At 41.8% G+C, this 72,089-nt stretch overlaps 1 protein-coding gene across 1 annotated transcript; it reads right to left on the reverse strand.

Moving 5' to 3' along the window:
* Window positions 1-12,208: 12,208 nt before the first annotated feature.
* On the reverse strand, window positions 12,209-44,394 carry gabra4 (gamma-aminobutyric acid type A receptor subunit alpha4). The gene is made up of 12 exons (XM_034229198.1): window positions 44,378-44,394; window positions 41,310-41,380; window positions 36,949-37,118; window positions 36,341-36,864; window positions 36,116-36,234; window positions 35,052-35,119; window positions 31,895-32,115; window positions 31,162-31,244; window positions 24,033-24,176; window positions 23,381-23,533; window positions 16,774-17,030; window positions 12,209-13,793 (listed from the first exon to the last, which is right to left on the reverse strand). Exons 4-12 carry the CDS (start codon window positions 36,427-36,429, stop codon window positions 13,260-13,262), a joined length of 1,668 nt encoding a protein of 555 aa, XP_034085089.1. The 5' UTR covers window positions 36,430-36,864; window positions 36,949-37,118; window positions 41,310-41,380; window positions 44,378-44,394; the 3' UTR covers window positions 12,209-13,259.
* Window positions 44,395-72,089: the final 27,695 nt, after the last annotated feature.

A 72,089-nucleotide genomic window follows, 5' to 3' on the forward strand; every position in this document is an offset into this window, starting at 1 on the left:
ATTGGTGAGTAAATAACAGTGTGTTGTTTAGAAAAAAATAACAAATTAGAAGGAAAAAAGGATTAAAAGAATAACAGATTTCAGTATTCTGAGGCTCTGAGCCCCATTTCTTTTCCTCACAGATGACAAAAAAAGTCCGACATTATACGATTTAAAATAAAACAATAATCGTGGCTTGATATTGAGTAAGGACATGTTTTTATGAACCCCACAGCTTCCAGTCTTCCAAGACCCGAATGGACAAAAAGACGTGCTGCAGGCACCAAACATACTACCAATAGAAATACATTGCTTTTAAAATCGTTCTGTGTGACACGAAAAAAAGGGGAAAATCGTGTTGGTGAACACGAATCAATAGATTAAATGTCGTGACTATAACACAAAATGCCGTGAGACTGGGTTGGATTACTCACCCTAAATCAGTGACTGCCACCCGCCTCCCCAACTGTCATCATTACATTAAATTGCATTTAGCTGACGCTTTTATCCAATGCGACTTACAATAAGTGCATTCGACCAAGAAGATACAAACTTGAAGAAAACAGAATCATATAAGTACATCAAGTTTCATAGAGCCAAAACATTTCAAGTGCTACTCAACTAGTTTCAGATAAGCCAGTCCTTTATTAGTATATAAGTGCTTTGTTAGTAATTTTATTGCTCGAAGTGGAGTCGAAAGAGATGAGTTTTTAGTCTGCGCCGGAAGGTGTGTAAGCTTTCTGCTGTCCTGATGTCAATGGGGAGCTCATTCCACCATCTTGGAGCCAGGATAGCAAACCGACGTGTTTTTGCTGATGGGAACTTGGGTCCTCCTCGCAGTGCGGGTGCAGCGAGCCGTTTAGCTGATGCAGAGCGGAGTGCACGTGCTTGGGTGTATGGTTTAAGCATGTCTTGGATGTAGGAAGGGCCAGATCCATTCACAGCATGGTACGCTAGTACCAGTGTCTTGAAGTGGATTCTAGCAGTTACCGGAAGCCAGTGAAGGAAGCGGAGGAGCGGTGTGGTGTGGGAGAATGTTGGAAGGTTGAAAACCAGACAAGCCGCTGCATTCTGGATGAGCTGCAGAGGTCGGATGGCACATGCAGGTAGACCAGCCAGGAGGGAGTTGCAGTAGTCTAGGCGTGAGATGATGAGAGCCTGGACAAGAAGTTGCGTCGCTTTCTGGGTCAGGAGGGGACGTATCCTCCTGATGTTGTAAAGAGTGTATCTGCAGCAACGGGTTGTTGCAGCGATGTTTGCAATGAAGGACAGTTTGTTATCTAGGGTCACACCCAGATACCTTGCAGTCTGAGTCGGGGAAACAGTAGAGGTGCCGATGTTGATTGTCAAGTCAAGAGTGGGACAATATTTTCCAGGAAGAAAAAGCAGTTCAGTCTTGTCAAGGTTGAGCTTGAGGTGGTGAGCAGACATCCACTGAGAAATGTCAGCTAGACAAGCAGAGATGCGTGCGCCGACCTGGGTTTCAGAATGGGGAGAAGACAGAAATGATTGGGTGTCATCAGCGTAGCAGTGGTATGAAAAACCGATCCGAGCTAATGACCGATCCGAGCGAGTTTGTGTACAGAGAGAAGAGGAGGGGACCAAGGACAGAGCCCTGAGGGACCCCTGTAGTTAATTGACAAGGGTCGGACTCGGACCCTCTCCAAGTTACCTTGTAGGTGTGGTCTTTGAGGTATGAGGTCAGATTTAGCCTGAAGGATTTTTATCTATGAAGACAGATGAGTGATGAGAATAATAATATGGAGGGCAGACCTACATTGTTACTGTGCTAATCTCTTGAGAGTGGCTCATGAAATTAAACCATTCCTCATTTTACTGGAGACTCATAAAGCTGCCACTCAGAGAGGTTAAACACAATAAAAGACTATCCATTGACCTTTTGCATAAAATCTGAGAATTCAGTATGCAAGCACATTTCAGCAATTGTGTTGAAAAAAAGAGTGATGAGAAACAGTCTTGAAATTAAGACTAAGTACACCTCAGATAATGGCTTTTCTCCATTTATAAATTAGTATTGCAAAACAAATCTAAATTTGTTGTCAAAAATAATAGTTTCTTCTTGTTTTTTTACATAATATTTGTGATATTAAGTCATCTTTACAACAAAGTTGGTCAATATATTGATCCCTTTTTTTCATTACAAGGCAAAGTTAACCATAGTGTGTTGCTCCCTCTGGTGGTTCATCTCGTTCAAATGTCACAAGTATAGTACTCTCTGCACAGTTTCATTTCATGGACATATTGTAATGACCAACAAACAGAAAAGATGACGCATCCCCAGCCATGTTTTGAAGAGCAATCAGACAACAGCCACTCCACATCTTTGTTAGCTGCAAAACGTAATGTAGACATGTGTTTGCCAACACATGTGCAATCAGTTGAATTGACCACATGTGGACTCCAATTAAGCTGAAAAACAAAGGTGACCAAGTGAAAGGGACTGGACTCCATTTCAAGTGTCAGATTTCAGTGATACAGAATCTTGGTCTGAATACTTCAATCAATGTGATATTTATAAAATATTATATATATAACACTCTTAATGTCCCTTATATTCATAGATTTCAGGATATTTAAAATGCTTTCTTGCCACCGTGTAATCACAATATCAAATTCACTCCCTTAAGAGGATATATTTGTATGTGAAACACATCAGATCACCCCAATACCCAATTCCTTTTGTGTCTTAAAATCCATATGGAGGCTTTGATTTACCAGCAGTAAACAGAAAAGGAACATTCTCAACATTCTTGCCAATGTGAATACTGTATACATTAAGTAGATAAGGTAAGTGGGTCACCTCTATCCCCTGCTTTATTATTGTTGTATGTCAGCTTTTCAGTGGTCCCAATCACGAGCGGTTCGATGCAAAATAGGAATGAAGTGTTCTTTTTTTAGTTCCACAGACTGCTTTGAAAATCAACAGTTGTTGTGGCCAGTGAGCCATACATGACAACAGACACTGGATCAAATGTCTCATTATCATGTTAATAACATACCTGACTACCAAGCAAGCACTCTCTCTACCATGGCATACAACTCTTGGCTGATCAAATGCATAGATTTTTCAAATAGAAAAGTCTCAGTTGATCCACTAGAGGGAGCATTATGCCATGAAATACTTCCAAAGTGTTCCAAAACTGCAATGAATGCCCCATTTCACCAGCCATCTGCACCGTGAAGAAGCTATTTTGATGCTCTTGAACTATTTAAACAGCTGAAATGACAATGATTAATTGAGAGCTTGATCTCGGGATGTGGTTAAACTTTCCGCCCAGACCTGTAGCTTTCAAAATGGCAAGCTTGATTGAGTATGGAGCATCTTTAACTGTCTATTCAACAGCATGTTTGTCAGAAAAAAGAAAAGAAAACCCACAACATGGCGTTGACAGCTCCATCAATCATGCACACATTTAGAGTACCAGAATAAACACTGCACATCAATCTGTTGTTGACAGGGTCCTCATTAGTACATGGATGTTCTGTGTTTCTTCTGTGAGATGTGTTTTGTACACTGTTGTGAGAGACAGTGGGAGGCCAACAGGGAGGTAGTAACGGCAAAATCAATTTCACACATGGCTGCGTTAAGGAGAGGTGAGTGGCGGCGGGCATCTTGATCTGTCCATCATCCCGAGTGTTTGTCGCCGCCGAGGCTGCTTCATAACTCCTGTTAGACTAACCATTCGACGAGGGCCAACGACCATGACTACATGGATGATGTGGCCATTAGAGCGAGAAAGCAGGCAACCCGCTGCAATTCCCAAATGCACTGTGGCCATATGACATCTCTGTCTGCAGTGGGGCTGAACTCATCTGTTTAACCTTCAACAACCACTCTCAGATGAATAATAAATTAGGCCAGGAGGAAATACATGCTATTAGTTGAGTGAGAATTGGGATTCCTTGAGTTATCTTGTTAATCATCTTAGATTGATGAGGGAATACAGATTAAATCTGATTAATTATTTACCAAAACTGTACTTTTGTGATAATCAGAGGCCTTGTTGCACCTATACCCAGCAGTCAAGCAATGAAAATGTCACTTTGTCCAGAGAAAGGACTCAATGACCGAACATTACATTACATTACATTACATTGCATTTAGCTGACGCTTTTATCCAAAGCGACTTACAATAAGTACATTCGACCAGGAAGACACAACCTTGAAGAAAACAGAATCATATAAGTAAATCAGGTTTCATAGAGCCAAACATTTCAAGAACATCCCCTGCTTCACCTCTACCAGTCAGGACAGAAGAGATATCAGAGAGGACAATTTTCTGACGTCATGTTGGTGATATTTAGATAATAACGTCCTTCAGATATTCAGAGATTCAATTATCAGCAGTCTCTTTTCTCATTACCCCTGAGGGTCGATACTGCACAATGTCCTGGGGCCTCATTTATAACGCCGTGCGTAGGATTCACGTGGGAAGGTTGCTTACGTAGTAGAAATCCAAAAAATAGGTACAGACATTTTCCGATTCACCAAACATTGCGTACCGGCGAGGAAAGTGGTACAGCACTTCCTACGCCGGTTTCCCTTTATAAATCACAATCGACTCGAAATGCGGTGCAGCTTTTGCGGGGTTCACGTAACGCCCATATTTGCCTATAAATAGTCAAAGAAACGCCCATTCATTCATTCATTCTGATTGACTTTATGAAGAGGATCGCAGGAAATGACGACAGAACAGCTAAAAAAGACATCTCACACCGTGTCAGATTTTGGTTATTTTGGGGAGGTCGAGATAAATCATATTGTTTGGTGGATGCCGTTTGAACCAGAGTAGCAGCATGGAGGTCGGATCGTCACCAAAATAAATAAATAAGTGGTCCGAAAAAGGTTAATGACGAAAAAAATACACATAGCCTTCCTCAGGCAGTGTGTTTGTACCGGGGACAGGAGACCCCCCTTGATGAGAAACTCTAAGAAATGATCGGGGAATCCCTCCGGAGTGGAGTCATGACGACTGGATCTGAATTATGTTTTCGTATTTGGTGGTTTGTGTCCCAGCTGTCGATCAGCTGTGCGCAGCGTCTCCACTGCAGCCTGTGCATCTCAACCCCCCCCCCCCCCCCCCAGCAACTCTATATCCACCAGTTAAAGGAAATACAACTAATGTGTTGTGTTATATTAGCTGTACAATTTACCACATATGGTGTTCTTAGCTTCCATACCTCCTGTGTTTTATGAGCGACTTATCAAGTCTTAGCAAACGGCATAAAACATGATTAAACATGGTAGGCCTAGTAGGCCTATATAAAACCATGCTCGTACAACCTATAGAAATGCAAAACGGCGTCACTTTAGACGTAATTCTGTCCTCCTGCTTACCGCATCATTTATGAGAAAACATTTCATAACATTATCACCACATATTCGAGGTGGTTTTAAATAACATATCCGTATTTATTTATTTCTCCAAGTTATGTGTTTGTGTGCACTGAGGAGTCTCAAACAGGCGTTTGTTTAATCATTTTAAGATTGGCTTTAATCAATGTTTGAAAATGAATTCTTCATATATGATAAATGAGAGGTAACATTTTGTTTATGGTATTATTTCCACATATTTCTCTCCATTCTTCCTTCTGCCAACGGTGTCGCAGTTTCTCGTCTCTCCCGTTTTTGTGCTTATGTGCGTACGCATAGGTCAGAGTTTGTTTATATATACAGTCTATGGGAGGACCGCACGTTTTCCCGTCAAGTTAGTATTTTATAAATCGCAAACATTGCGTAGAAACTGGTGTACGCCATTTTTTGAGCGTATATCCCTTTATAAATGAGGCCCCTGATCACACGGGAGGCTATTTTAAGTGACTTTTTCAGTTGGTTTGAGGTATTCTGGTCTATTTCTAAAAAGGAGGACAAATAGAAATGTGACATAATTGTGTCCACAGGGTCATCATGATTTTTAAAAAAAGGGTTTGATATGCTTGTTGCTTAGCATCAGATGAGAAAATGGATACCACTCTCATATATCTATGCTAAATATGAGGTTACAGCCAGCAAAGGGGTTATTTCTATGTTCAAATTGTTATATATTTTTAAGGGCTATGTTCGCAGATCAATTGTAGAAGAAATGAGGGTGATGGATGTTCAAAATGCCGTTTGAATGGTTACACATCCATCCAGCCACTGTGTAGAAACTTGATTCAAACTCGCCCCGCAAATTTGAGGGCGTAGGTTTAAGGAGTATGACATGAGGTCTGCTTAATGTGTCATATTAAGAGGATATTGAGCTGGGTAACATAAAACCCTCTGAAACCTAGATAAGCTCCCCCCAGCTAGACTGCTAACTTCCCGGAGTTTAATAAATAAAGTAAAGTGAGTTTTAAAGCTGCTGTTAGGTGGATTCTGTTGCCTTTGGACAGTCAGGTTATCAATTTCCCTTGTTTCCAGCTAAGTTAAGCTAACGACTACTGGCTGAAGCAGTGGCACCACCCTCACCTTTTCAAATGAGGGTGGGCCATTGTATGTCTCAGCATCTACAAAAGCTGAACCACAAAGATTTAGCAAGTGACTCAGTAATGATTTTCATGACTCAAATCATACTTTTTTTTAACCTAACCATTTTGGGATTGTGCTTAACTACAAGCGTGACATAAGGCTAATATCTACCACTTTTTTTAAATGGATCAAACATTATTTTTAGTTCTGAAACATTCAGATTATCCGTGGTTTGGAAGAAACAAAAGAAGGGACATTTATTTTTATTTTCTGGCGGTTGGGTTGAGGAAAGATTACGCAGACATAGGTTTGGTTCTCCAAAAGTCAAACGATAAACATATAAGAATAAACACAGGGGACACATATTTAGTGTTAACTGCTTTTTAAAATGTTCTCTCTCGTTGAATAAATATGAGGTGAATATGGATGAAAATATTTGCCACAGTTAAGGGCTTTGGGCTGATCAAGAATTAACATTGATGAGGCACTGGCCTCCCTTGACATCCAGCCCTAACTGTGTCCTTACAGGTAGTCTACAGATATGATAGTGGTGTAAATGATCTCAAGCAGTCTCGAAGAATCTCAAGAACGCAACAAATCCGTAAATTGATGTCTTAAACACAATCTAAACTGAAAGAGCTAGAGGCAGTTGTGCTCTCAGACTTTTATTAGGGTTTTTGTAATGTAATTTAGCTACAGTATATCCCATTACCCGATAATTGCGGTGGCGTCGGTCTGCAATGCAGCGTTATAATAACAACACCACATGAACTCAGCTCCGGTCACACATTAAATAACGTTCCCAAGATTAACACCATGAAATGCAGTGAAATTGTGTTATGTGTTAAACTGAATCAACTTAAGTAGGTGTTAGACAATTATTGATGCGTTCAAGGACACTCAGCCTGGTTATGATCCACTGCTATCACGGACCACTATTGCGGTAAGCATGTTGTAACTTCCGGTTGTTGTCATCTCCGGGTATCCCGTGTGCCTGTTCTGTTGCTGATAGCTTATTATCTTAACTTAATCGATCGTTTTAAAACTCTTGATCACGGCAACTGCCTGACGTTGTAATCACACGTTACTACAGCTTAAGCACTCACAACTCTCCTTCTCTTAGCGACTGTAACTCCACAGTTGCCTACACTCTTTTCGGGTTTGCTAACGGTAGCTACTTTAGCTTGATAGCTAGCCATGGGTCTTTCCCCACCCTCGGGTGCTATTTCCTGCTCTAACTGTCTCATGTTTGGTTACTTCCCTGCCTCCTTTACTGGTACCGATACATGTGTTAAATGTAGTATAGTTGTTAGGTTGGAGGCGGGAATCATAGCCATAGAAGCCCGGCTCCGCATCTTAGAAAGTAACTCAGCTACAGTAAAGCCCATGTTAGCCGGTGCGGACCGGCAAAAGGTAGCTCCTATTAGCCGTCCCCCGGCAACTCCCGAGCAGCAGGGAGACTGGGTGACTGTTCAGAAGGGGCATAACGCGAAACCCGCAGGTCCCCACCAACCCGTTCACGTATCTAACAGATATTCCCCACTCAGCGAGACACCCGCTGAGAAGCCAACTCTGGTTATTGGTAGCTCTATTATGAGACACGTGAATTTAGAGACCGAAGCCTCCACAGTCACATGCATTCCGGGGGCCAGAGCGGGCGACGTTGAGGCGCATCTTAAACTGCTGGCTAAAAATAAACGTAAATACAGTAGGATTGTTATTCACGTCGGTGGTAATGATGTTCGTTTACGCCAATCAGAATGCACCAAACTTAATGTGGAGTCGGTGTGTAGTTATGCTAAAACAATGTCGGACACCGTAATCTTCTCTGGTCCCCTCCCCAATCTGATCAATGATGACATGTATAGCCGCATGTCATCATTTCAGCGCTGGTTGTCTTGGTGGTGCCCAGCAAACAATGTGGGCTTCGTAAATAATTGGACAGCCTTCTGGGGAAAACCTGGTCTGATTAAGAGAGACGGCATTCATCCTACTTTGGAAGGTGCAAATCTCATTTCGGGAGGAGGCGGAGGCGGAGTCGCAGTCTTACACGCTTCTCTGCGCTCTCTCCTAGGCAGTCATCCATAGAAATCCCGAACCCAATAAAATACCCAATATTAGCGGTGTGTGTGTCTGCCCAGGGACAAGTTAAGGTAAAACCTAATAGAGGTGTCCTACATAATAACCTAATAAAAGTAAATGTAACAACTACTACAGTGCAACAAAACAGGAATATTAAATGTGGTCTCTTAAACATAAGATCTCTAGCATCTAAAGCAATATTGGTAAATGATTTAATATCAGATTATAATATTGATATATGCTGTCTCACTGAAACTTGGTTGAGACATGAAGAATATGTCAGCATAAATGAGGCCACTCCACCCAGCCATATCAATACTCATATTGCCCGAGGCACGGGCCGAGGAGGTGGAGTTGCAGCAATCTTTGACTCAAGTTTACTTATCAATACTAAACCCAAATTAAATTATACCTCCTTTGAAAGTCTTGTTTTTAGTCTTACGCATCCGACCTGGAAAACTTTGCAGCCAATCTTATTTGTTACAGTGTACCGTGCACCAGGTCCTTATTCAGAATTCTTATCTGAATTCTCTGAGTTTTTATCAACTTTGGTTCTTAAAACAGATAAAGTAATTATCGTAGGTGACTTTAATATTCATGTTGACGATGATAAAAATAGCCTTACTGTTGCATTTAACTCTATATTAGATTCTGTTGGTTTTTGTCAGAGTGTAAATAAACCAACCCACTGCTATAATCACACTCTCGACCTTGTTCTGACTTATGGTATTGAAATTGAGCAACTATTAGTCGAACCGCATAATCCTGCTTTATCCGACCATTTCTTAGTAACTTTTGAAGTACTGTTACGAGACTACAAAGCATTAGTCAAAAGCTCCTGCAGCAGAAACCTATCTGTTAGTGCTATAGCCAAATTTAAGGAAGAGATTCCACCAATACTTAACTCGATAGCATGTCTGCATGTAAGGGAGGAAACTTATACAAAATGTACACCACCCCAAATTGATCATGTTGTTGATAGTGCTACAGATGCGCTGCGAATAAAATTAGACTCTGTTGCTCCTTTGAAAAAGAAGAAAATAAAACAACATAGATTAGCTCCATGGCATAATGCCGAAACCCGCAAAATAAAGCAAAAGTCGAGACAACTTGAAAGGATATGGCGTTCCACTAAACTTGAAGAATCTCGTTTAATTTGGCATATTACTCTCAATGAATATAAGAAAGCACTGCGTAAAGCGAGAGCAGCCTACTACTCTTCATTAATAGATGAGAATAAGAATAATGCAAGATTTCTTTTCAGCACTGTAGCCAGGCTGACAGAAAGCCACAGCTCGATTGAGCCTTCTATTCCCATAGCACTCAGTAGTAATGATTTTATGTGCTTTTTTAACGATAAAATTGTTACTCTTAGAAACAAAATTAATGACCTCTTGCCTTTGACCAGTATAGTGTTATCAACAGCTCCCGGAAACGTAAGTTCTAATATTACACTAGATAGTAAACTAGAATGCTTTTCAGCCATAAACCTTGAACAATTAAATTCAATGATTCTCTCTTCTAAACCATCAATGTGCATGTTAGACCCAATTCCAACTAAGCTGTTGAAGGAAGTTTTTCCATTAATTAGCACTTATTTATTAAATATTATGAATATGTCTTTATTATCAGGCTATGTTCCACAATCATTCAAAGTAGCAGTGATAAAACCGCTTCTTAAAAAGCACAACCTCGATCCAGAGGTTTTAGCCAATTATAGACCTATTTCCAATCTTCCGTTCCTCTCAAAAATTCTTGAGAAAGCGGTCGCAAAACAGCTGTGTGATTACTTAAAAAACAATGATTTATTTGAAGATTTTCAGTCTGGCTTTAGAACACATCATAGCACAGAGACAGCTCTGGTTAAAGTCACAAATGACATTCTAATAGCCTCTGACAAGGGACGTGTCTCTATTCTTGTTTTGCTCGATCTCAGTGCTGCATTTGATACTATCGACCATGATATCCTATTGCAAAGACTAGAGCACTTAGTTGGCATACAGGGAACTGCTTTAGACTGGTTTAGGTCCTATCTATCTGAACGCTCTCAGTTTGTACGTGTCAATGATGAATCTTCCACGCAAACCAAAGTTAGCCATGGAGTGCCACAGGGCTCAGTGCTCGGACCTATTTTGTTCACATTATATATGCTTCCGTTAGGCAATATTATAAGGAATCATTCTGTACATTTTCATTGTTATGCGGATGATACTCAACTATATTTATCAATCAAGCCTGATGAAATTAATCATCTAAATAAAATTCAAGACTGCCTTAAGGACTTAAAAACGTGGATGACCTTAAACTTTTTGATGTTAAACACGACCAAAACTGAAGTTATTGTACTTGGCCCGAAGAATCTACGAAACAAATTATCTAAGGATAAACTAACTATGGATGGCATTAATTTGGCCTCCAGTGAGACTGTAGGGAATCTTGGTGTTATATTTGATCAGGATTTATCCTTTAACGCCCACATAAAATCAATTTCAAGGACCGCCTACTTCCATCTACGTAACATTGCAAAAATCAGGCATATCTTGCCTCAAAACGATGCAGAGAAACTAGTCCATGCATTTGTTACTTCAAGGCTGGATTATTGTAACTCTTTATTATCAGGGTGTACCAAGAAGTCAGTCAAGTCGCTTCAGCTGATTCAAAATGCTGCAGCTCGTGTACTAACCAGAGTTAGGAAAAGCGACCACATTACTCCTGTTCTGGCTGCCTTACACTGGCTCCCTATAGAACACAGGATATAATTTAAAATTCTTCTTCTCGCCTACAAAGCCCTTAATGGGCAGGCGCCATCTTACCTTAAATAACTCATTATACCCTACTGTCCTACTAGGGCATTGCGTTCCAATAATGCAGGGTTGTTGGTTGTTCCTAGAGTCTCTAAAAGTACAATGGGAGCCAGAGCCTTTTCTTATCAAGCTCCACATTTGTGGAATCAGCTTCCAGTTTGTGTTCGGGCGGCAGACACCCTATCCGTTTTTAAGAGTGCGCTTAAGACCTTCCTTTTTGATAAAGCTTATAGTTAGGGCTGATTAGATTCAGCCCCTAGTTTTGCTAATATAGGCTTAGTTTGTCGGGGGACATCTTACTTCTTCCTTCTCTCTGTCTATACCTGTGTACTCTCATGTTCCGATTAACCCAGCTTCCCCAAATGTCTTTCTTTTTGGTGTCTGTATACGCCGGGATCCGGAGTCATGGATGATCCTGCGCTCCTCTGTCCTGGATCTTGAGTCGTGGCTGTGGTCCTGGATCATAGGTCCTGGATGGATATCCTCGTGGATTCATCTTCCTATTATACACACATGCATTTCCAAACATTTGGACTACCTATGTTGCAAATGTATTATCTTTTCAATTTACACACGGCATCTATTGCACGTCTGTCCGTCCTGGGAGAGGGATCCCTCCTCTGTTGCTCTCCCTGAGGTTTCTCCCATTTTTCCCTTTAAACTGTGGGTTTTCTTCAGAAGTTTTTCCTTGTACGATGTGAGGGTCTAAGGACAGAGGGTGTCGTATTGTCATACTGATATTTTGTACAAACTGTAAAGTCCACTGAGACAAATGTAACATTTGTGATATTGGGCTATATAAATAAACATTGATTGATTGATTGATAGACACAATTGAAGAAGGTGGTGGTAGAAGTCAGCTCCTGAGCAGTTGTTTAACAGTCACATTCCTTTATTGTACATGCCAAAATGTCCCTGAATAAACACCCAACTATTTTATAGCAGCAGTGATCTGCAGACAAATAGCTTTGCTCTTCTCCCGGCGTGCTCATGCTAGGACTGTATTTGTAATCTTTGTCTACTATTTGGCAACCGATTGTGGCAGTAAAGAAGCTTAAATCCTACTGTTACATAAAATAATAACTTGTCTTTACTACTTTCTACTCAGACTGATCCTCAAATTTCATCTTTTCGCTATTTCAATATTTCCAGATTAGTTAATCCATCTCGTATAAAATGCTTTGCGAGTAGGTCATGTACAAGAGAGGCTTTCAAAGCTCCCATCAGCCCAGTTTGATTCTGATCAAAACTATCTTTTGTTTTTCATCCAGACGGTTTTATGCCTGTATTCGCTCTTAATTAAAAATCCAAGAAAATCCACTGCCAGATTCCCCTTGCTCTGTCAAATCATTTAACATTGCATCATCTAGCCTCCTGGCACCATTGCAAAAAGTCTTAATATTCAACTGGAAGTACACTGTAATCATTCAATATAAATCTGTTTATCCAACTAAATTCATATATTCATATAGCGCCTACGCAGTTCATTTCAGTCAGCGTCACAGCGTCCTATCATCTGGCCAGGTGCACAGTACAAAAATAGGAAAATGAAAACATCGGATTCTTTTTCCGGACTGCAGGCCAGAAAAGATCATGAGGCAGTCAGAGCCGACCCGGGCCTTTTCAGTCAGACGTAGCATGACATAAAGAAGAAGGTCGCATATTCCACTTAGCAGGTGTTCTTTCTTATTTTGACTCAAATATTTCTAATTTGGTTGATTGGTTCCCATGCTTGCTGTTTGAGGACCTTAGGAAGAAAAGAAAAAAGTGTTCTCCAGGAAATGGAAGTGCTCGACAAGCACAATTTGTTTATCTGTTTGGAAGGAACAATAGTTTCCTCGTATTGTTTGCAACTCCCATAATCCGTATTTGCTTCCCATCTGTTGAAAGAAAAGTATTCACTGTGGTTGCCAGAACAAAGTCTAGCCACCTTTCGCCACCGCTGTGTCCTTTGATAAGTAAACCACCCAGTAAACCATGTTAAAAGCCCCGAAGGACACTGGGAACAGGATCCGTGCATACTTGTCAATTTTGCTGGTTCCTCCCATACCAGCAGTGGTGGGCTGGGAGCACGGCGTCTGCTTTATCTCCGGTTTGTTCCCCATCATCTGGAAGTGCTCCAGCTTGGGCCCCAGCAGCTGCTGCAGAGACGATGAGTTGGCGTTCTGTTTGCACGGCGTTCCCGCCATCACGTCTGGTGTTGAGGCTGCAGCCTGTGGCGTGCCCTTTACCAGCTGGGCGGAGGAGGAGGCCACACTGAGCAGGCTCTCAGATTTGGGGCTGGTGCGAGAGAGCGCGGAGGAGCTGCCGTTAGCCCCGCTGGCTAAATGTCGTAGCGGCCTAGCTCTCCCCACTCCAGAAACGTTGATGGTGGACTGGGCTCTCTGGTGACTGCTGGCCTCTTGGTAGGACATATAGTTCATCCGCTTTCTTAGGTTACCGTTGCTATCAGGATTCTGATTTTTTTTAAAGAAAGAAAAAACAATAATTATATGAGCTGCAAATGTTAGCCTGTGCGGCTAACTAGCTTACTACATGCTTACCCAGCGTGCCTCCCAAGGCCAAGGGTAAGCATGTAATGGCGCGTTTCCACTGCAGGCCTCGCTCGGCCTCGCTCGGTTTGGTTAGGCCTTATTAGGCCCGGCTCACTTTAATGCTGCGCTTCCATTACAGTTTAGGAACTGGGGTAGTTACTATAGTAACGCAGTGTAGGCGGAGCCGTGACGTCATCTTCAATGAGCGCCCCAAAAAAACAACTCAGCCGTTAGCTCTTAGCACTCAGAGCTCACAGCTCTTCATAATCATATCTGTTCAGAAACTTGACAAAAGTTAAACAAGTACAACCAAAATCGGGCACCGCACGGCTCGGCACGCTTAAAGCGAGCTACCCGCTGCAGTGGAAATGCGCCATAAGCTGACTAAACCTTCTGGTTTTACAGTTTAAATATAAAGTTTAAGCTAATGTTCTGTTACAGCTGTCTTTTGCTGTTTGTTTGCCATCAAGTACCCCTTGTTTCAAAGATTGTTATGAATTTTTAGTAGTAAACACGCCACCGTTACTGTTAACTATGCTGTCCTGAAAAAAAGGCAGACATAACAGTAGCCAAGGGTGTAGGCCTAGGAGGACAGTCAGTTGAATTACATAAATGCTATGAGTAAGAGTGAGGTCATGTACTGTGTCCTTCATGGTATGTCCACCAAAGAGCTTTGGTATTTATACTTTTCAGCTGTCAATTGTCCCACTCAGTTTATATCTTGTTCAAAACTCTTTGAACTCTTTAAATTTTTTCTTCATAAATTGTGTCAATGAAGGAGGTTGTATTTCCTATTTCTGATTTGTTTGTTGGATTGTTTTTTGGTGAGCAGAATTAAAGAAGAACTACAGGCCTGATTTTTATTAAACTTAGTGGAAGGGTTTAGTATTGGCCAAGGAAGTGATCATTACATTTTGAAAAGGATCACAGGGAATATACACACATTATTTTTAACGTATAAAACGGATGGAAATATCAGCTCAATCAGATTTGGAAAATGTACGCTGTTGTTATCAGTCTCTAAAATCCAGTATTAGTCAGTCATTTTCTTGCTTTATAATCCATGTGTTTCATAATGAGCCCTAACCTGACTGCTTGTATATCTTCAAAGATATTTCGACGTGATCAAATTGAGTCATGAAATAAGAAGTTGTTCTTTTTAATCGTGGATGAAAGAAAAAACTGAGGATTTGAAGTGTGAATAATCACATTCCTGCCGTCTGCCCCGTTTGAAGGCGCTCTGTGGGCAAGGTAAAGCTCACTAGCTTTTTTTTCCCTCTCTGTAAAAGCGCGCCAACGTTAACTTTGTCATATTGATCTGATTTCAGTCCTCCTGAAACATATGGCCTTCATCTGGAAGCAGACGATAGAGTTTGTGCATTACAGATGTCACTTACCGAGGATTTCACTAATTTCACACAAGCTTAAGACAGAAAGTAGGCACTTCATCGGCACGGTAATGCAGTGTAGCGTCAAAGGAGCTTATCCTTTGAGAGTTGATGTTTTCTAACAGGGAGAGTGTAATGCTGATTCTAAGGCATTTGGAGGAGTAATCCACCCCCCCTGAAACCGCAAGCATCCAGTGTAATTGTGCCCCGTGTATGTGTGATATCAGGGTTTGATTTCTATCACTGTACGTCAAAGAACTGGAACCATGGACACACTCTGCCCCTAACGTCAAGCCCTTTAGTGAGCGCCGACAGGACCTTCTCTTTAGGAAAAAGAGTATTAATTCTTCCCCCCAGTGCCAGAGCCTTTCTGAAACCTATACAGATGTACCCGGGCTGTGTTGCCTTGGCAACCTACTAATCCACTGAAGTGCCGTTGTCACTGTACTGCATTCAGGCATGATTACGCCACACTGGGATTTGGACTGGAGGGGGCAACTTAAAGTAGTTAATGTAAAACTGACATGTGCATTGATGCGTTGTGTCAGCTTCGATGATCAGTTAACAGTTTATATTGAATCTTAGTTTTTTAAAAGTCTAATAAATGTGCACTTCATCCTCCTTTTTACCTCCCATCTGTAAATGGTGTTTGCACAGCACCAAAAATACATTGCTGCATTTGCATGAACACTGATTTGTAACACATTCATCGTATCCAACTAGGGTCTCTAAAATAGCTTCATGGCATATTCATGAATTCTGTTTCCATCCATATGTCAGCTGCCATGGTGTCAATGTATTTTGTGTCAACTGGTGTTACAGAAATAGGATATTATGTCAATGGATTCATGTTGATTTCTTTTTTTTAAATAAAGGCCCAACAGAAAACACTATCTTTGAGAAAACGTCGACCAGGGAAGCTGTTTAGTTTTTTTGCACAAAATGTTACCCTGGATAAAATCTAAATTAGTCCACACTGATATTTGAGGTGACAGGGTGATATGAGATACAATAATCTTTAAGTGTTTCATTTAATCTCCACCTAATTTACCACATTTAAAAATAAGTTTTAACAAGTCAAAGCTGTGGTTGAGAGAGCCATTATCTGTGTCATCAGGTGAGAGGAATTCATGTGTTTACCAGGAACAGTGAGTCCCAGAGAAAGTGTTATCATTTAACACATAAAAAAAGTTGAAATGTCTTAATTGCTCATGTCAACAGTAATAATACATGTGTTGGATTTGAGTATCTTTTGTAAGAACTCAATTCAACTCAACAAACAATCCGATTCTAATAATAATATGGAAGTTGAAACTTTCTGCAGTTTTCTCTATTTTCCTTCCTGAGCAGGAGCACAACTGACGATCCTCAGGCCCACTCCTTGCCGTTCAAAAGTCTAGGCTAAAGGCCAGATACAGTAAGCACATAATAAGGGACATGCTGTGTAAGTGATCCTTGAAGTTAAGTGCTTTCAGACCATTCGCCACGGCTACTTTGAGGGAAACAAAAATCACCTGCAGCACTTCCTCTGTGTCCTTGACCTTCACAGGCGTGGTTTGGGGGCCTGGAGGACATTTGGCCGGCTTCTTTTTGGCCCGCTCGAGCTGGGCGTTGGTGAAGTAGTTGACGGCGGCAAACTCAATGAGGGCGGAGAAGACAAAGGCGAAGCAGACTGCGATAAACCAGTCCATGGCGGTGGCGTATGAGACCTTGGGAAGGGAGTGGCGAGCGCTGATGCTGAGTGTTGTCATGGTCAGGACAGTAGTGATGCCTTTAATGGTAGGAAAAACAGAACAGTATCAAACATGCATATAAGCTGACACAAGATGTTAAGTAATTTTAAATGATTTACAATGAGGACGAAATATCTGCCCTATGAAACTGCTGTTTGCACCTTAGATATGTATGCATCACACACAGCCCACAATTAGATTAGTTCATGTCAATGCTAAAGAAATGGTGATAAAAAACATTTGCACGGTGTTCCATAACCCATGTACATGATGTTGCTCTTCATCAGCATATTTCATTAACTGAATGTGGGGGATAATGAACCAAATATTTTCGGCTCTCTGAGATGGAAGACATGAACAAAACAAAAATGTGTATACCTTTATATAAAACCTGGATCAATGTTTTTGTTTTGTTTACTACAGAGCAGAGCAACAAGCTGTAAACACAACATTTACATAGTTTAACCTTATGAAGTTGATATGGCTTCATGACATTATTGTTTCTACCTTCTCTCTTTTTTCTCCACCTCTAAATAAGCTTTGTAAAACGACAGGTCTAAGATACGGAAGCCTTGAAGAACAAAATGTTTTGGGCAAGTACTTTTGTTGTGAAACTTATTTTGGCCACAAGAGTCTCAAGTCTCTTAACATATGTTGCTGTCATGTCTTTCTTTTGGCTAGAAATAAAGTACTATTATTGCGTATTTTAAATCTGACCACGAAAATGGAGCACCAGATTTGTTTTTACTTGCCTCTCTGGGCTTCTGTGCAAAGTATTATAATCTCAGTCCTCTGTTGTTTAACTCAGCCAACAGGATTATTTCTGCCTGTAGACAAGCTGTACCTCCACATAATGTTTGGGCAACTTCAGGTCCGATGTATGTCTAAAGATAGGACAGTAGAACTTACAGCTGCATAAAGTATATCTACTCAACAGAAGCAACCTCAGACTCTGAAAATAAAAGGAGACACTGATCTGGCCAGCATGCACAGCCCCATGCGGCCCCTACAATAACAGAAGGTTACAGTATGCGCCTGTAGCTCGCCACTTGTCCTTGGTGTTATTAACCAATAGCAATAATGTGATTTGGAGAAAATCCCCTTAATGTCTTAGACCTAGAACAATCTGTGCCGCAGAGTCCTTGCCCAACATAAATTCATCCCCTGCGCCCGGACATGACCGCCATATAATTACCTGTCAATCAAATGCAGCTGTATGACATTGATAGGTGAACTGCGGCTTGAGGCCACAGACTGAGGATATTAACCATCTAATATGAAGCTGTCAACATAAGCAAAAACTGAGATGGTTGATAGATATACTGGAACTCTGCATCTGTAGCAGCTTGCATTTCATTTCCCCAACAACCAGACTAAATACAGTCATCTCTTGTCATAAAAAAACAATGCCTTACGTTGAATGAGCTCTTTAAAAATGTGCTTTTCACTCTGACCCCTCTAGCTCTAATCCTCCTTCCACTCCCTGACAAAGTGCTTCCTCAGGCTCATAGCAGGACACTGTGGTTGAGTCACTGAGGCGGGACATCAAAACAGAGCCTGGCTGCGCGGAGGAGGAGGAGAAATCCAAACACCAACCAACCACCCTCCTCTTCCCTCCCAGGTCCTAACTTCACCCAAACACCACATTTAAACTCAGGGGATAACAGCAGAAACCCGCTACCTCAGAGAATCTAAAGATACAACAATAGTCGTGCTGCCGTGAAGCCTCTGTGTGTCGCACAGGGCAGTTTGGGGCGGGGGGCCAGGGGTCGTGCAGCTGGACTGTCAGATACATTGGTCACTGCAGGAGAGCAGGATTTATCCCACAGTGCTTTAATACACAACACGACACTGAGATACACTTTTACTGAGGGTCACAGTCATTGAGAGCACATACTGCACAATCAACAGAAACACATGGCGTGTCAAATGCACGCTGAGTGGATACAGGTGTGTGTGTGTGTGTGTCACCAGCAGCAGAACCATTAGAGACTGTGTTTTTTTTCGTCACCATTAGTGAGTCAGTTTGCTGTCACAGACTAAATGCCGCTGCCAGCCGACAACAGGCCTGTTATTATGATTCTGATACATTGCCTCAAGTGATGTCATTTGAGTCAGCATTAGTTGATGAGCTTATCAGACGTCTATGGCTCGTACCGCAGCTATATTAACGGCTCGAGGCTAATGTTAATCTGTTTTATTTATTCCGGACTACTCATGTGTCAAATGTCCTTTTTTAGTTTTTAGCATATTTTGTACTAACATTGGGAAGGTTAAAGTTAAGCTAAATAGTTTCGGCATGGTGAAGTCTTAGTCACAAAATAAAAGGTTGTTGATCAAAAATATTTAGTCACAGTTTCTGTTAAAGAAATAAACACTGCTACTAGCATATTGCACCCAAATCTCCAACTGAACTGGCGACAGTTGAGTTGCATTGCGGGTAACTAGGCATGGAACAAGAAACCATTATTTAGCTATTTGTTATATTGTGAAATATCCCATTAGCTTTTTGTTATCCTTTATATAATGAATGCTTGATAAATGAATGCTTTATTTATTCTAAGTTAATAATCAGGGTTAATTGAGTTGCTATGGGTTATCCCAACCCAGTCTCACAACAAAACGTGTAATACCTACGTAGGTCCACAACGTAGGACGTAGTATTTCTACAAAAACGCCTCTGAAATTGTAAGATCCCTACGTTTTTTTTCACCATTCATTTCAATGGGTGGCGTCTATGTCACGTGATCTTCAAATTTCTCCCTGCAGAAAAAGAAAAAATGGCCGACATTCGTTTTATTCTCGGTGGAAAATGCCTATTTTAAGGTTAGTTTGGCCATTAAAATGCCTTTTGATGTAATTTGATGTGAGAAATATGAGTTGATATTTCAGATTATGTGTGCAGTGGATGCACATGATCTTTAGTTTGCTAGTTATTACGAAGATTACTTCAGGAAATTGTGTCCATTCAACGTTTTCATTGTTACCAAGGTGGTTGCTAGGGACGCTGCTATCGATATTATTTCTGTTATGTTGTGTAACGGTTTAATGGTGTTATCTTTATTGCTACCCCCTTCCCCGTCAATTTAGTGTTAGTCCACAGCGCATACATATTAGATTTAAATAATCCTAAAATTGTGGCATAGATACGTTATTTTCCCCTGTGCAATTCTCCATTTACTCAACAATAACACATAATTATCCTTGTGTTTATTTATTTGTTTGATTAATAAACACAAGTTGGAGTCCGTCAGGACCGAGGGTCGGAGCAGCTCATTTGCTTTAGAAAATATTATACCCGGAAATAAGTATTCTCTCCGCTTCGCTTGACAAACCCCGTGATAGTCCTCAAGCTCTGTGATTGGATATTTGAGTGTGCGCCGAGCGTCGAACAGCACTTGAAATGGGATGGAACCACGGCAGACTGTCCAAAACTGGATTTGTACGGGTCCCCCCCTCCCCCGCCCCGTCCCCAGAACTACACATGCTGGCTATTGTGTTTCGCAACATCTATGGCATGTCTCTACTGGGAATTGTAGTTTTAAAAGACGTTTTCGTATTTCCCATCATAAGAAGTGGCCAGTATTAAACTGTGTACATCCCTGGAGGTTTAGGTGATAGGAACACTCAAATTTAAAACATATAATTAATAAATGGGTGAAAATTGCTTGTGCAGCATTAATATATACCCACATGCCAGCTAAGGTCAGAGGAGCTTTATTTAACAGCTGGTCTTATGTTTGTGACCCCTCCTGTTGTTAATTGATAAGCCTGAAACATGCACTTGTCAAGGTTCAGAGGCAAATATGGCAGTAGCCATCGATCATCTTAAGATAAGATATACTTTATTGATCCCAAGTTGGAAACATTTGCGTTACATCAGCATGTGTAACAGTTGTAAATATGCAGTGGTGTTTATTTGTAAATCATTTAGTATAATCACACAAATTCTGTGTTTTATATTTAATAATTCAGTGTTCTTTATTTATTGAATGTTCAATACCTGACAAGGCCGGAGATGAAAAACTTTGGTTGCAGGTTCCTCAACAGTGCATTACAAGACATCTATCAATATTTGTGTACCTCCACCATTAAACTGTCGTATTCTGCACATTTCTTATACTATCTACATACATCTTATAAGAGTATAATACATATAATATCAGTTAAAATAAGTGCTTCAACATAGTTAACATTGCTGGAGGTATACACACATATTGATAGATGTCTTCTAATGCACTGTTGAGGAACGTGCGACCCAAGTTTTTCATTCAATGCATAACTACACCATAGTTGTGTAGTAATAATGAAATTCAATAACATGCTTTAACCACTAGGTGTCCCTTTATATCAGCTGTGCACCGTTATGGTGTAAATACAGCCTATCTACCAATTGGATCAAATATAAAAGTCAGCCGAATTAGTGTTGATACTGCAAGGAGACGTATTGTGTGAAAATAATGTAAGATGTTTAATTGCTGATATATTTATGATCCACGTCACGTTTTCAGTGTTGGCGGCAGTTCCTCATGTTTGTCTAGAAGTCTTCTCACCAGGGCTCTATAAATAAAGAACTACGGCAGATATGTAATATTTAATGCAGCCGAACCGTGTATTACAATGCCGTTATGTGATTACTTTCAAAAAGAAAAGCAAGCACACTCGGAATAAAGTATTATTTAAAAAAAAAAAATCGGTCTGTTTCCGGTATTTGTTTATGACGATGTGATGTGAGATGTGAGACTGGAATTGCACAGGGGAAAATAACGTAGGCCATCTTTAGATGCGGATTTTGTTTATTTTTTACTAATACGCTTGCGCTGTGGACCAACACTATAAATTGACGGGGAAGGGGGGTAGCAATAAAGATAACACCATTAAACAGTTACACAACATAACATAAATAATATCGATAGCAGCGTCCCTAGCAACCACCTTGGTAACAATGAAAACGTTGAATGGACACAATTTCCTGAAATAATCTTCGCAATAACTAGCAAACTAAAGATCATGTACATCCACTGCACACATAATCTGAAATAACAACTCATATTTCTCGCATCAAATGAAATCAAAACGCACTTTAATGGCCAAACTAACCTTAAAATAGGCATTTTCCACCGAGAATAAAACGAATGTCAGCCCTGTTTTTTTTTTTTGCAGGGAGAAATTTGAAGATCACGTGAAAAAAAACGTAGGGATCTTACAATTTCAGAGGCGTTTTTGTAGAAATACTACGTCCTACGTTGTGGACCAACGTAGTTATTACACATTTTTTTGTGAGAGGGTTGGTTATCCCTTTTAATGTTTTCCCTGAACCATAATTCCATTCATTAATTAAAGTTTCACAGTAATAAATATAATTGTAATCATTAAATCCCTTTAAAAGGCGAGCCTTATTTTTAAAGTGTTGCATTTTCACTTAAAATGACTTTCTTTACCACGATAAATTAATAATAATAGATTGTATTTTCACTAACAGACCACTTTCATTTCTTAACATGTCAAAAAGTCGAATCATTCATTCCCTCTGATGTTTTCCTTCTCTTTCAATACTCAAGTGAAAATGACCTCTTGAAATTGATGCTCCCCAACATAATCCATCAGTACTGTTTTGGAAACAGAGGACGAGTGTCAGTGCCATTATCATTGAATGACTTTCCATCAACATAACTGGAGGAACGTGGTCGACAAACGACCAGACAGAGACGCCCCTTAATAATAAAACAACAAGTTATAGCAGCTCTATCTGTCGTCCTGTGTCTCTATCGACACACACTCATCGGTCTGTTCTGACAGTCAGAGACCCTAATGTTGCACCAGGGGAGCCATTACACACAAACTGGGTCACAGGCCATAAACTGAGAGTAACTGATGATGTAGAAATGGCGGATTATGCAACAACCTCTGGTAAAATGATAAAATGCCAGATATTGTAATAATATCACACTAATATTTGTAGAAACCTTGAATCAAAATCACCAATGACTATTTGTAATACTCTCTCAGGGTAACTTTCCCATTTCAACCTATTTAGAAGGGTATTCAAATGACACCTTGAGTAGTTTTTGCGCCATCCACAATGAGCCAAAACCATTGCAGACCCAAATCCCTCGTCTTTGCTCGAGGCTTCTTTGCTTAGAAGATGGCCACAAAATGATTTTTCCTATTGCTGTCAGCTGTTTATTCTAGCTCCAAACCGGGCTTAAAACTAATAGCAGTGAATTTGCTATGAAGATGAATAAAAAACAGCAGCTCTCTACTGTATACATTCCACATAATCACCTCACACTGGAACATCACCTTGTTGTGCAGAGTGGGTACACACAAATGCAGACACAAAGTAAATAAACCGAGAGGATGTGAGGGATGTGTGAGGTTTACATACCGAAGACTGTGCGTGCCGGGACCGATTCTTTATTTATCCAGAAGGACACTTGGGAGAGGATTACTGTCATTATGCAGGGGATATACGTCTGAATCATGAAGTAGCCCATTTTACGTTTCAAGTGGAAGTAGACCGTCATCACCACATATTCACCTGGAGGACGAACAGAAAGGAATTTGTTTTATTCACAAAGAATTTTAAGTCGCAGGCCGACAGATTTCATTAACGCAGCTTTAGACAGATGCCGCATTTTATTTTAAATCATTTTTGTGTGCTCCTCTACATATTAATAACATGCCACCTAACATGGTCAAATCTTTTTGTTGGATACTTACAGTAGGATTTATGTGAACCGAAAGGCACTCTGCAGTGCCTCAACTAAGATGTTGTCGGGTTTGATTTAAAGAGGCTGCTGTCTGCTCATCACGGTCCAATGGAGGGACAGAGCCGCAAAAATCCTTCCACTATCCACCCTCTGTGCCACATTTGTACAGTATTTGTCCCATCACTCATGCGGAAAATACAGTGTATATCTGGAAAATCTGCCAGGTTTGACAATACACACTGACAGCCGAATATCTTCTCTTACAGTTTCTTTCTCGCTACACTTCAGTTGACCAGTCAAAATGGTTAGGGCATGAGGAAATCTCACCTGTAATGGATTTAATGGTTTCACTGGAGACCGTCTGGCCGGTGAGATCATACTGGACGAGGCTGGAGGACTCGGGAGGGACCTCCACTGAATGCTCGGGCCCCTTGGTCCATCTATAGACCATCTCTGTTTTAGGATAGGCATCTGTGGACAGAAGACCCCAAGGTGTGAGTCACTTACTCTATATTGTGAACAGTGGAGTATAGGGTAAAAGCATGTGTGTATGTAACGGGCTTTTATGGTGTAAACTGTCTTTGTCAACAAGACTATGATATGATTTTAAATTAGCTGTGTGTATACATTCTCGATATACATTTGTTTGCCTTCTTGAAACCAACCGACCAACATGGATAAAATCTTCTGTGAACCTTTTTTGTGATCAAGGTTGTAATAGTTTGGAACTTTTATTTAGATGGTTTGTTAGTTATTGGTTTAACCTGGTCCCATGTGAAAAACATTAGTGATTCATTGTGAAGCAATTGTGGCATCTCCTGGAATTTTAGGTCTGTGGATGTTGTCCATTTCTGTGGTTCAATGTTACAAGAGTTAAGAGAAACTCATGCGATACAGCTGACTTTTATATGAACGGTGATAGCAAACAGAAAAACATTAGCGTTCATTTGGCATTGGTTTTCAACATAGACTGTACAATAAAAAAGGACATAAACGCAGGGTCTGAAAAGTAAAGCCAATCCCGAAGTACCTTAAGATCACATTCTTTCATCCATTTTGTTATAGTTAATGCTATATGGCTCTTTAGTTGAAACATGCTAGATTATTCTCATAAACTAGTTGCTCACTTTTTTGGGTTTATCAGACCTTTTTACTGAAAACTGCTACTGTACTGCTGGAATAGAGTAGGATGAGAACCGTGAGAGTGAATCAAACATTGTTGTTGGCATTAAACCAAAACAAGTAGCTCTAAAAGACACTAAAGCACTCTGTAAAGCTCAGAACAACTGCAGAATCTGGTGATGTTGTTAAATAATACATCAAATTGACTATTCTTAAATGTGAAAGTTTTATAATCAAAAGGATTACAATGCTTTGTTTTACTTATAATTGTAATCATGGCAAAAGGAAGCGTCTCTCTGGAAAATATCCAATGGCTAATTAATTTGAAGCACTTTTGAGCACTTTGAGGCCGATTGACCCTTTCCTTCGGTTCAAACACAGCAAAACTAAATACATTTATTTAATATAGTGTAACAAAAAGAAAGATTGCATTGCAGTTTTTTTCCAGTTGATATGATATTTACTATATGATTTTTTCTGTTATTTACGTAACATCCAATTAACTCTTTCAGCTCCAATGAAACCAATGCAATGTGATCGCAGTCAAAGTTCATGGAGATCTCATCTGTCATATTTGACTTACTAATCCATCATCCTGAAATCTCTTTCCCATCAAAAGTTGCAACGCTCAGATAAATCCCCCTGTGTCTTAGGGATAGTCAAATTCATAACAAGTCTTTTTACTTTGCAGTGTGTTGATGTATCCTGGCAAGGTTGGCAAGCCTGTGGATGCAGAACAAAAATGCCAGTTGCCTTCGTCTGCCACTCCCTATGGGACTTCACATCGGCAGGATACCAACTGTGCTGCCAAAATGAAATGACTCTGTTGTGTCATGGAGTGGAACGCAATGCCTGCACACAAGTCCAGATGGAGTTACAGAAAATGAGACGGAAAGAGAAAAGAGTGATGGAGGAAAAAGGAAGGCATGGCAGACAGAAAGAAAATTAGCAGGCGCACGCACACCCCAGCTATGGAAAATAGCTGCATAGGTCTGTGCTATCCTGAGGCAGAGGAAGGGATTCTGACCTTTCCTTCGCTTCAGGCCGCCATGGTCGCTTCCTTCTGACTGGAGGCTAACAGCAGCAGAGCAGGATGGTGAAAGGAGGAGGACGGAGAGGGGGAGACGGATGAGAATACCAGAGAAATGGGAATTTGTCCTCTCCAATGTCACCACATTGGGTAATTGACAGGCGGAATGGGAGAATGCAAAGACAAACTCGTTGTCTTTTCCTCTCCTTTCTCCTGCAGATGTAATCTTCAAATTGCCGGTTTTCTCTGATAAGATGGAGCTGAGAAACTCCTTTATTTAAGATAACTCATTTCTGCTGACCAGTAGGCCCACTATAAACACTGGTGCTGAGCGAGAGCTTCATTGTTCACGATGAAGAATGAAATGATTTTTTATTTAGTACTACTATTCAGTTGCTTTGTGTCTCTTTTGTGCCAAGCAGAGAACAGTCATGTGATCAGGTTTTTTTTAAAACTTTGGATAAGTGACAGATTTCCATACCAACATAAACGTTAACATTTTACTCAAGAAGGCAATACATGTAGCATTTGCAAATAAAAACATATCTACTAAAAACCTTTATAAAACATTGGCTTAAAACTGTTCAAATCAGATGTGACTATAAAGAGGTGATAGCTTTCTTTGGTTTAAAAGAAAAAGTTTGACGTTTGCTTCCTTGAAGATCGATAACACTCATGAAACTGTTTTAAAGCCGCCGCAAGCAGCCAGTTAGCTTAGTCAAGCACAAAGACTGGACACAGGTGAAAACAGCTACACTCTTTTACACTTTACACAAATAAAACAAGATGTTCATCAACATGTTAATAAGCTGCACTGGTTGGTGTATTCTGTTACCTTTTGACAGTGCTAGGATAAGCGTGTATTCCATTATGTACAGTGCTGGAATTGGGCCGGTACTCACCGGTACGCAGTACCGGCACTTCTGGTTCTGACCCATGGAGTACCGGCACTTCTTGCTCAGTACCGGCATGCTGGCGGTACTCCGGTACTCATGCACCGTGCCAGTACTCAACACTCTCCCGCCGTTCTTATTATACATCCATATATATATATACAGCCGCCCGGTACTCAGTAGATGCGTCATGAGGTGCCGAACGGACATTCTCATCGCTCTAACCGCTGGAGTTTCACAGCGGCTGTCAGCTGTTTACTCCTGTCATTCAAACAGAACTTGCTGGAGAGGGGGCGGGGCTTATCTTCCCCATGTAAATACTGTGGTGGAAACGACTATGTCAAAATTAACCTATTTGACCGTGATTTAATAGTAATACACGTTTCAAAATAATAATAATAATAATAATGCCGAAGTAACAACATACTGAAAACTGTTAGTAAAACCATGTTTTAATGCTTTACAATTTACATACCTAGATGCACGTGTGTTGTGTTTATGCAGTGCAACTCCCACCCTGTGGGTGGCTATGTAGAGTGATAGAACAGAGCAGGCACGCCCCCGAGAGAAGGAAAGCAAGTCACGTCACAAATTAGCATTTCTAAAATGTTAGCTTGGATTAATAAAAGTGCAAAAAGACAGCGGTTGTCGCCGGAAGAAACTTCAAATACAGAGAATGCTGTGCCTGTGTTGGAAATTGTGTCTGATGGGGAGCTTTCTTTGGTTGATCCTCCTGCTCCAAGTTCTAGTGCATTAGCATTAGCACTAGCTCCGCCGCCTCCTCCAGAGCCTCTAACGTTAGTTGCTGCTGGCGCAACTGCCACCACCAACACCGGGCAAAGCGATGCACCTGACTGCTGGACAACGGACCAGGTGCAATATTTTTGCAAGACCAATGCATGGCTCCTTCTTAAAGATAAGAAGCTAGGATGTCGGATATGCAGAGATGTCAAATCTTTGGGAATACACACTGGACAAGGACTGAAACTGTTAACTGAATGGGGTGAGTGTGCAGTGTCTCATTTCGGTGTTGACAAGGGCAAACAACAAGCTAGCCTGAGAAAAAAAAATCAAAGAACATAAAGAATCACAAGCCCATGTAAAAGCTGCTGACATCCTTACATCTGCTTCACGTGAAACTATTCAACATCAAGTGCAGTCTATGCATAAATCTGAATTAGACACCACTATCAGAGTTTTTCGAACGGCATATAAAATTGGCAAACATAGCCGGCCATTCACAGACATGCCAATTGATTTGAATGTACAGAAACTGAATGGGCTGAACGTGGGCAGGGTTTTGCACTCCAATAAAACCTGTGGCGAAATCATCGACCACATAGCTCATGAGCTGAAGAAAAAAAAATGGCAAAAGACATTACAGAAAACCAAAGAAAACTCTGTGTTTTGGTCGATTAATCTACCACTATTAGTGGTAAAACGGTGCTTGTTGTGTGTCTACGCTCAGCATTAGCTGATGCTGAGCCCGAAACGTTTTTTTGGGAGCTGATCGAGTTGGATGGAACAACGGCTGATGACATCACAAAGGCGTTAATGGAGTGTCTTGGAAGAGATTTTAACGAGGACTTTTTAGGTCAGTGTTTCGTTTCTTTTGCATGTGATGGGGCTTCAGTCATGCTAGGGAAGAGAACAGGCGTTGCTACCCAGTTGTGTAGTAAATTCCCAAGCCTGTTTGTGTGGCACTGCTCCAATCATCGTCTAGAGCTGGCAGTTGGGGATGTGGTCAAGGAGGTCTCAGGGCTCAATCATTTCCAGATCTTTTTTGACAAACTCTATTCCTTGTTCCATGCCTCCCCCAAAAATCAGAGGCAGTTAGCGCAGTGTGCGCAAGCAGTCGGACAGCGTCTCCTGGTGATAGGGCGTGTTTTGTCCATCCGCTGGGTGGCTTCAAGTGAAAGGAGCATCAGAGCAGTCTGGGAAAACTACTGAGTGCTTCATGATCACTTCACAAATGCTGCAAACGACACGAGCAGGGATTCCAGAGACAGAGCAAAGTACAAGGGCCTGGATGATGTGCTCACATCTGCAATGTTTGTCAGCAATCTGGGACTGATGTACGATGCGCTCACAGAGCTCAGCGACCTCTCTCGGCAACTCCAAAAAAGAGAGATGACACTGCCTACAGCAGATAGGCTCTTAACTCGAGAAATACGAGTTTTTGAATCCATGGTCACCATGCCTGGCCCACACATGACTACAGTTCATACAGCTCTAGCTGAGAAGTCCTTCAAGGGTGTTGCCCTGCGTGAGAATGGCAGGCTTGTACAGATTCATGCAGGTCAGTTTTTTCCGCAGTATGGTAGAGAATCTGAGACACAGAATGACTTCCACAACCTCCTCTCATGTCAGCACAAGAGAAATCCCATTACATGGCCGGGAGGCCCGGGACAATCAGCTAATCCAGGACATGAAAGTTATCCATCCTGGAAGTTGGCCTGAAGAGGAGTTAGACGTATACAGTATGGGGACGTAGAGGTGCTACGTTTGTGCGAAGTGCTGAAAGTGGACAGAAGAGAGACTGTTCAGGGCTTTCGCGAATACAAGGAAACCAGGGCATCCCGTACACCTGCTGTCATGGAGCCTCTACTGAAAGCAGTCCGAACCATCGCTGTTTCCACTAGTGAGTGTGAGCGGGCATTCAGCTGCATGAACGATATCCTTACTGCAAAAAGGAATGCTCTCTCTGTCAGCCGACTGTCCAGCCTGGTTTTCATTAAATGTAATGGACCATCACTAGGACAGTTCAATCCGGAACAGTATGTGAGGTCCTGGCTGGCAAAGGGAAGGAGAAGTGCTGATGAAAGAGCCTGTCCAGCTCCAGCCCCTGATACTGATGTCCCCAAGGCCTTCTGGAGCCTTTTCTAACAATGTGAAGTATATTGCAAAGCAGCTCACCCAGTGAGAAGACTTTTGGCATAATGTGCCGATTTGTACAGATCCTGGAGATAGAAGGACTTCAGACCAACCAGGGAGTTATCTGATCAGCTTGGTGTTCAATGTAACTCTTTACCATGGCTCAGACTTTGTTACTTGCAGTTACAGTTTCTCATTTTAGATTGTGCAAATTTTGCATTTGTTTTTACATGTTCTTTGTTCATGCTCTTTATCATTTTTCTGAGTTGGAAAGTTAGATTGCATCATAGTTTACTTTATACATATTTGTATTCTTCAGTGGTGAAGTATATTGCAAAGCAGCTCAGCCATGTGAGAAGACTTTTGGCACTTTTTCGTTTTTTCGTTTTCTGAGTTGGAAAGTTAGATTGCATTCAAAATGTACAGAAATACTTAATTTTGTTAAAGCTTTTTATAAAAAATGCTTCTGACCAGAGCTTTGTTTCCTTGTCATTAATGTTGAACACCACCAGAGGGGCTCTCACCTGAAAGGTCTCTGCTTCATGTGTCTTCAGCAGAAGATCTAGACTTTGATTGCTATATTTTCAGTTAATATTGACCTTACTGAGCTTTAGCCATATCCGCTGCCTATCATAAAAAATGTTAAGTACAGTGAACCTTTCTAAAATATACAGTAGTAAAGAGACAAACCCACCAGCATTATAGTAGCCAAATTCTTGTTTGTGGGCTGTATATATAAAATTGACTTGAAAAAGTTGCTGATTTTAGAGTACTGGCACCTTTTTCATTCCAATTCAAGCACTGATTATGTATGCTATGCTAAGCTAGGCTAGGCTAAAGGGCTGCTGGCTGTAGCTTCACATTCTTTTTGTATTACTGTCAGCAAGATTGTTTAAAAATCGAACTATTACTTTGAGAAGCATGGTTGTCTTTGTTATCGTTGCTCACTATCACCTAAGTCCCTCCATTTTTAATGAGATGAAGTCAAAAGCTTTTAAATAGTAAAAATCTTAAATTGAAATAGTCAAAACTCTGCTGGGACAACCTGCTGTCTATTATTAGCAAATTGCAGCCTGTTTAGGGATGACAAGTAATCCAGTGGGTCATCTGTGAAACAACACTGGGGGGCACAAAATGCAAAATGTTGTGGTTAGGCTGGTGGAAGCTTCTAAGCAATGAGTTTATTATTTACAGCCACTATAATGATGACTCAAAAGGGGTAAATGGTGGCAATGGTTAATGATACAAAATATTACATGTAGGGCCATCATTTTACCGCACTGCGGGGTGCACTTACTATATTGCTGACCTATATTTGATGAATGCAAATACATTTACTGTTTTTGGATTAATTAGCGTCTTTCCAACGATTAGCAGAATTTGTTAAATGTTAAACCTCAATGATACTTCTTTGCAGAATTTCTTCTAAAAAAGGTTCAAATTTGAATAGTTGGGGAGTAAAGGCACTGTTCTCTCTATCTATATTCGTTTTTTCGTATCCATCACACACACAACCCCATATTTATGCAAGACTTACAACTTCCAAATTTGAGGGGGCACGCATGTCCATCCATTGGGAAATTCACAAGCTTCATGGGACACTCAGCAATAATGGTTAACCTGTTGGAGTACAGAGAAAGAAAATCTCCATAAGTGTCCAAATACACAAATACACACAAATGCTTTAAGAAAGTGTGTAATATTCAGGGAGGGCAACACTAGAGTTTTTACATTATGTAAATTACCATAGATTTAGCTCATCAGCATATAAAGGTGAGTTTAACATGTGTGCTAAATGATAGCATGTACTGTTTTTAATATGTTAAATAGAAGAATACTAAATCACATAAGGTAGAGCTTATGGTTGATTCTTCTGATATAAATATGTATCAGTAATATGCTAGAGGGTCAACAAAAGGTCTATACTTAAACTCAGCCATCTCCAGTAAAAACGTAAATGAGACTTTATGAGATTGTTATATTGAATTTAAAAGTTTGGTCCCTTCCGCTCTGCCTCCAAACAGCTCTGCTCTGTTTGCACATCATGAGCCACTGGCTTTGATTTCACAGCAAATCTGCTCAAAAGCTTAAAATCAGCACAAAAAACGAAATATATAAAAAGAAAGTGAAGAGCTGATACCCCCTCAAAAATCATTGTGATACAATGGAGAATAGCTGTCGAGTTCAGGCTAAACATTTGACTTTGAATATTATTAATGAATTGTTTAGCATCAATAGATTGTACACGGTTGTGGAGTATACTGCAGTACCTCATGGTGTATAGGATGGTGCCATTTTTCATGATGCGGAAAAGTTTGTTGGGGGCCGTCATGTTGTGAGCGACAGACCTCTTCCCATTCCTAAAGAAAGTGTCCGGTGTCCACACTTTAGTCACCATAAGGTTATTCAGCCTCAATATCTCTATCGGGCCCTCGTACTTCAACCTCCGGTCCACCCACGTCTGCCGAAAGAAAACGTCCATGGTGTATTCCTGAGGCGGGAAAAGTTGCAAATGTCAAAGACAAACATGTGAGGTCAGGTAGGTTTGCAGGTGGGATGATATGAGTTCATGATTATCCGCATCGATCTGGAACAAAGTCTGGTAAGTAAAATATCATGTTTGCCTCCCACATATTATAGACTCTAGAGCAGGGGCGGATTATGAGACAATGGGCCCCTGGGCATAGACATGCAAAAGGCCCCACCACCTCTACACATAGCAAGACATACATACTGTAGTTTAGTTTCTTCTTTTATTTGATTTGTGTCTCATTGTTGTAATTCGGTTTCTCCAAGTAGTTCTATTGTGGCCATTTGCATTTTGCCTCTATGGTGGTTTCCTATAATTGTTGTCTCTGTTTGTAGTCATATTGTGTCCGTTTGTAGTCATATTGTGTCCGTTTGTAGTCATATTGTGTCTCTTTGTAGTCATTGTGTGTCTCTTTGTAGTCATATTGTGTCTCTTTGTAGTCATTGTGTGTCTATTTGTTAGTCGTTTTGTGTTTCTTTGTACTAATTGTATGTCTCTTTTTACTCATATTGTGTCTTTGTGTTTGGTTTTTTGTCTCTTTGATGTTGTATTGTATTTCTTTGTAGACCCGTTGTGTCTCTATGTAGTCATTGGAGGCTTCTCAATACTCAAATTTCCCCTCTTCGAATCCTCGGTCCTCCGGTAGTGACCAGGAAATGAATTTCAGCGCGCCATTTTGAAGGACGTCTCATTTCTCTAAATGCACACCGAGGACCGAGGATCGAGCGTCGAGGAGGCTCTCTGGAGGAGCTATAACCGAGGATACACTGATGGTTCCTCCACGGCTCCTCCGCGGATGCATTTCCGGGAACGGTGGAGGCGTGACGCACGGCCGGACTTATCTCAGCCAATGACAGCTCTGCATGCATCCTCTGGATATTATTTTAGAAACTGCTTTCATCGTGTCACGATGTGTCCAGTGAGAACAGCTGTGAGGTCCGTGCAGAAAGCAGAGCAGTGTACAATATCACTCAGTATAACAGGCCTACATTACTCTCTTTATTTGCTGTAGTACAAAGAGTCGATATTTTTCTAAGACCATTTAGTGCGTCACATAATAAAATACACAACGGCTGTAGCCTGATTATGCTTTAGGAGCTGTAAGTGTGTGTTGTAGGCAGTGTGTATGTGTGTGTGTGGTACAGTATGTAGGTGTGTGTGGTACAGTGCGTAGATGCGGCGGACAGACGGGTCCCAGTTGGTTTGGTGTCCTCTGCTTACTTTTAATTTAATTTCAAATCTTTATTTATACAGATAAATCCCATTGAGATCATTGATCTCTTTTTCAAGGCAGACCTGCTCAAGTAGTTCCACATGAAACATAACAACATAAATAGAACAACAAAAGGACATCAAACAGCAACATTTACATAATTATCCACATAAACAGGTACCTATAGCTTCCCATTGAGTAGCATCCAACCGAGCTTTAAAAACATTTAGTGGCACCAGATTGTTCAGTTTCCATTTAATTTGCAGACTATTCCAAGACAGGAGCTGCGCATCTAAAAGCTGTCTTCCCTAAGACAGTCCTAGCAGTTGGCACATTTAATAAAACCACAGCATGCGATCTCAGGCAGTAGCCACTTACACTTCACCGTGAGATCAGGGAGCAGATATAAGATGGAAGTTTCCCTAACATGGCTTTGTATGTTAGGGAAACTTCCATCTTATATCTGCTCCCTGATCTCACGGAAAATTGTAAGTGGCTTATTATTATTACAAGTTAATACTTGTAAATACAACTTTTGGCCCGTAATTTCAATTCCCCATTTCAGCGACCAAAGAGAGGGGGGGGGGATATATCCAGTCTCTGATTGTGTTACGTTATTATGAGAGTGCTCTCATACTTTAAATTGTATATATTTATATAAATATATTTGTGCATCTGTAGCCTGTTATTGTCTCATTATACCGCTTTCTCAATGAATTGAAAGTAAATATGTGGGGGAACAATGTTCAGCTGATCTAACAGAGATACAGCGCTATGACAAAACACTCGACAGCTGATGCAGCTGTTGCCACGTAATAATGAACGGACGTCTCTTTAAAATGACCGCTCAGAGGAGAGGAGTTCTCATTTCTTTAAACGTCTGCTGCTTCCCCTCCTCTCTCCTCGGTTCCCCTCCTCGGTCCTCCGCTCGCATCTCCTGTGGGCGGGTCTAAGTCTCGAGGAGGGGAACTGAGGAGGGGAGTCGAGGAGGGGAAATTTGAGTATTGAGAAGCCTCTATTGTGTGTCTCTTTGATGTTGTTTTTATTTATTTGTCGTCATCTTGAGTATCTTTGTTGGTGCTCTGTCCCTTTGTAGTAATGTTTCATCTCTTTGTTTTTGTTTAATCTGATTGAAGTTTTGATTGTTGTCTATTGGGTTTCTTTGTTTATCTTTTGAGCTGTTTCGTATCTCCTGTAGTTATTATTGGTTTACTTGAAGATGTTTTTTGTGATGATTTTGAGTCCCTTTCTAGTTGGTGACTCCTTAGTGACATTTTGTAGTTGAAGATGAGGGGGACCCCATAAACTTAAGGCCCCTGGGCTTATACACCGAAGCCTTTAGTGATCCATTCATGAAAGTAGTAATAGTTGCCTGTGCTTTTCTGTTTTAACTGGATTCAGAAAACCAGTTTTGTGGAATTAGTATTATCATTATATTCATTGGTTTTCAGTTAGCAAGTGGCATCAAATTAAACAGTAAATACCAGTAACATCAAAGACAGCAAACACTTTTAACCCTGTTTCCCCTCCCTTTACAATATTCCTATCAACAGAGTACAGACATATCAGGTAGTACTTTGTTAAGTAAGTTAAATAAAAAAGTGAACTGTGTTTTCCATACTATATTACAAGATCACATCATTAACAAAGCAAACACTTGTAAACTTAAAGTTGGGGTGCATACCATTTCAACATCCGAGACAGGCCCAAAACTTGTCACATAAATGTCAGTCTTGACTTCAGTCACAGGACCTATTGAGCCAATGAAACAGACCAATGTAACATTTAATGCTCAAATCCTTTACATGTCACAGTCCAGCCTCAGTCTTAATCACACTTTAAAGACCTAAAGCCCAGAACACCCAAAAGACATGCAATAGCTCATCCAGAGCTGTAGTAGTGCCTTTGCATAATGGGAATGGAAAAAAATAGCTTTAACGATGTTAAACATAATCCTGTTTGATTTCCCCCCCCCCCCCCCCCCCCCCCATAAGCTGGTGTCCTCTGCATGCAACGGTGTTGACCGGCTGTTTGCAACTGTGAACCAAACGAGGCTGCTTCTTACCATGCAACGATGTGCATAACAACCAAATCCGTAGTTTGAGCACTTTCATGCATTAAGCGTTTGTCCAGCAACATACACAAGGTTATGTAACTGCAGTGGCTAAATCTAAAGCGTTGCGTGTGCAGTGACACACATGACCGTGAAGCAACATGTTCTACATCTCCCACAGGTTAACAAAAACATGACATTGTTGCCATTATTTTTTCTCTGAACAAGACATAGCCTCATCTGATGGTTATGTGGAAGTGTCTTCATCTTTAATGTTCTTTAAGGGGCCTTGCTAATCCATTAAATACGGATTAGCAATTAAGGGCTGTGCAAATACACTGACACATTGGGTAAATTCAGTGCTCAATAATGAGTTGCAGTTATCTTATCCCAATGGATGGTGTGTTTTAAGCTTGTAAGGCATACAAAAGTGAAATATAAATAATAAATAAAAAACATTGAAACAATTAAAGGGAATTTTCGAGTGTTACAGTGGTGAAATAAAATCACATTAAGGATGTGGCTTAAAGTAAGTTTACACCTAGCTACATCTATAGGTGTATTTTAACATATCACCCACAAAAAAGTCAAATAAAATATACATTTTAAAGCAGTCGCGTGATCATTGGCACACGAATATTCTAAAAATACATTTAAAATGTTTTTTTTAATTGTTTTATTTTACATAAGCCTACCTCCGAATCCAGGTCGCAGCCTGTTGTCATAACCGTCCAGAAGTCGGTCTAAAATGCGCGTAAAATTCTCCGGGTAGATCCTTTCATCCTTCTTTGTCTGTCCAGAGATTTTCCTTACACTAGAAAGGGAAAACAAATATTATGGTACCATAACTTCATTGTTTGAAAAAAAACTCTGTGTCGTCGCGGTGCCAGCCTCTTGGACAACGTCACTGGGCCACTCACCAAGTCGCCAAACACAAAAAGTAGAAGAGGGTCCGAACAAAAGCCGGGCGCATCGCTGCCACCATCTCCTTCTTCTTGGCAGAAAGCATCTTTGCATGCCATATTTCAAGCCTCTTCACATCTCACCACTGCCAGATGCCTGCCTGTGTCCCGGGGAACAGGAGGAGGGGTCCGCGGCGGCACATAGGGGGCACACAGGGAGCAAGTTCTCCCGCTCCTGAAGTCTCACACACATACACAAACACACACACGCACACACACCTTCACCCCCAGCCCCCGTCACCTCTCATCCGGATCCGAGCTGCTGCTGCTGCTGCTGCTTGCATCCACAGAAAGAAACTATCTCCTTCTCTCCCTCTCTATTTGCTTCCCTGTTACTCCCTCCCGCCCTCCCTTTCTCTCCCCTCTCTGTCTCTGTTTGCTTTCTCCTTCTCACACACACCTGGTCAGGACACAGATTAGACGTGCACTGCTTTGAAAATGACTTCACCAGTCACATCTCTGACCTCCTCCCGCCTCTGAAACTAGAAAGAAAAGGACGTGGGTAGTAATAGGTGTTTTCTCCTAAAAATCAAAGCATTACAGGTTTCATGACCTTTCAAAAATACCTTTTTTCTCTCGATTTCTTGGAGTTTTAAAGATTTATTTTCCTAAATGGGCTCCTTGCGTGCCCTTTGACCCCCTGCTTCAATCAGCGTCCGTCACTCCCGTCGCTATGTGACAGTGCAGCCCAGCCTACATGTTGAACTAGTTTCAGGAATGCATTGGTGGCGAGCGCCTGTATTAAGATTCAAATGGGTCAGTCTTGTCGCAATACGCAATCACACACACATATACACACACACACACACACACACACACACACACACACACACACACACACACACACACACACACACACACACACACACACACACACACACACACACACACACACACACACACACACACACACACACACAGGTACTGTAGAGGAACTGGGACAAGCCACATGCTGCTTCACAGATTTCTCTGCACCTGGGACAAGCGCAAGACCTTCACTCTTTGTGTGTGCGTTGTGTGTGTGTGCGTGTGAAGGTGAAGTGCGGTTAAATCTTGCAGGATAAACAAGATGTCTCTGGGTTCCACCACACTGGCTTTTCTGATTAGTTTTGAAGTGCATACAGTTAAAAGAAACACACGCGCACACACACACACACACACACACACACACACACACACACACACACACACACACACACTCAGAGACAGACAGGACTAAAACAGAAGCCACTTAGCGCGAAGGAATGCTGAGGAAACGTTTTGTTGATACGTTACAAGCTGAAGTCATGTCGAGAGTCTTATAACGCAGCCCCCCTGCACCGCCGCCCACCCCGGTCCTCCCACAATGCTCCAGTGCAGGGCAGCTCTGTGGGGGATGAGTAATATTCATGCTCTTTGTGAGGGCAGGAATTCATCCAAGTGATGTTTCTTTTCTTTCTTAGACACTTCATTACAATATGTTCTTTTCATGGGATCACTTTCAGCACATTGTAAGGAACAATGCTCAGTCCAATGTGGAAATGTCACACTTTTTAGAAAAATCTTATTATGCCACATTGACCTTTCCTTGTAAATATTAAATGTAATATTGTGTTAACATTTGTGGTGCCAGGAGCTCTAAAGATTTGTTACAGGTTCGTAATTTCATTTCTGTTATTGTAGGCTACTCTATCGTGTTTTCTCTCCAATACAGTTTGTCCTGAGATCCCTTGAAAACAGGTTTTTCTGTTTATATGCCCTGCAGCAGAAATAACTGCTATGGTAACCTAGTTGTGTATCAGTGTGAGCGCATCAGTGTGTGGAGTAGCAAGACAAGGTGAGGCACAGCTCCCTGATGCTGCTGTGTTTTGTTGTGAGAGGTTGAGGGCCACGGCAGCAGAGGGACGATACATTACCTCGCGTAGGATCCGCGCGGGGCCCGATGACAGCCTTCAGAGAGTCCCAACCTGACTTCACACACGCACACACACACACACACACACACACACACACACACACACACACACACACACACACACACACACACACACACACACACACACACACACACACACACACACACACACACACACACACACACCACACACACACACACACACACCACACACACACACACACACACACACACACACACACACAGCTACTCCAGGAGAGCTTGTTAGCTGGAGCTCATGCCACATGAAAGACTGCTGTCTTTACAGTATGGCAGTAACAGCGAGATCTCATTAACTTTGGGGATACAGATTTGGAGACTAGCAGTCCAATACGCCTCGTTATTATTATTTCCCTCAATGGTAAACAGAAGTGGAACTTTGACTCAAGTAAAAGTATGAGGTCATAATATACCTAATTTCAGTATTTTCTATGATATTATCACTTTTAGCTCCAAACAACATACATATATGAGGTATGATCCTAAACCAGCACATCTATAATGAATTTTGCTTTCTGACATAGTCCATGCAAAGTCATCCAAACAGTTATTTTCCATCATTTACTGGCTTTGTGTGTCTACCAAGGGGTAGTAGAGTGGTATAGTGACAACGTCATTTTCTAGGCCGACCCTAAAGTAAGCATCGACAAAAAGCAATGAGATTTTCCCATTGGAATTCTGTATATTTCAGAAATAAGATCTGTGGCAAACACACACTCATGATACTTACACATTTTGTTCAGCAGAATAATATCCACATATTGACACCACTTTATGATTTTTAAAGGATAAATGCAATTGCCAGAAGTAAAAAGCTAATGTAATGCTATTAAAACTTCATCATCGCTAAGCTAAAGGCGGTCTTGTGTCGAGGTGATGACTTCTGGTATTCTCTTTAAGTCACTTGTTAACAACCAACGTTTGAATGACACATACTGTAGAAGCTTCGGACATTCACACTTGGGATAATCACTGATGTTGGAGAACATCATTTGAAAATCTCTTAAGCGCAAGGGTGTAACTTTGGTTTGAGAAGTGGGGGGGGACACAAAACAGGGGTCCTCCATCCGCAATGAAACATTTTTCTCAATTTAATTCCATTTCCTGCCTTTCTACAAATATATTAGGGACTATGGTGTTAAAAAATCCAAGAAAAATGTGTAGTGTTATAATGAGGAGAAGATTTTTTTTCTTTACATTGAAGTTGAATGCATCAATCTGGTGCACTTTGAGAGCAACATTAAGAGATGTATGGATACAGCTCTCAACACTCATATGAAACAGAACTGTATATATTTCAATATTCCAAAAACCATTAGAATATGCTCACAACCAATAACACATCATTGATATACTCCTCTCTCCTCTCTTTATCTTACCTAGTCTGCATTCTTTCTTTTTATTTATGCATATTTTACTAATCACTCCCCTTTTAAACTGTGTTTTTTATTTTTTACCGACATTGGAATGATTTCTTAACTTATTTTGAGCAACTATATTAAATATATTGAAATATTTGTTTACATAGATGACCAAACCGTTTGAGACCCACTGAGATAACTTAGACCAAAGTTTACAATCTAATCACTCAGCGAGTCCTTTACATCACCTAAACTGACGTTATCTCAGCCTCTCAGTCTGACAGGAGAGGACTCTCCCTCTCCTTATTGTTGAAACAGCTTCTAATCTCTCTCTCTCTCTCACAAAATCACACACACAGACGCTCCTCCGTGACGATGACCGCTTGCGTAAACAAATAATAATAAACACATTTGAAAAGTGGGGGAGACACAAACAGGATTTTGAAAAGTGGGGGGGACATGTCCCCCCTGTCCCGAGTGGAAACTACGCCCATGCTTAAGCGTGTGTTAACCACGGACCTTATTTCAGACATGTACAAATAAACGTTGACTTCGAGACGAGAGAATTGGAATTGGTAAAATGTTAAGTTATGTCTCGGTTTTAGATCTTGTTTCTGCACCACTCTGTTGTTGCAACTTCAGCATTCATAAGATGGCAGGTGGAGATGGTGTTCTTTTAGAAGCTTAGATATATCAGCCATTCAAAGTCTCATTGGAGCAGGTAACTCAAACCATAAGGTAAAAGCTGTTCCATTTCATGCTTGCTCAATTTCACAATAAAAGCCTCTGGCAACTGATCAGCAGGTCACTGCATCTCTTGCCTTAGTGTGTTGGATCTTTATAAAAAAACACACAGCTCAAATCTACTGCCCACACTGTATTTGCCTGAATGCAGAAAGCCAAAATCTCTTCTCCTGTCTGGTTTAGCCTGAATAGCATAAATGAGTGAATCACTGTCAAAATACTCACACTTTTGACACCCTTCATAAAAATGTTAGTGTAATTGTTCTCCCTGAATTTGTTTTCTAGGCTGTTATGAGGAAAGATTGCTGTAATGGCCAGGTAGGGAAAAAGCATCCCTATTGTGCTGGGGATTACGATTGATGAGGCTCATTGTGGCAGTGCAGGAAGCTAATGAGTCAGAACCACGAATCAAGCTGTCGGGAAATCTCACCGCCCAAAAAAAAGCCCAACGTGACATCTTCAACACCAAACAAATGCAGAGGAAGAGACACACAGACTGAAAAATCAGACACCAGAGAGAGGAGCTTATGCCACTGCTTTACTTCAGCTCTAATTCATTTATTTAAAACGCATTTCAGCTTAACCATGCACCAATGACAGTCTGAAAGTGAGTGTCAGCACATTTACAGACAGACAAAGAAGTGTGTAGCAGTTAAGGCAGAACTAAACCTCGGCCTCTTCAATCATCTGCCTTTCTACTTCAATTGGCAAACTATTTTTAACACATCAGGGACCACATATAGGACTTTCCTTTCAGTACCAATAAAAAACCCCATTGAACCTGATAACAAGTCCGACAAAACTTGTAACTAAGTAAAAAAATATAGACCTGTAACATCCGACTGTTAAAGCTGACTATACCAAAGTCAACCACTTAAATGTTATTTACCCGTTGAATGGCCATTGCCAGTAGTCATCCAAACGATTGGAACGGTTCAGAGGGGGAAAACGTAACTGCACCTAGCAGAAGTAAAAAAAAGGTTGCCGTTTCAAGCATTGTGTTGATATCTTTATTTAGATTTAGGCAACAAATCTTCTTGGTAAGGTTCAGAAAAATCATGGTTTGGCTGTAAATAAGTAGGAGGCTGATAACCAACGATAGTGTCCATCCAATCTTCTGACAACATCCGAAATACAAGGCTTTGGCAACTACCCACTGGGTCAATTGGTAGATGCTCCAAGTTTAAAACTGTATTAATAGAATCGTTGTCCACTGGGGAAAGCAGAATAGGATTTAACATTAAGCTCTCAGTGAATAAGGTCTAAGAACTTTTCCGCCCCTGATTGCAATATTTGAGTCATATAAATGTCTTGTTAAAAAACATGGTAAATGTTTATTTAAAAAAAATGTTTGAGTCTTTAAAGATGTACAAAGCAGACTCTTACTCTACTTACGTTAGAGGGAGAAGGAGAGAGACTGAAAGGAGTTTCTGGCAAGTTTAGATTTGTGTTCACTTTGGACACAGCCACAATAGTTCATTCCTTTTACTTCCAGTCGTTATGCTCAGCTAGGCTAATTACCTCCTAGCTGTAGAATTCAGTTTATGACCAAATACTAAAGACAATTCACACTTTTTTATAGCCCATGGAATTAATTTAGTTGTCCGCTACTTATGGAAGTAGAGCTACAAACAACTCTCTGCAAATAAGGGAGGGTCCTTCTCTCAGGGGCATTGTTTCTATTATTCTGCTAGTATTCACTAACACTGCATATTTGGACTGGGTTTGAATTTATACTAATGCGACAGTGGAGAATATTGTGTCCTTTTAGAAAAACAACAACAAAAGTGGAACTTCTGCTGCCATTTCTCTCATTGAGTAAGATTTGTTCTGCCTTTAAAGTAGCACTGCAAAATATGTCTCAAACCAGACCAATCTAATTTGGTAGTTAACACATGTTCCCCATGTTAAACTATGGCTTAATGGAGAACAAGTGAGGAAAGTATCCAGCAAAGCCGCACGTACATGCCTAGCTTTGTTAAATGTGCTGAAACCGAAGAAAGAAGATCTTCCCTCAGCTTGAAGACAGCATGTTGTTTGGTAGCTGACCTCTGTCCTCCCTGTAGAGGCGGAGGTGGCGCCAAAAGTAGAATCTCCCCTCCGGGTTAAAACAGCATTAAAAAAAAGACTTTCACTGACGTACAAGTCTACAAAAATATCATGCTCATCCATGTTCAGAAGAAATAAATATTGACATGAATCCTTTCCTTCGGGGTTGTAGTTACCACCTCATAGCCCACATCGCTGTTGGCCAGCTCCAACTTTTATAATGACTTTGTAGAAACAATAGCAAGATGTTACTACAACTGATATTGATTGACAGATCATACTCTGGTTGATCTGTCAATCAGAGTTTATTCTATGTCAAATCTGTTCCTGGTTCTTCTAACCCTAACCCTAACCCTTAACCCATTGCCGAAAAGATTAAAAGTTTGAAAAAGTCCTGCAAGAGAATAATATTTTTGAGAAAACAATGGCCTAATACCCTATCTTCTATTCTTCAGTGAAATTGCCACCCACAATCATGAAAAATGAAGTTGTCCTATTCAAAGGAGGCATCATCCTGAACCATTATCTACTCATAAATCTCATTGGGAGTCATTTATGCTTCACAATGCCCTAGTAGCCTCTCATGCACTTCGGTAAGCCTGCCCACCCATTACATGCAAGTACTCAACAACACTTGAGTGCCCTATAATGTACAGATGACAAATGTCCCTATTTCTAGACAATTCTGTCACTCTTGAAGTTTAGGTCTGGGCCGTAGAGCAACTGGAAACCAACCAAAGTGGTGGGCACATCACCTCAAAACTGCTTCATGAAAAGTAGAACTTTATCTTTCATTTACACTCTATCTTTAGCCAAATAATAATACACGTCTACTATACCCTAATGCCCGGTCCCACAGCACCCTTTTCCCTGATGTCCCGGCTTCTAAGTATAGGCATTTGCATTTAAAAAGATTACTTTGGGTTTTCGGGAAATATTCTTTTTTTTTCCATCTGCAATAAAACTCATGCGTGGCTTTTTAAGTTTCTGTGAGAAGGTACAGTATGCTGAACAGTGAAAATGTCTCAGCTCAATTATTCTTTAAATACACCTTCTCCAATGCACAGGATTTAATGCATTTTTCTTAATGTGGTTAAACTGCTATGGCAGCAAGTATGTACACAATGTTTGTTATAATCACACTTGTATATAACACTTGATAAACATTCAAATCACCACATGAAAGTTCAACCAGCTATCAGTATGAAAGCATGCTCACCTTTTTTAGTGAAACTGCTACTGTTGCCATAGAAATACAGTCCATGCACTCATTTATAATTGTCAGGATGACATCTTGGGAATAGTTCAACATGTTGGGAAATACGTATTGACTCTGTTCTTGAGAGAGCGAGAAGAAAATTGATTCCACTGTCATGAATGTGCATTTAGCTTAGCTTAGTTTAGCATAAAGTCTGGCAACAGAGAGAAACAGCTATCCTCGGTGCCTAGGAAGATTCCTAACTTAGTGAAATTCCCGGAAAGTACCTAGCTGTCAGCGATAGTACTATAGGAGCTGTTGTATTCTAGATAATATCAAAGGAGCTTCAGTTTTACTTTATTATCTCCTTTAGCTAAAGGACACTTGACCCTCCTTTACAAAAGAAAAAGGAGATAATGCTGTCCCACAATACCTTGCGAATGCAACATTTAACATGACACAACATTCAGCCATTCAGGGAAAGAACCAATCGTGACTGACAAAGGCAGATCATTTAAGTTAACGGTACTTATAGGCATTTGACCGTTTATGCCATAACTTGCATAGGTGCTGATTTTTTTGACAATTCGACCACAACATAGGACCCTGTAATGGCCACAACAACAGCCACACATGGTAATGTAATTAGGTGTAGTAGTTTAGGTGCACACATTGTAGCATAGTCAACACAGGTCTTTGTTTATATTTACTTAGTCCTTGAGTTACAGTGGTCCTTGGGGAGGTTCCTTCCTGGTTGGACAAAAGGTGTGGCTGAGGCCTGAGGACTCCTAAATACTGATGCAGTCAATTGGGCCAAACCATTTGCTTTAATGTCAAGGTGTGATTTGGGCTCTAAGTCTCCTTTGTAGAGTCAGTTCCTCTTAGATATCCCTTGTTTGCTATGAGGTTTGGCAAAACCACTTTATATTATAGGTTGGTTTGTTCAGTTAACATCTTGTTTAGTTGCTGTTAGTAAGCTTCTTGGTTTATTCTTTTTCCCCCTATTTGGGGTAAATAAAAACCAAATTTCTTTAAACAACTTCTGTTTCCTTGTTGCCTCACTGCTTGGTCTCTGACAGTTATTGAGTTCTAATACATCCCTGCCAACAACACAATTGTGCCTTCATGCTGCCCATTGTTCTGATGGTCGATTACAATAAATGCGCATTTTTATGTTTTATAAATTGTAATATGGAAGAACTCTTATTTAATTATGTATTTGGATCAAGGGTAGATGAAATGCTCAAAAAATGCTTTAATGTTTTTTTAATATGTTATATGCCCAATCAAACTTTTCTGAAATTAACTCTCCAACTTAATATTTGCAACAAAACAGGCTCGTAAACAGTAGCCAGCATGCAGAGGAGCACAGCTGTTGTAGGCGGTGAGCTTTCCTTTTTTTCTTAAACACAGGCGGGAAATGAGGCATTCACACATTTATAGATCATCTCTGGTGATGATTTGAAACCGTCTGTAGGGGACGTGGCCGGTGGGAGATGCAAGAAGAGGCGTAACTACTGGTGGGAGAATGTTTGCCCTGCAGCAAATGGTGTGAGTGAGAAGATACAACAGCCAATGAAGTTTACCAATGAAGATTATAGTTCAACAAGTCAAGGTAAACTACGGAAATCATGTGTTTTTATATTTCTAATTTTAAAGAGCACATAGATATTATGCTCATTTTCAGGCTAATATTTGTATTTTGTTCCTCTACTGTGACATGTTTACATGCTTTAAGGTTCAAAAAGGCATGTTCTCCCTCTGTCTGAAACCAGAGCCCAGTCTGCTCTGATTGGTTAGCTGGCCGGCACTGTTGTGATTTGTCAACCGCTTAGAGATGTCCCACCCCTTAGTATATCACGTACAATGTGTTGGACCACTAGCCAATAGAAGCGCAAGTGATATATAGTAGTGATGTCACTTTGTTATGGAAGTAATAACAGGAGTCCAATGGAGGCGTTTCAGGCAGGGGGGGAGGGAAAGTCCCTGTAGGGGGAACACATCTTGTTTGCCTTTGCAGACCATTTACATGCACCAAAACCTAAATCACACACTACAGGAAGGGGAAAGCCCTAAAAATCACAATAGGGCCTCTTTAATATCAAAGGACTTACTATTGGTTTGATTCCGTTTAATGTCATGAGACTCAATGCAGCCAAAAATGAACATTTGGGAATCAAGATCCCAGTTTGCTTCTTCTCTGCTTCCCCATTCTTCTCCACAGCAGCCTGCGCCCCCCCCCCCCCCCCGCCGGCAGCAGCAGATGTAGCCACAACACTTTACTGAGCCGATTCTGCTGAGCCATGACAATAGTGACAGAAGCAGGGTGACACCATAACCTCGGTATCATTGACGCACAACCTGCGCACACACAAGGACAGACTTGGCATGTTGTATGGAAACTGTGTCATCATTTTAATCTCTGCAGGCAACATGGAGTCATGGGATCCAGTTTGGATGCCAATTTATGGAGCGTGTTTCGCTTGATAATGAAATGATGGGCTCTTCTAAAGTCCAAAAGCAATGTATACAGAATGCAATATGTCCTTGCAGAAAGCTTTAAAAGGACATTTATACCTGAGCAGATCTGGCGATTAGAAACACAAAGCAGACTGTTTCAGCGTCTGCAGGCGTTTTAGCAGCAGTAGCCTGGAGCGCACTTATTATCCAGCTGTTAGAGACTTCAGCAGGGAAAAACCAGAAGATTAGGGTAATGAATTCAGTTTCTGTGAAGGGAGGGATCTATCCTCTAATGTGCACGTTTCAACCTTAAGCCAGCACCTGTTTCTCTGATGTTTTCCTTATTAAGGGGATGAGAACCACTTGTCATTGTTATGTTATGGTTATTAAAATAATCTACGTGACAGGAGTCATTTCCTGAATTAGAGATTTTTAAGGCAACTGTTTTCAAATGTATTGTAGGTAATTTATATTCACTTGACTCTGAGGTTCACATAAGAATACATTATGCTTGTGGTGTGTATTTGCATGCACATTGAAAATATAGAAAAAGCAAATGTGTACATGTCTCTGTTCTCAAATAAAAACGTGTTTTAAAATAAATTATTATTTAATTTTAGAGTCAATATGATATTTTTAATAACCCACATAACCAAACAAAATCTGCATTATTGTTTTACCTTGTTCACACTACTGTCAGTCTTGGGGTTCATTTTATATGTCAAAACATAAATTGCAAGACAGTTAAACATTTTCTTTATTTAACTCGGCCTGATTTTTTATATTTGATTATATTTAATTAATTATTGACGTTTTTGTGTTAAAAGAAAAAATAAGGGAACTCATATAATATTTTACAGTTGGAAAAACAATTTGTCTGCTTTAAAAATGTATGTTTTTTCTCAAAAATGTAACAAAGATTGGATACTAACAAAAGAAAAACAAACCGAGGATGCAAACAAAAATAACAGGACATTTATTTTTATCCCACTTCATGTATGTCACTTTTAAAAGGTTTTTACACTTTCGTTTTCTTATTTCTGCCCCCCAAGTGTATTTCTTGCAAAATATTTGGGCCAAAAGAGAGTGTGTGCCTTTAGCAAAATATGTGCAACCTTTTTGAATTCAGATTTATCACAGTATTTGTCTGTCATTGGTTACAATGAAAAGGCTTCATAGTAAACATAGTAAACCTTCACCAGATAAAATGTGGACTGCTGAATGCGTCATTACATATAATTCCACCTGCAATCTGATGCAAAATAAATGTTTTGTCCACCATACACTTCCATACAAAAGCAATTTTGAAATGGTTGTATAGATTCTGGACGCTGTTGCAATGGTGAAATACATTCACATATCTTGCAGTGAAAATGGGATTTTGATCCATGGAAGCCCTCGGTTCCCTGGCCTGATTGCTGGGAAGATCTTGCTTCATTTCGCCTCTCTATTGAGGTAGGCGCTGTATAAATAGTCACACTGGAAATAGACCCTCACTCTCAGAGGAGCCTCTCAGGAGAGGACCAACAGCCATATTTCCAACACTGAGATATAGGTCGCACATTACAGACATCTGGATTGTTTGTATGTGTTGTGGAATCCCTTCTCGATTTAAGAAAAACAACACTTAAGTTTTCAGTCATACAGGAAACGCATTCACCAAATTTGTTTCAAAAATAATCTTTCCTCCTGCAGCCACAAACATTTACCCATTTGCTCTCCATTTAGGCTTCTACGCCTCATTATCCCTGTACCATGAGTGTGTGCAGGTCTGTTTTCTTGCTCTTCTCCATCCCTGTTTTAAATCATTTTTGCAATTATGTTGTACATGAACGGACATGTTTCCCCAAAGACTCCCATGTTCCTCACGAGGCGCTAATGAACGTTGATCTCACAGTATCTGTCATGGATGAAACCCCCGGGTATAACTTGTGAACTTTTGATGTGTTTATTTATGATTCAGCCTGGGAAACATATCCAATCGTTACTGAATTGTTCTCTGTTAAATAATCAAGTGATTTTATATCTTTTAAAACGTAAGTTGAATATTACTTTGGTGTAGTAAATACATCTCAAAGTATATGCACACAGACCAAATAGTGTTCAGTCTGTTTAAAACAATTCCAATTGAAAGCAGCAGCTTTTTTTTTTTGGTTTGGTTTTAAAACCAATTGAGCTAAAAGGCACTAAACGCTCTGTAGGAATGAGGGAAAGAGTGACATATTTGTTATAACACATAGTCATTAGATCGATTATCAAAATAAAATAAAATAAATTGTTGACTTTTTATGGATAGTTGAAAAAGTCAGCCCAAACAAGGTCCTTAATGGCGCGTTTCCACTGCAGGCCTCGCTCGGCCTCGCTCGGTTTGGTTAGGCCTTATTAGGCCCGGTGTCAGTACCAGATGTGTTCGGGGTACCAGATGTGTTCGGGTATATTTCCGTCGCATCCGTCATCCTTGTCATATTTTACGGCAACTCAAGAGGGCCATCACGGTCAAATTCCGAACATTTAAACATAGCCGACACTTCATTCTTTACTTTGTCCGTTATTATATGTAGAAGATTATACTTTTTCTCCGTCATGTTGTTTCCATAGCAACAACTTCAAACAGGCATAGCCTACACTTCATTCTTTACTTTGTCCGTTATTATATGTAGAAGATATTAATTTTTTCTCCGTCATGTTGTTTCCATAGCAACAACTTCAAACAATAACAACTAACCGCTAGCCGCAAAGCTAGCATCACAGCCACTGCTCCGTTTTCGGAGACTTTGCACACGTTTTTCACAAACATTTTCACAGGCTAGGAGTACTTCCATTCGCTTCGTCTTGATCTGTAGATGTGATTTGATGTGTCGTGTGTCTCCCAACTCCTCTCCAAAGTTCAGATACTATATAAAAATATTAAAAGGTAAATAAAACATTAAACATAATGACAAAATAACAACCTGAAAGATATGTAGGCCTATTCTATCTACACATTTCGTAATTATCTAATCTAGTGGCCTTATAAAAGTGTTGGCTAAAGTAACGCAGAATATATATATTTTTTAATTGTAAATAATTAGAAACATTATTTATGTGCACAAGTACATGGGACCCCACCATAGCACCCCACACATAACAAGCTGTCCCGAGTTCCTCCGGCTGCAGATCCGCAGTGTGTGGCAGCAGAGCGCTGGGAGGAGGTGAGTATATGACGGATATGACGGATGACGGATGCGACGGAAATACACCCGAACACATCTGGTACTGACACCATAGAGGCTTCTCAATACTCAAATTTCCCCTCCTCGACTCCCCTCCTCGGTTCCCCTCCTCGAGACTTAGACCCGCCCACAGGAGATGCGAGCGGAGGACCGAGGAGGGGAACCGAGGAGAGAGGAGGGGAAGCAGCAGACGTTTAAAGAAATGAGAACTCCTCTCCTCTGAGCGGTCATTTTAAAGAGACGTCCGTTAATTATTACGTGGCAACAGCTGCATCAGCTGTCGAGTGTTTTGTCATAGCGCTGTATCTCTGTTAGATCAGCTGAACATTGTTCCCCCACATATTTACTTTGAATTCATTGAGAGTGCGGTATAATGAGACACTAGACTACATGATGAGTCAAATGTGATGAGACACAGACAGGGTGTGACCACATCTGCTGTGAGTTCTTATGGCATATTGGCACCAGTATTGTTGCCACTGTTAGATTATGGCATGGAGACTGATCATCATGTCAGAGTCATTTATTATGGTCCAGTAACACATAGCAGAGTCTGATACTGGTGGACGGCCATTAAGTTGAAATGTCCACGACTGCTATGCTGTGATGCTGCATTTGCCAAATAATACTTTTTTTCAATAATGAAGAGCTCTTGCAGGGGCATGGTGTTATGCTGGCAGAAGGAGACATAGGCGGATAAAGAAAAACACAGGAGAGTCTCAAAAGAGTAAAATGGCTGCCGAAAGGAATCTAACCCAAATCTCCTTCATTTTGAGTGGCAGAGCATTTCAAGGGAAACTGATTTGCATGCAATTGTCTACTGATTACATTCTAATCTATTTTAACACCTCGTTATGAGACGATCTTCCTTCTAGAACTTAAGATAACTAGTTCCACCTGATGTAATCATAGAAGCTTGTGAAACATTCGGCCATTACAAACAGGAAGTTACTTCTCTGACACTGAAATTGGGGGTTGGCTTCAACTTCAGTGGTAGATTGGGTCAGTCATTATTATTGGGCTAGTGGTTTGAGCCACAGCTTTGCATGAAAAGACTTATTTGAGTAAAAAACTGAACCTCCAATTGCTTCCCTAAGCCACAGGACCGTTTTCCTTTCCTGTGGTGAGAGAATGTACAGTAACTCAAACGAGCAATAGAGTTAGTGGGTGGTAAAATAAGTGAATCCCAACGGAAATAAAACAAATATCAGTGTTGAAGAATACATTAAAGACTATTGTTTTCCTACCGGGGTAATTGAATTCACATCTGGGATTACTGGTTTAAACGATGTAATTTCTGGGCCAAGGTGAAATAAATCATTATCCTTCGCAATTAATGGTTTAGTCTAAGAGGCGGATCCCATAATTCTCAGCAGTCTCGATGGCAATTACCTTTCCTGGGGTACAATCAAAGAGGCTTTATAACAAAAGATGATGAATTACAATTGGCACTAATGGGATGAACTGGTATACACTCCTGTCTTCTAAGTGGGTGTGTTCTAATGTAGATAATACTTTATTTAGCTAACACTGTATGTTCGGTTTTACTCCCACCGAAAGGGTTGGACAACACAGGGCGTGACGACTCAGCTTTAGTTTAGGATCTATGTTTATTTCATGTGCTCTTCTCCATTCAAAGTTAGTACATGGTATCACAAGTTAGCTTTTCTTCTCACAAATCAATTCTAAGTTAGCTTATCAACCTAAGAGAAAACACATTATAAACAAATTACATAAAGCATACACAACAAAAGTCTATCAATCAATCAATCAATGTTTATTTATATAGCCCAATATCACAAATGTTACATTTGTCTCAGTGGACTTCACAGTGTGTACAGAATATCAGTATGACAATACGACACCCTCTGTCCTTAGACCCTCACATCGTACAAGGAAAAACTTCCGGAGAAAACCCACAGTTTAAAGGGAAAAATGGGAGAAAACCTCAGGGAGAGCAACAGAGGAGGGATCCCTCTCCCAGGACGGACAGACGTGCAATAGATGCCGTGTGTAAATTGAAAAGATAATACATTTGCAACATAGGTAGTCCAAATGTTTGGAAATGCATGTGTGTATAATAGGAAGATGAATCCACGAGGATATCCATCCAGGACCTATGATCCAGGACCACAGCCACGACTCAAGATCGCACGACGCAGGATCATCCATGACTCCGGATCCCGGCGTATATAGACACCAAAAAGAAAGAAATGTGGGGAAGCTGGGTTAATCGGAACATGAGAGTACACAGGTATAGACAGAGAGAAGGAAGAAGTAAGATGTCCCCCGACAAACTAAGTCTATATCAGCAAAACTAGGGGCTGAATCTAATCAGCCCTAACTATAAGCTTTATCAAAAAGGAAGGTCTTAAGCGCACTCTTAAAAACGGATAGGGTGTCTGCCGCCCGAACACAAACTGGAAGCTGATTCCACAAATGTGGAGCTTGATAAGAAAAGGCTCTGGCTCCCATTGTACTTTTAGAGACTCTAGGAACAACCAACAACCCTGCATTCTTGGAACGCAGTGCCCTAATAGGACAGTAGGGTATAATGAGTTATTTAAGGTAAGATGGCGCCTGCCCATCACCATAAACACATATTTAAACCAAACACTCACCAGCTGCCGGTGTGCCCTGTGGCTGATCAAAACATAAGTGACAAACATTTCACTGGCCTTTTCAAGATGGCTGACGGTCCCTCATCAAAAGAGTCCCAAGGGAAACAAAATACTGGAACCAAGGTTCCCTCCCAACTGAGATCTATTTTTCATTACAACCTGCACAACTAAACAAGTATCTTAATGCTTCATGATTGAAATAAATAAATAAATAGAAAATAAATGAATAAACAACCAAAATTAACTCCACACCTCCCACTTGGGCTCCCGATCACTAGATCCAGGGAGACCACACAAAATTCACCCTGGACACCCAAAAAACAGAGTCTCTTGTAGTGGGGTGCCTGGGACTTCTTGTTTTTTTTTTCAAGCCAAGGAGGGACGTCCTGCCCTCCCAGCCAAGCGAGACGGGTCCTCCCGTCTCCATACAACCGGAGCTGGAACCGGTCGGCCACTGCAACCGTTCACAGCCCTGATTAACTTTCAGGACAGTTACCTGGCCTCTACTGCTCCTCCACGGGGAGCAGTACCACCAGCCTCCGTATGTCCCTGCAGAGGACAGTGGTTGGGGCTGGGAATATCCTTCTCTTCTGGGATCCAGCAGTGAGGGGGGCAGGAAGGCCCACACAGGTCCGAATATCAGCCACTCCTCTTCTGTCTGGATAGGCTTTTACAACTCTGCCTAGTCGACACTGACCTCTTAAGGTGTACTTATCTACTCCGGCCTGGATAGACTTTAACCTGTGCCAAGAGCGGCCTTCCAAGCTGATCCCATCGGCACCTCTATTATTTCCCCGACTCAGACTGCAAGGAATCTGGGTGTGACCCTAGATAACAAACTGTCCTTCACTGCAAACATTGCTGCTACAACCCGCTGCTGCAGATACACGCTTTACAACATCAGGAGGATACGTCCCCACCTGACCCAGAAAGCAACGCAGGTTCTGGCCCAGGCTCTCGTCATCACACGCCTAGACTACTGCAACTCCCTCCTGGCTGGTCTACCTGCATGTGCCATCCGACCTCTGCAGCTCATCCAGAATGCAGCGGCTCGTCTGGTCTTCAACCTTCCTAAATGTTCCCACACCACGCCGCTCCCCGCTCCCTTCACAGGCTTCCGGTAACTGCTAGAATCCACTTCAAGACAATGGTACTTGCGTACCATGCTGCGAATGGATCTGGCCCTTCCTACATCCAGGACATGCTTAAACTGTACACCCCAGCACGTGCACTCCGCTCTGCATCAGCCAAACAGCTCGCTGCACCCGCACTGCGAGCTGGACCCAAGTTCCCATCAGCAAAAACACGTGGGTTTGCTATCCTGGCTCCAAAATGGTGGAATGAGCTCCCCATTGAAATCAGGACAGCAGATAGCTTGCACATCTTCCGGCGCAGACTGAAAACTCATCTCTTTCGACTCCACTTCGAGCGATAGAATTACTAACAAAGCACTTATATACTAATAAAGGACTGGCTTATCTAAAGCCAGTTGAGTAGCACTTGAAATGTTTTAGCTCTATGAAACCTGATGTACTTATATGATTCTGTTTTCTTCAAGTTTGTATCTTGTTGGTCGAATGCACTTATTGTAAGGACTTTCGTTCCTACATGGCCAGCACAGGCCTTTTCTGTCTTACTTCCGAGACCTTCGCCTCCCACTTTGCTTGACCCGAGGCCTGATTCTTTTTGCTCATCCACGTCTCTGCGATCCGTCGAACCCAGGCTGTGACTCCACATAGTCTCGACAGGGTACTGAACCGTTCAGGTTCCACAAGGCTGACAAGCACTGCACCCCCAGGGCATCCTCTTCGGTTTCTCCACCACTTGAACCAGCCCTTGGATTTCCACCGGTGACTGTGGCTCTATAGAACTACCGTCCCCTGAGGCTCGTGTATCAGTGCCAATGTCATTCCTGCTTGGGTCAGAGGTCATCTTCGACTGAGTTCTGGTGACCACCGCTGATAATGCTTTCCTTCGAAGTCTTGTAACATCATCGCTGATGCCACTTGCTACAATGCTGGCTGACTTCACTGGCCACTCAGCCTCCTGCCTTCTCAGAAACTCTGGGCCTCTTTGCCACTCTGACTCCTCGTCGAGCTCCTCTGGAGTAGCTCCCCTTGTGACCATCTCGTTTACTTGCTCTGCATAAGCCGTCTTCCACTCTGGGTCTTTCTCAAGGCGCTTTTTGGTTCTTCGGAAGGTTGCCTCCACTCCTCGCTTGTTGTTTGGAAGCAACACAGGATCCACCCTCCACGGGTATGCTGCATCCCAGTGAGGGGATGTGCTGTGCTCATCTTCTGTCGCATAAGTGAGGCCCTCCCTGATCTTCTTGAGCTCTTTTTCTTCTGCTAGGGTAATCTCTTTCCCTCCTGGTTGGCATCCACCGCACCGACATCCACAACATTTGGGTTTGCAGGCCACACCGATGCTGTCCCACTTCCATCAGTCGAGTATCCCCTTACTGGCTACAGCTGTACTCCGGAGCACTTCCCCTTCTTTGTCATGCCGCTCCTGCTGGGCTCTTCTGGAGTTCTCCGGGTCCACGGGGGTCTCTCTGTATGACACTACGGCCGTTCTCAACGATCTTGCGAAGTGGGTTCTGGACTTGTGCATCGCCATGTCCACGTTCTCGAATAGATCGGGATGTGCTCCGCCAACAGTTTTGCCCAGTGGACTGTCCCACAGAACGAGGTCTCCTATCACCCTGGTCTTCTGTGGGGCGAGACGTCCTTCCCTGTGGCTTATCAGAAGCTCAACCTGTTTTGGGCGGGCCAGCTCCTCAGTCGCGACTTCTGGGAAAAACCTCTTGAGCTGCTGCGGGGTTACTGCCTGGTGTACTCTGGCTATCCTCTCCAAGCCATAGCAGAGAAGCTCATGAGCCCTTTCTCTACCCTCTGGGGTTTTCACCCTTACTATCAGGGTGTACTTCTTGGTAGCGACCTTCATTGTCATCTCTCCAACTCCCTGGATGACCAATGTGACATCCTCACCCCTTAGCTGGAGACGTCTGGCGGCTTTGTGGGTGATATAGTTTGTGTCCGAAGCAAGGTCTATCAAGGTGCCGATCTTCTGTCCCGCGTTTGCGGTCACCATCATCAGCATCATGATGACTGGGTGCTCCTTTAGTCCACTCTCCATCAGCCTGTTCTCATTTTTGCTGGTGCGCATCGCCGCTGTGGCCTTGTTGGTGAAGGCCTTCTTGTACTTTTCCAGCAAATCCTGAGGCAGATCGGCCAATAACTTTTCTTGCTCCTCAGTCAGCTTGGCTTTTCCTCTAATTCTTTCTGCCCTTCCACTGCCCTCCTCCATTCTCCTCTTCTTTGGGCAGAGGAGGTAATGGTGATCAGAGGAATCCCGTTTCAGACAGCCTTCTTTTGTACAGAGGAACCTCTGAGTGCATTTGCTGTCTTCACCATGAGAGCCTAAGCACTTTGAACTAGGGGTGCACCGAATGGGAAATTCTTGGCCGAAACCGATACCGAAAATAGGAAACAGTTGGCCGAAAACCGAATGCCGAAAGGCCGAAAATGATTAATAGAAATATATATATATATAATGTATACATTTTGTACCAATGTTGTTCAGCTACCTGATTATGGAAATAGACATGATTATGGCAAAACTTAACTTAAATAATAATCACTATTATGGGTCCATAAAACATTTATTCAGCACTTTTGAATGCATACAGTACATTTATATACGTCATGTATTATTGCTAAAAAACATGATATCGCAGTCTTAGTGTCGCCAACTCGTTTCTAATATGCAAAGACAACAAATGCGTCTATGATGTATTTTCGATCAGACGAGATCTCTCTCCCCCGTCTGTGTGCGAGGGGCGGGGCAGTTTACACACACGCAGCTGCTACATGCAGCGGAGCACACTGCGGAGATGGCGGAGAGAACGCGCTCCGAGGTGTGGTTCAACTTTACCTGTCTCGATGTGGACAATACTTGTTACCATAAGTGCAATAAGAGTTTAGCATGTAAGCACGAGCAATTTGTCTAAACATTTAGCAAAAGTGCACCGCATGCAGACGGAGGAATGTACCGGGTTCGACCGTCTTTCTAGCAGCTCTGTAGCTCCATCCACGAGTAACGTTTCCACGTCAGGTGTTTTGTATGCTAGCAGCAACACACCGAGTTAACTACATGATACAAACATGGGTTAATGATTAGAGGAAACTGAGTTATTTAGTTTGTTAAAATTTCAGCTATTCTGTTTACAGTCTGTCATCAGATTATTTAATACGATTTGTTAAAGGCTCAGGGCAATCTCGATGACAAAGGTCAATGTTCCCCCCCCTGTGAGCCAGCCGCGAGCATGGTCGCCGCGTCTTTATTACGTCATCACAACAACACGTTAGGTTACCAATGTAAGCCTGTTCTGACATTCGGTGATATTTTTTCGGTGCTAAAACCCTTTTGGCCGAAAGCCGAAAGGGCCTTTTTAACCATTTTCGGCCGATAATTTTCGGTGGCCGAATATTCGGTGCATCCCTACTTTGAACATGCTCCTGCCTTCTTCAAGAGAGCCTTTTTTCTTGGCTGGTCAAGCCCTCGGAACTCCTTGCAGGCAAACAGCCTTCCTCCGTGCTCCTCGTCCCCACACATGATGCACGCACCCTTTGAGGCGTCTCCTCTTGTGGCCTTTGTGAAGGCCTTCCTCTTCTCCTTCTCCTTCCTGTCAGACTGCTCAGGAGAGTCCACAGTCGACAGTTGCTCCATTCTCTCGAAGACTTCCTCTTGCTTCTTCAGAAACCGTAGGAGCCAGTCCCGCTTCATGTTATCTGGAAGGTTGCTCTCAATGGACTCCTCATGCACCCAGTGAATGTGGGCAGGCGTATACGAGCGAGGTGGACTTTAGGCACGGCTCCTTGCGGGACGCCAACTGCTCCAACGGATCTGCCTGCTGTTCCCGGCGGCACGCTAGCCGAGCCGGGTTGTGCGCTACTTGCGCTGCCTTCTGTGCTGGCTGGTGGTTCACCGCTGAGGTTGGGTTGCGCATTGACTGAGTCTTCGCTTCTAGTAGCAGTCTCCCATTCAGGCACGTTAGCAGTGTGTCGGTCCTCCGCTCTACTCTTTGAGTCACTAAACTCTTTCTCCCACTGGAGCCATAGCGACTCTCTCCGGTCTGTCAGGCTCACCACACGCTCTCCTAGCTCACTTGCATGGGCTGCAGGGATCCAGTTCTTCCATGAGGCCAGTTTCTCGTCTGTCTTGTCGATAGACTCCCTCAGGTAGTTGTTTTGCCTTTCACAGAGCCCGAAAGTTTCACGCTTCACCTCGATCCTCTCTGCTTTGTCCATGGCTCTCTCAGCTCGCCTAGCGAGAGGAGCTAGTTCAAGCAAAGCGAATCTGGACCAGAGAGACAACTTGACTTCCTGTTCGACCTCTGTGAACCTTTGGTCGCAATCCTCGGCCATCTTCCCGACGTTGTTCGCTTACTGCCTGCTGGATTCCGTGTCTGCCTCAGACAGTGCTTCGATGTAGTCGGTGTTGGCTGAAATGAGGTTGCAGTATTCGCTGCCAAACTTGTCCCATTCAGCCTTCAGCTTTTCTTCCGTGGACGAGTTGGCGGTTCGGGTGAGGATATTCGCCTTTCTGGTGAATGCTGATTGAGCTCCAGATCGCATTCTTTTGAGCTCTCCAAGTATCTCCTCCTCTTCTTCCAATTTGGCACTGGACTCTTGCTTCTCTTTATCGCCAGCCATTCTGTTCCAGTCCAACGCCCACTGCTACTAGCTTCTTCTTTGAGCTTCCTGAAGCTGTGATGGTTCTTCTTCCTACAAGCTTTAGCTTGAGCCAGGGCTAGCTAGCCACTTCCTCAGTGTGTAAGCTTCTGCAGGGATCCAGGCCTAGGCTTCAGCTCAGTTGCTTCAGCTAGATAGCCTAGCTTGCCTAACTAGCTTCAGGAGGATAGCTTGGTAGCTTCTGGTAGCCTAGCTTAGCCTTCCCAGCTAGCCTAGCTTCAGGTAGCCTAGCTAGCACTTGTTAGCATTCTTCTGCTAGCTAGCATGCATCAGGCACATGGAGCATTCACAATCTTTTTCCCAGCTGACCGTCATCTTGGGTCTCCTCCTCAGGTCCTTGCTGGTTGTTTTGTCATTTGTCTTGTTATCCCACGCCACCCGGCTTCTTTTCTTCCAGGTGTGCATCGGTTGATAACTGTTCGGTTTTACTCCCACCGAAGGGGTTGGACAACACGGGGCATGACCACTCAGCTTTAGTTTAGGATTTATGTTTATTTCATGTGCTGTACTCCATTAAAAGTTAGCACATGATATCACAAGTTAGATTTTCTTCTCACAAATCCATTCTAAGTTAGCTTATCAACCTAAGAGAAAACACATTATAAACAAATTACATAAAGCATATACACAACAAAAGTCTATCACATATTTAAACCAAACACTCACCAGCTGCCGGTGTGCCCTGTGGCTGATCAAAACATACGTGACAAACATTTCACTGGCCTTTTCAAGATGGCTGACGGCCCCTCATCAAAAGAGTCCCAAGGGAAACAAAATACTGGAACCAAGGTTCCCTCCCAACTGAGACCTATTTTTCATTACAACCTGCACTACTAAACAAGTATCTTAATGCTTCATAATTGAAATAAATAAATAAATACAAAATATATGAATAAACAACCAAAATTAACTCCACACTGTATATTAACACAGCTAACATACATATTTGGCATTAGGAAAAGTAGTAGTAGTAGGCAGTCCCACATGATAGTTGTGGTTAGCTTGTCGTAGTGAAATTTCGCGAGAGTTTCTGGATGATTTGTAGAGAAAGTGCACATTCACTTTGTTTTTCCGTCAGAAAATACGATTTTAATGTCAGAATGTACAGAAGATATGTGGCTTGTGAGAAATGTATCCAATATTGACTGTTGTGAGTCTTTTTTCAAAAGTAATTTCGTTTTCCCTTAGGACTTCCGGTTGCTGCCAAAAATTTACCCGAGCTTCCTAACCCAGACCACGTCTTCTTTAAATAAGACCATGCGTCTCTTTGTCAACAAATGTTTTATTATATGTGGATTAATTCTCCTACGATCAGAGCCGACAAACAAAGACGGATCCCCCAAATATGCAGTTGTACATTCCGGCAGCAAGAAGAACACATGGCTCATAAGTACCTCCAAATGGAAGAGTGTTAATTCATTCACTTACAGTACTACCAAGAAATGCAAAATTCATAGATGCACTAAAATAAGTTAAAGGTGTGGTATGTCTTTGGCAGCATATCAAAGAGAATATGTGACTACTCTCTGAGTAATATGACTCATATTGATTCAACCCACAGCCAGTTCATCAAAGCTTTTACTTTTCTACACGTCTCTAGAAAGACACAGAAAAGGAGGTGTTTTTTGTTGTTGTTTACGTTGATTATTTTGCCACTAGGAGGCAGAAGGACCCTAAAACAAGCTGACAGACATACATCCCTGACATATTGTAATCTTATACATCGGTTATGACCAGTGTTGGGCAAGTTAAATGAAAGATTGATTATATATCGCTCTTCATTGAAAATATAATTCGTAACATTACACATTACAATATTTTCGTTACCAAGCCGAGCTCCTTCAGAATAGCCTTTCAACAAATCCAAAGACTCAACCTACAAGTAACATTTTACAAAGTAGGAATAGAAAAAAAAGGACAACAGCAGACCGACAACTTCGCAGTTGGTCAAATGTAAGTTTTTCTCAAAGGAGTCGGGTTGCGCTTTGCAGAGAGCGTATACAAGATTCAGTTCGCATGTAAGCAAGGTAAAGAGGTGGAAATATTTTAAATATACTGTATATCTAAACTGATATTGTACCCACAGTATAACCCACTTTAAAACAACCAAACTATCATTCTAATTTGCTAAGTATCTGTTAAGGAAACAAGGCCGTTTTTTTCCAAATGCTGCCCAATGAGAGGAAGTGATTTCAGTTTATTTTCTCATCCAAGTTCAGTGCATTGAGCATGTGTTTTAACTCATATTGATTTAAAATGTAGACTATGTTCTCTCTGAAGACTCCTTAAATATTTTTTGAAGTACAGAGAAATAAAAAATGTGAATACTCTCAGACCTTTAACAGGACCTTCTTTGCATGAAACCAAGTGAGGCTCTACTGACAGACGGACATTTGGAAGATTTGAATAATGTCTCAATTTTTGTGCTTTATGCCAGGCTGAGGATCCACTAATTTCACAGTAAATAATGATTCAGTGTAAACTGGCATTAGACATGCTTCTGAGTGTCCTATATTCAGAAAATGCCTTTCCAATTTCCAATTCACTGTGTAATAATTAATTCATTTAAACAGATTTTCTTCGAGTACATTGGATGATTATAATACCAAATATAATCAATTGAGCATATTCATTACATTTCGAGGCTTTGACAAACACAGCCCTCCGATATTCCTTTAATATGTATAACTGACATAATTATTGTGTGAAATACTTGAGAGAAATACATGTATACGTCAGAGCGTAAAGACTCTTCCAGCTGCGATGACACAAATGGTCGACTCTGAGCTGCAGTTCTTTGGTACTGTTAGAGAATAATTCTCCTTACTCCTGGGTATCTAACCTTTTTGCCTGTTGACGTTTATGACCAACCCTGACTATGTTATCTCCCTTAAGGAATGTGTTGCTGCAGCTCTAATGTTTATATTCCCAGTTTTATGACCGGGCAACTCTCGGTCACACAAATGTTTTATGAGTGTGGGAACGCTGGCTTCGAGCCTGGGTCAGACAACTGATTCAGTGTCTCCAGATGTTGGGGCTATATCCAGTGTTCCCAGATGTTTACGTTATCTCCCCCAATATGTTGATTAACTCTCTGTAAACTAGTTAAAATCTATCAAGAGAGAATTGATGTGGCAACTCACCCGTGCAGTCAGAACCTCTGGCTGCTGTGACTTGTGATGTGAATCCTCCGGCCGAGACTTGTAATAAACCATCAGTGTTTGACATCAAAGCTCCAACTCTCCTCGTGTCTCTCTGAGTCCTGACTCTCCATTGCTACAGAAGTTTCCCTTACAGGTACCAGGTCAAAGTTAGTGACCAAACAATTCCCTATAGCTGCTAAGTGGATGTTACATGTTTTAGATTTGTTGCATTGCTAATAACAATCAAATATGCTCATAGGAAAAAAAGTGCCTCTGCATGGCTGTGTGGAGAAATTGTAAGAAGTATCACACGTACTGTAATTCCATTTTCGCAATATTGTATTAGTTTGGTGATATGTTGACATAAAGATTAGGACAGGGACATAGGTTAATAATGACTTAGTCCTCATATAATAATTCTGTTAACAAATTTTAAAAAAAATACAATTGAACTTTTAAAGAGGCCTTATTATGCTTTTTGGGGGTTTCCCTTTCCTGTGGTTTGTTGGTTTTTGTGCATGTAAATGGTCTGCAAAGGCTAAAATCCCTGTGTTCCCTCCAGAGGGAGTTTCTCTCCCAGACACTCCCCCTGCCTGAGTTCCATAACATAGTAGGCTTGTTCCTCGAAAGTAGACGAGAATAGCCAATCGCAGCCGGGGGAGGTCTCAAAAAGCTCGCCTGAAGTCGGACAGCTCGGAGTCTTCTTCTTCTTCTTCTTCTTCTTCTTCTTCTTCTTCTTCTTCTTCTTCTTCTTCTTCTTCTCTCTTCTTCTGTCTTCTTCTTCTTCTTCTCTTCTTCTTCTTCTTCTTCTTCTTTTCTTCTTCTTCTTATTCTGCTTCTTGCTTCTTCTCTTCTTCTTCTTCCTTCTTCTTCTTCTTCTTCTTCTTCTTCTCTCTCGGTTGTTTTTTGGCGGATTTGCAAACAACTTTAAGGTACATACCGCCACCTCCGGAGTCGGCTTGACTCGGTTTGCATTTATAAAGAATGCACACATGTGTTTAATCGTTAATGTCAGATATGTACTAAGTAAATACATTTGTTCCTGCTCAAGATTAGATTCATTCAGATGTATTGTTATTGCACAGATTACAGGTACTGAGACAACAAAATGCAGTTTAGCTTCTAACCAGGAGTGCAACAAGCAGTAAAGTGAAAAGTAATGTACACAATCTACAGAATAAAATATAGAATGAATTGAATGATGAATAAACAGTGAGGGGTATGCATACACTAGATATACACAGCAGCCTGAGAGCAGTATGAACAGTGTGTATGAATATGCTAAGATATATAAAGTATGAAAACGGTAAGCAGTGCAAGTATAGTAGGCCTATAAAATATATAGATATTAATTTCATGATGATAAACATTGTGGAACAATGATGACAAATGTGAATGGAAGTGGCGACGTAAAACTGACACAAAACAATGAAAAACGTTTGCCGAGCCAATTGGAGAGTTTCATCAGCAGCACGGGGTAAACACCACCTATTCTTTCACACACACATACGGGTATTGGGCCGAGGGCGACACCGTACTTCCGGTATCCGCCGTTTTACGCGAGGTGCAAGCAGGCCAAGGGTTTAGCCGTACACCGTCTAGGTGTTGGTTAGCTTCCTGTACTGAATATCATAGTCCATTGCCTTAATCAATATCTAGTCAACTCTAAAATACCACATATATGCAATAGCATGATAATATTATTGTGACAAGTGGGGTATTCACCTGGTGTTTCCAGAAATTAGACGTAGATGCAGCCAAAATCGACGCAGTCTGTAAGGGCAATCCGACAACCCACACAGCTCTAGTGTACGCTGGTAACGACCTAGAGCACACCCCTCAAGTCCAGAGATGTAATCCGAAGACATGCAGCGATTTCTTCGGTCGTTAATTCAGAAAAAAAACCTAGTGCGCTCTGCCTTGCTACGTTAGCTAGCTGTTTATATTTGCACTTCCAGGATATTTGCACCTCCATGAAAATGGGGTATTTATATATATATATATATATGGCGCGTGTTGCATTGTGGGTAGCTTGTGACGTCACTGTGTGTAAAAGAATGAGCGCTCAGCTCGAGATACCAGCGAGTCGTTTCCCATTACACATTTCGCTTCCGCAGCCCGTGGAGAGAAACTGCGCCGCCTCGCTCTCAAGTCTGCGGGCGTCTTGGTCCCGCGAGATTTCAATGTCTCATGTAGGCGAGCCTCCAGAGCAAGTCGGATCATGCAACGCACTAGCAAGACGGCGATCGCAATTGCGCAGGTCTGCGTCGGTCTCGCTAATCTCAAACAAGCCTAGTGACATCCCTATGTTACACCTGGGCCCTTTCTCACTTCTCTTATTTTTCATTTCCTCGCTCCTCGGTCTCACCGGAAGTTGATTTGTCTGCGCCATCTTGAGTAGCGTCCCAATGGCCTTATTTTTGCCGGAGGAGCGAGGAGCGAAGAGCGAGGAGCGATAATGGAGGAGCTATAATCGAGGAACCACCAGACCATCCTTCGATGAAATCCTCAGACACTCGCCCCGCCCCCTTACTGTGTATCGCTCACTGATTGGATGATGCAGTGCATGCACTGATCTGATGCTTCTTGACATGAGAGCAGTTTCCCAGCGGAGTGAAGAAAATACATGAACCTCACGGGAGTCACTCCTCAGTTTATACCGTGTTTTGTTTCAATTAATGTATCATTTAGTTACAAATATGTGATATATCTGAACAACAAAGTGGTCAAAAATCATTTTATTCATTTTTTGGAAACATTTTCATGATCGCTTTTTTTGTTTTACATTTTCATTTATTGTCATTTCCATTCAGTCAGTCATTAAGTGCTATTTAAAATGTTAATTTGCTACATATCCAAACAAACAAAGTGTGCAGTCCAATGAATGTTAATCTAACTGGGTTTTGATAGATAACATATCTCTTTTTCTTCTCTCAATTATTTTATTTCTATTGTGCACTCTAATCAATATTAATCAAACTATTGTTCGTTTATACATTTTAAGAATGGCGTTTATCTTTTTTGAGAATGAGTTCTTATTTGATTTTATTTATTTGGGTCTACAACAGATGATACACATGTTTGTGTCAGTAAATGTGTGGTCCAATATGCCGGACCATCTCGCACATGCGCACTGCAGATCGGGCAGAGCTGCAGATCGGGTAGTGACAGTCCTATTGCTCTTAAAACTCATTTCCCTCAAGCCCCCAGGAAGTGCGCCGGACTCAGATGAAAATATTCGTGGTGGCCAAACGACGGTACTACACTTCCGTTTGGTTGCCAGGCCCGGAAACGCTTTATCCCATTGACTTACGTTATCGTTGGATACTTTTTTTTAAACTACACTGAACAAAAATATAAATGCAACACTTTCGTTTTTGCTCCCATTTTTCATGAGTAGAACTCAAAGATCTAAAACATTTTCTATATACACAAAATAACCATTTCTCTCAAATATTGTTCACAAATCTGAAAAAATCTGTGATAGTGAGCACTTCTCCTTTGCCGAGATAATCCATCCCACCTCACAGGTGTGGCATATCAAGATGCTGATTAGACAGCATGATTATTGCACAGGTGTGCCTTAGGCTGGCCACAATAAAAGGCCACTCTGAAACGTGCAGTTTTGCTTTATTGGGGGGGTCCGAAAACCAGTCAGTATCTGGTGTGACCACCATTTGCCTCACGCAGTGCAACACATCTCCTTCGCATAGAGTTGATCAGGTTGTTGATTGTGGCCTGTGGAATGTTGGTCCACTCCTCTTCAATGGCTGTGCGAAGTTGCTGGATATTGGCAGGAACTGGAACACGCTGTCGTATACGCCGATCCAGAGCATCCCAAACATGCTCAATGGGTGACATGTCCGGTGAGTATGCTGGCCATGCAAGAACTGGGATGTTTTCAGCCTCCAGGAATTGTGTACAGATCCTTGCAACATGGGGCCGTGCATTATCATGCTGCAACATGAGGTGATGGTCGTGGATGAATGGCACAACAATGGGCCTCAGGATCTCGTCACGGTATCTCTGTGCATTCACAATGCCATCAATAAAATGCACCTGTGTTCGTCGTCCATAACATACGCCTGCCCATACCATAACCCCACCACCACCATGGGCCACTCGATTCACAACATTGACATCAGAAAACCGCTCACCCACACGACGCCACACACGCTGTCTGCCATCTGCCATGAACAGTGAAAACAGGGATTAATCCGTGAAGAGAACACCTCTCCAACGTGCCAGACGCCATCGAATGTGAGCATCTGCCCACTCAAGTCGGTTACGACGACGAACCGGAGTCAGGTCGAGATCCCAATGAGGACGACGAGCATGCAGATGAGCTTCCCTGAGACGGTTTCTGACAGTTTGTGCAGAAATTCTTTGGTTATGCAAACCGATTGTTGCAGCAGCTGTCCGAGTGGCTGGTCTCAGACGATCTTGGAGGTGAACATGCTGGATGTGGAGGTCCTGGGTTGGTGTGGTTACACGTGGTCTGCGGTTGTGAGGCAGGTTGGATGTACTGCCAAATTATCTGAAAAGCCTTTGGAGACGGCTTATGGTAGAGAAATGAACATTCAATTCACGGGCAACAGCTCTGGTGGACATTCCTGCTGTCAGCATGCCAATTGCACGCTCCCTCAAAACTTGCGACATCTGTGGCATTGTGCTGTGTGATAAAACTGAACATTTCAGAGTGGCCTTTTATTGTGGCCAGCCTAAGGCACACCTGTGCAATAATCATGCTGTCTAATCAGCATCTTGATATGCCACACCTGTGAGGTGGGATGGATTATGTCGGCAAAGGAGAAGTGCTCACTATCACAGATTTTTTTCAGATTTGTGAACAATATTTGAGAGAAATGGTTATTTTGTGTATATAGAAAATGTTTTAGATCTTTGAGTTCATCTCATGAAAAATGGGAGCAAAAACAAAAGTGTTGCATTTATATTTTTGTTCAGTGTATATATATATATATATATATATAGCCTGTGTTGTATATTTATACACACAAATGAACAACTTTGTGTGTGTCAAATAACAAGTTTTGTAGTGTTTATTTTAGTGTTGTTTTATGCTTATCCACATTTTGATTTCAGAGCACAGGAGAATGCTGGGCACAACATAAAGCTCAACAGTGAAGCTGGCAATGCTGAACAAAACCATCACTAGATCCTGTTACATCAGCGTAATATAAAAATACATAACGATTGATGTTTACATTAGCATAATTACTAATGTCTCGGACGCTACACTAGCTAGCCGCTAGCTGCTAGCTGCTAACTGCCGCGGCCGCCTCGTTATTCGTTATTATCAAATCCATCATAACAATCCAGAACGCGCGGTGCTGTTACGTGTACGCAAATTGACGTGCTTGATGTGAACGAGCCTTTTGGAGGGCGTGGTTACAGTTGCGCATGCTCTATGAGCGCACATACGGGTACTTCTCAGGCATGCTGGGTAATCTGTGAGGTTTCACTCTCTCAAAAGTTGGGTCATTTTGTCATCCATGCGCCAATCCATGGGGCCAATGAGCAACTCTCATAGGAATTAATGAGGCCCCGCCTTCCACGCTGTATCCAGTTCTTATTATACATCCATGATTTCCCTGCTTCTCGTGCAAGCCCCCAGGAAGTGCGCCAGACTCAGATGAAAATATTCGTGGTGGCAAAACGGCTAGCTGCTAACTGGGGCGGGTCCTGTATATATATATATATATATATATATACAGTGCAATAATTATTTCATGCTAAATGAAGCTCTGTTGCTTGGATATCACTAGATCCTGTTACAGCGTAATATAAGTACATAACGATTGATGTAACATTAGCATAATTACTAGCAAGCCGCTAGCTGCTAACTGCCGCCTCGTTAATATCAAATCCATCATAATAACAATCCTTACCATGCTGTCATGAACGTGCGGTGCTGTTACGTGTACGCAAATTGACGTGCTTGATGTGAACGAGCATTTTGGTTAAAGTTGCGCATGCGCTATGAGCACACATACGGGTACTTCTTAGGCATGCCTGGTAATCTGTGACGTTTCACTCTCTCAAAAGTTGGGCCATTTCATCATCATGCGCCAATAAGCAACTCTCATAGGAATTAATGAGGCCCCGCCTCCCACGCTGTATCCAGTTATTATTATACATCCATGTTCTCGTGGTTCCCTTGTGACTAGTCACAGGGAAACGACGCAAGTGAGGGACGCAAGGAATCCATTTAACCGAAGTGAGAAGGACCCCTGCGCTTCTATTGGCTAGCGCTTCAACACATTGTACGTAGTAGGGGGGCGGGACATCTCTAAGCGTTTGACCAATCACAACAGAGTCGGCCAGTAAACCAATCAGAGCAGACTGGCCTCTGGTTTCAGACAGAGGGCCCTTCTCACTTCGGTTAAATGGATTCCTTGTGTCCCTCACTTGCGTCGTTTCCCTGCGACTAGTCCCTCCCACCAGGAAAGCATGGAGAGATGCAAGGAAACCACGAGAAGCAGGGAAATGAGTTTTAAGAGCAATGGGTCGTCCTTTCCTCCGGAGTGTCACGTGAAGCGATGTCCGTTTGATGACGCTGCACAGCTGATCGCTGAAAGAAAAAGAGATATGTTATCTATCAAAACCCAGTTAGATTAACATTAATTGGATTGCACACTTTGTTTGTTTGTTTGGATATGTAGCAAATTAATATTTTAAATAGCACTTAATGACTGACTGAATGGAAATGACAATAAATGAAAATGTAAAACGAAAAAAGCGATCATGAAAATGTTTCCAAAAAATGAATAAAATGATTTTTGACCACTTTGTTGTTCAGATATATCACATATTTGTAACTAAATGATACATTAATTGAAACAAAACACGGTATAAACTGAGGAGTGACTCCCGTGAGGTTCATGTATTTTCTTCACTCTGCTGGGAAACTGCTCTCATGTCAAGAACATGTCAAGAAGCATCAGATCAGTGCATGCACTGCATCGTCCAATCAGTGAGCGACACACAGTAAGGGGGTGGGGCGAGTGTCTGAGGATTTCATCGAAGGATGGTCTGGTGGTTCCTCGGTTATAGCTCCTCCATTATCGCTCCTCGCTCCTCGGTCCTCTGGCAAAAATAAGGCCATTGGGACGCTACTCAAGATGGCGCAGACAAATCAACTTCCGATGAAACCGAGACCGAGGAGCGAGGAAATGAAAAATAAGAGAAGTGAGAAGGGCCCAGGGTGAAAAGAGGTGCTGCAGTACCGGTCCGGCAGTATGAGAAAAACAAAGAGCTTTTAGAACATTATAGCATGAAGACATGTCCCAGTATAGGCACACAATACAAATATGAACCTGAAGATGAATTGCAGCTAAACTAATTAATGTAACTGGCTTTTGAAGAAAAGTCACCATTATATAGTTCACTTCTGAGGCACTGACCTCTGAAACCTTCATATAGAAGTATATTTTCCATAAACCATTTGCTTAAACTTTTTTATATATATATAATAACTCTACATGCATTTTTTTTGTTGGTGGATGTTACTGTCGATCAGTTACTTTCGTAAACCTGAAGTGAATACATTTTGGATTACTTATTGGAATTACTGGTGGAAATATTTCCTCACAACATTTAATATTCATTACTAAAGGTACAGCCGAATCATCACAGCGCACAAAACCTATTACCGCCGCAGATGGACCAAAAAAGGGAGCGTTTGAAAAGAAAGGGGCGGGTCCGCTCAGTGAAACGATAACAACGAAACATGGAGGAACAAAAGTCTGCGTTTAAATCGCGCGTCTGTGTGTGATTGATTGATTGATTGATTGATTGATTGATTGATTGATTGATTGATTGATTGATTGATTGATTGAAAAGTTTATTAACAGCTTGTATATTGGGTACAGTACAGTACAGCTCAAAACATACAATTGTTAAGGGGATGCAGACCAGAGAAAGACTTTCATCTTGTTTACATCAGGGTCCCCCATTTCCAATTCATCATATCATTTAAGACATATAAGACATATTTGACATACAGATGGCTTATTTACAATTTACATACAGGTGGTTTTTTACATACAGATTGCTTATTTACAGTTTTCATTTTAGATTTCGTTCTAATACATCTTAACCGGACATTTAAGACATACCAAGTCTACAGATATACAGTTAGTAACAGAGTCTAAAATGCGAGTATACATAGATGGGGGGGGGGGGGGGGAAGCTGTCCATTGAACGACAGGTTGAGATTTGTACCATTACCGGGGCCAGTTTTGCAATGCTCTCCCCCGAAGGTGCTCTTTAAGAGAGGTTTTGAAGGTAAGTATAGTTTTACTTTCCTTTACAGTTGTGGGAAGAGCGTTCCACGTTGATGTGGCATAATTGCGAAACGTGTATTCCCCCTTTTTTGTGCCAAATCTGGGTTTCACATGATTTGTGGAGCTCCCTCTGGTGTTATGATCATGGTATTCCTTGACCTTTGGGAAGAATTTTGACATGTACATGGGTACCATAGAGGTATAGTGGATCTTGTAGACCAGGCCCATTGCAAGTAGCTGTACTCTGTCGTCTACTCTAAGCCATCCTAGGTTGTCAAAGTGGGCAGAGGTGAGGTGGGTTCTAGATGAAAGGTCAAGCAGTAGTCTGACCAGTTTATTTTGCGATGTTTGAAGTTTTATTTTTAGCGCCTTGGAGGTGCTATGGTACCATGACGTGCAAGCATAGTCATAGTACCCTTGAATGAGTGCTCCTGCCAGAGTTTTCAGGGTGTTTTTGTTTACCAGAGAGGAGATCCGGTATAGGAATCTAGTTCTTTGATTGACTTTTTTTATTACATGGATGCCATTTTATCACAGGAGAGGTTTGCCTCAAGAATAGATCCTAGGTATGTAATTTCCTTCTTACTTGTGACAATAATGTCGCCCACTGCAACTGAGAAGTCGTCGGATTTGCTGAGATTATGTTTCGAACCGAAGAGAATGGACTCTGTTTTACCCAGGTGTAATGATAATTTATTATCGGTGAGCCAGGTGCAGATTCTGCCGAGCTCGGAGCTGAGGGTTTTTTCAACCTGCAATCTGTTCCTGTCAGAGACCAACAGGGCTGAGTCGTCCGCAAACAGGAACAAGTTGCAGTCACATGCTGATGACATGTCATTTACATAAATTAGGAACAGTAACGGACCTAATATGCTTCCTTGTGGAACACCACAGCTCACTGGGAGGGGGGGGGGACAGAGTACCATTTACCTCCACCATCTGTTCTCTCCCCTCCAGGTAGGATTGCATCCAGCTCACCGATAGTTTATCAAAACCAATTGCTTTTAGCTTGTCAATCAGAATGGGGTGATTGACAGTGTCGAAAGCCTTTTGTAGGTCCAGCATCACCATGCCGCAGTACTTGCCCTCGTCCACCTCTTGTTTGATGTGGTCGCTCAAATAAAGAAGGCATGTGTCAGTGGAGTGGGATGTTCTAAAGCCAGATTGAAATTCATAGATTAGTTTATTTTCCGCAAGGTACTTTTCGACCTGTTCATATACCATTTTTTCCATGACTTTCGAGATGGAGGTAAGTATAGAAATAGGGCGGTAGTTGCCTGGGTCCAATTTGCTGCCCTTTTTGTGCAGGGGGGTTACTCTTGCAATTTTGAAGTATTTGGGTACTTGTCCCTGTTTTATGGAGAGGTTAATTATGTGAGCTATGACTGGTGAGATGGCGGTTGCTGTGTCTCTGAGGAATTTGGAGGGGATATTGTCGTGGCCAGTGGCCTTGTTAGGTTGGAGGGCGCTCAGTTGAATGAGTACCTCTGCTGTTGTTACCCTTGCTAGACTGAAATCATCTTTGCGTACCCCTAGGTTTTTGTAGTAGGTCATGATGTGATCTACTCCAAAAAGCCCTGAGTGGGAGGGTAATTTATTTACAAGAGTTGTGGCTATGTTTGTGAAAAAGATGTTCAAGTACTTGGCCACATCCAGTTTGTCTGTGATGAGCCTGTTATCTGTCTTTATGTTTAAGTTAGAAAATCTCGTTTTGAGTTTTTTACTGCAGCCAAGCTGGTTATTGAGTAATTTCCAAAGTTCACGGGGTTTATTTTTGTTTTCCTCAGTTTTGACATTGATGAAATTCTTTTTGGCAGTTTTGATCATGGAGCTTACGTCATTTCTTAGTCTGTTTCTTTCCATTTTGAGTTCAGTCACGTGGGCCTGGAGTTCACTGCTCGTGCTTTTGGAAAGCATTGACTGACTTTTATGAAACTCAGAGCATTTTTTGTCTCTGGTTTTCATGGCGGTCAGTATGCCGGAGTGCATCCACGGCTCAGCGCGATCTTTTACCCTGGTTGTTCTTAGGGGGGGGTTGTAGCTTTAGCCGTTGATATGCTAGCGGGGTGGCTAACAACATGGCGGATATTTGTTCCCTCGGATCTCGGTTCTCTTCCTCTCGTCACTGCCTCATGCGTGTCTGTCTGCCGAGGCGTCCCCGGGGGAATCTCGAAGTCTCCGTTTATTCCTTGGTCTCCGCTGTCTCCACGGTCTCTGTTGTCGTCGCGTAGTTGTTGCTGCAGCGGAAGAGATGCTAGTTGTGATGCTAATTGTGATGCTAGCTCCTCGAGCCTGCAGGACTGGCTTCTTGTCTGCACCGGGCCCGGATTCAGATGGATGTCTCCCGCTAACAATAAGACCAAGACGATCATACTTCTTCGGTCTAGTTTGCCTGACGGGGGTAAGTACTTTCGCGTCGGGTTTGCAGTTAATAATGCATGAATGCTTGCACTTCCAAAAGCGAGGTGTTTCCTTTCCCAGCCGTTGAGAAGGTAAAAGTCATTGTGGTTCATTTTATCCCCTCTTTCATTACTCTCCTTCTCTAAGTGATGTTGCCTCATTGATGAGTTGAGGTAGGAGTCCATAATCCATATTGTCAGGAGGATGAAATATGTAAAAAATCGTGAGGAATAACCGCCAAAGCGGGAGCTCTCGAAAATGCGACCACTCATAGCGAAATCGGGATGTTGAGTTTTGGCTGTGTGTGTGTGTGGTGTGTGTGTGTGTGTGTGTGTGTGTGGTGTGTGTGTGTGTGTGTGTGTGTGTGTGTGTGTGTGTGTGTGTGTGTGTGTGTGTGTGTGTGTGTGTGTGTGTGTGTGTGTGTGTAGAGGTGTGTGTGGTTAAAACACATCAGCCACACCGCTCCTTAGCCTTTCTAATGATTCTGAAGGTCAACACAGTGAGGCGGTGCGTGAAAGGCTCGT

The sequence above is a fragment of the Gymnodraco acuticeps genome, unplaced genomic scaffold, assembly GCF_902827175.1.
Source record: "Gymnodraco acuticeps unplaced genomic scaffold, fGymAcu1.1, whole genome shotgun sequence".
NCBI classification, from domain to species: Eukaryota; Metazoa; Chordata; class Actinopteri; order Perciformes; family Bathydraconidae; genus Gymnodraco; species Gymnodraco acuticeps.

Coding starts and splice junctions, on each gene's coding strand:
- gabra4 (XM_034229198.1), bottom strand. CDS start 36,429: ATGCTTTCTGCCAAGAAGAAGGAGATGGTGGCAGCGATGCGCCCGGCT. Junction 23,534..24,032: donor AACCATTAAATCCATTACAG/GTGAGATTTCCT, acceptor TTCGTCCTCCAG/GTGAATATGTGGTGATGACG. Junction 13,794..16,773: donor ACACAGAGGAAGTGCTGCAG/GTGATTTTTGTT, acceptor AAAAAAAATCAG/AATCCTGATAGCAACGGTAA.